Here is a 72,089-nt window from a genome sequence, read left to right on the forward strand (position 1 = left end):
AATAACAAGGTAATGTTCATGGACTGTTCAGAAATCTGATGGCGGAGAGAAAGAAGTTGTTTCTGAATCATTGAGTGTGGGTCTTAAGGCTCCTGTACCCCCTCCCTGATGGTAGTAACGAGAAGAGGTCATGTCCTAGATAGTGAGGGTCCTTAGTGATGGATGCCGCCTTCCTAAGGTACTGCCTCTTGAAGACGTCCTTGATGGTGGGGAGGGTTGTGCTCATGATAGAACTGACTGAGTCTATAACCTTCTGCAGCCTCTTATGATCCTGTGCATTGGAGCCTCCGTACCAAGCTGTGATGCAACCAGTCAGAATGCTCTCCACCATATATCTATAGAAATTTGTAAGAATCTTTGGTGACCTGCATCAGTATTCTGGGACTAAGATAATTTACTCACAGAAAAACAATATTCTTCTGTGTAAGGTATGATTCCAGCCAGAGAGCAGATTTTCCCCCTAATTCCCATTGACTCAAGGTTTACTTGGGCCCTTTGATGTCAAAAACTGCCTTGTTGTCAAATGCAGTCATTCTCACTTTTAGAATTTAGTTCCATTGCCTGTTTTTGTACCACGGATGTAATGAGGTTTTGAGATTAATGATCCTTTCAGTACTTAAACTGAGCATTGTTGAACCAGTTATTGGTAAGTACTGCTTAATAGCCCAGTCAATGACTTCTTCCATCACTTTAGTGGTGATTGAGGATAAACAGATGGGGTGGTGAACAGCCAGAATAGATTTTGTCTGCTTTTGTGGTCAGTGGGATAACAGGTCAATTTTCTGCTGAGTATTTTCAATTTTCCTTTTCATTTCAATTTTTCACTGAGGGAAATCCTGGGGTTGTAGTTGTACTGAAACAGTATGAGCAGAAGTCTTCAGCACTACGGCTGAGGCATTGTTGGGCCCTACAGCTTTTGCTGTATCCAGTGCATTCAGCTGTTCCTTGATGTCATGTAAGGTGAATCACATCGACTGAAGGCTGGCATCTGTGTTTATGGGGCCCGTAGGAGGAAGATAACTCATCTGCTTGTTTTGGATTCATGTGTTGGCCTCCACCATTGAAAAGGACAGGGATATTCAGGGAGTCTCCATTGAAGTATAGGAGAGTGAGAGGAGATTTGATGGAAACATTTAAGATCCTGAAGGATCTTGACAGGGTAGATGTGAAGAGGATGCTCTCTCTTGTGGGAGAATCTAGAACTATAGGTCATTGTTTAAAAATAAGGGATTGTTCATTTAAGACAGGGTGAGGCATTTTTTTCTTTCTCAAATGGTCTTAAGTCTTTGGAACTCTCCTCATCAAATGGTGGCAGAAATAATGTATTTGAATACTTTCAAAACAGCGGTAAATAAATATTTGATAAGCAAGGGGTTAACAGGTTACTACAGGTAAATGGGAATGCAGAATTGAGGGTACAATCAGATCAGTTACTAGTTATGTCCAGCCAACATGTGTAACTGCTCATTTTCCTTACTCTTTCTGCCACTCAGTCAGATTCCATCCAGGTCAATAAGTTGCATTCAGTTCCATGAGATTCACCTTTAACTAGCAGTATTTTAAGGCACTTAGGAAAATTCAAGGTAATCATGTAAAGTTAACATAGAGAAATTGCGTTTGACACCGGTTTGAAGGGCTAAGTAGCTCCTAACTTGTATGTTCATTTGTTTGTTTAAAAAATGAATTGTAGGACATGCATGACAAGCAGTAGGATATTTAGATAATGTTTTCCATTATAAATTTGGAAATGGGAATATGGAATGGAAAAATCTGCCATAAATGTCAAACAAAATGTTAAAAACAGGAAAGAAGATTTTGTAGACATAAAGTGTGTATAGAGTTTTATTTTCATCATTTCCTGTTGACATAGCATACAGGATAATTTTCACTTTGAGCTCACATGGGATACTGCCTGTTGTGCACCAGCCAGCAGTTACACAAGTTAAACCAGCGGAAAGTAATATCAGACAGGGTTTACATTGGATGATCCACACTGTCAAATTTGCCCCTTTCCTCAAAGTATAAACAAAGTCATGATCCTGTGCAATCTTCAAGGGGTGAGAGACTGGGGAAGAAACGGGCCTTCTTCTATGTTATAAGAAAATATATCGTAAGTCGGAAGAGGCTGGAAAGGAAAGGAAGTTTGGAAGGGAAGAATGGGGAAGGGAATAGGAAAAGGAGGAAAAGAAGACTTCCTTAAAAACATATCTTATATATTGTAAGAAAGAGGTTATGGAACTTTGAAACAAAAAAAAGAGAAAAGCTAGAAAGATTCAGCAGACCAATGAACCTCTGAAGGTAAATCAGATTGGCCACTGGAATAAGCTTTCAAGTCCCAAAGGGTCAGAAAATTGGCAGTGTCACATTGGTTCCTATTTTCAAAAGCAAATGTGCCAAGTTGTATAATTGGTTGCCGCTTTTTCTTGACAGCTTTCTGCCATTGTTGGAGTTATTGCTGGTATTTCAGGTACCTGCATGTTGTGGACATGCACAAATCTCTCCCAATTAAATACTAGGAAAACCCAAACCCACTATCTTTGGATTTTAACACAATCTCTCTCTGGTCACTGATTCCATTTTCTCTCCTTGTATCTGTCTGAACTAAGCAATTCACAGACTTGTGCCATATTTAATCCTGAGTTGTATCTTAGACTATGCACCCATACCATTCTTGGGCTTATGTCCAGCTGCATAACATTACTCAACTTAACCTCTGCTTCAGTTTTTCTGCTCCTGAAACCTTCATCCCTATCTTTGTTATCTCTGTGCCAGATTATTTCCATTGCACACCTCATTAGCTTCCCTTGTTGTACACCTTATAAAGTTGAGGTGAAAGAAAAATCTACTGCCTGTAACTTAATTTATACAAATCCCATTCATCCAATCATTCCTGTGCTTGTTGATCCACTATAACTCCTGATTAAACAATGACAAAGTTTTATAATTTTCATGCCTATTTTATCAGACTTCCTATCTGTAATAACTCTCCAATAAATCTGAACTCCATTTATTCTGGCTTCTTGCTCATCCCCAGATTTAGTTGCTCCACGCTTGATAACTGGGCCTTCAATTGCCTGGGCTCTGGATTTCCTGTCTTCATCCTTTTTTTCTCTCACTCCAACTCACTCTCTTAAGACCGACCTTTAAACCAAAGTCTTGTGGTATCTGCCCTCTTTAGTGGTGACATTAATTTTCTAAGTTACATAGTGTCCTGTGAAGTGTTTTGGGCTATATTTACTAGCCTAAAACTAATACACATAAGGAAGTTGTTTTAGAACCCATCACGTGGTCAGGTTGTATAAAGGATCAGGTATACTTGTGAACTCTCTGGATTTGATCTGTAGCTTCTGATTTATTACTGAAAATTATCAGAGCTGTGGAGGGTAGGGACTGGCTGTCAACAAGGCTAAAATGAGCTCATGGAATGTGTCCATTGGAGCCAGGAGCTGAATGATTTGATCATCCTCTAATTATAAAAGTTTTTGGGTAGCACTTTTGAAATGTAGAAAGCTAGTCTAAATTTTATTACAGTAATAGCAAGTACACGTTTTCCTTATTAGCCTTCAACGTTGCTTTCAATTTTCCAAACTTTCTGCAAACTTGGATAGAAGAGAGAACATCGCGCTGCATCATGGGAATTGTAGTTCCTATTCCAACAGAGCAGGATGACGCAGGTTGTCGGTTTCCCAGAATACACCGAGAACAGCGCAGGCGCAGAACTGAACTGAGTCGGGAAGCGATGGCGGATGGGGCTCAGGTTGATGCTGATGGAGGCGGCAGGGATGTTGAGGCGCGGAGCCAGGAGCAGGGCGGCGGGTCCCAACGGATCGCCTTAAAATGCGACAACACTCAAATCAAACTGGTTCTGTACCACTGGTCGCAGTCCTTCTGCTCACAGAAAGTGAGTTGACGCTGAGTGAGTGAGTGCTGGAAGGATTGGGGCGGGGTCGGAGGGAGGGGTGGAGGAGATGGTCGGGGGAGGAGGAGAGGGTTGAAGAGAGGGGGATGGTCCGAGTGTCGGGGGAGGGGTGGAGGAGATGGTCGGGGGAGGAGGAGAGGGTTGAAGAGAGGGGGATGGTCCGAGTGTCGGGGGAGGGGTGGAGGAGATGGTCGGGGGAGGAGGAGAGGGTTGAAGAGAGGGGGATGGTCCGAGGGTCGGGGTGGGGGGGGAGAAGAGGGTTGGAGAGAGGGGGATGGTCCGAGGGTCGGGGGGGGGGGGGGAGAAGAGGGTTGGAGAGAGGGGGATGGTCCGAGGGTCGGGGGGGGGGGGGAAGAGGGTTGGAGAGAGGGGGATGGTCCGAGGGTCAAGAGGGAGGGGGAGAGGGTAGGGGGAGGGGTGGGGTTCAGGGAGGGAGGGTGCCTGAGATTGCTGGGCTCTTGGGGTAGGGGGGCGTTGAATGGAGGCTTGGGGCTGGTGGTCGTTGTGTCTTCCATTTGTAGTTTTTGGTACATACAAATCCATGTCTGTTTATCTTTTCCCCTGTGGTCAATGCTGTTCTTGTGTAATGGGTGAATTTCTGTTGGAGGAATTCTAATTTGGGTCAATCACTGGTTTGGTCCTCTTGTCTAAGAAAGACTATTGTAGCACTGGAGACAGTCCACAGGAGATTCCTGAGTAATTCTTGGATTCTGCTATCAAGAAAGGCTGAGCAGGTTGGGTCTGTATTCTTCAGTATAAACGGTGACCTCAGTGAAACATGATATATTCCTAAGGGGGCATGATAGGGTAGATGTCAAGATGTTTTCACTAGTGGAAGAATCTCAAATGAAGGGACATAGCTTCAAAATAAAGGACTAGTCATTTAAAATTGAGGTATGTAGGAATTTCTTGCAGAGGGTTGTGGATCCCTGCAATTCTCTGTTCCAGAGAGCTGTGGAGGTTAGATCATTGGAAGTATTTAAAGTGGTGGTAGATACATTCTTATAAAACCAGGGGATTAAGGGCTATTGAGGCCAGGGGTAATCAGCATGATCATACCAAACGGTGAGGCAGGCTTGAGGGGCAGGTGGTTGCTCCTATTTTGTGTTCTTGTGTACACGGTAAAGACTTTGTACTTTTAGCAACAAAATCTTTACCATATACATATTTGTACATTTTCAGTTATGTACAACTATGTACTTACTGTCCTGGCTGATGGAGGTCTAGAGCATTTGAAATCAAACTAAGTGGTAAATTTGCTATTTAGCATATGTAGTTAAATTACTCAATAGTTTAAATGAAGCAATATATTTTTAAAGAATTTTTATTCTTTAGGGATCAATTAACTTGTGTCTAGTTTGTAACTGATTGTTGATTATATTTTCATTCTCTTCTGACAAGATTTTCGGTGACTACCATCCAGTTCTTGTGGTTAACCTTGAAAACTTTCTTCACCAGAGAAGAGAGAGGACTCATTTCTTTGAATTGTGTGACGCTATCATGATGCCAAATTGGATAGCTTTTGATAAGATATATCTTTATTAGTCACATGTACATCAAAACACACATCTTTGTGTAGAATGTGCTGGGGGCAGCCCGCAAGTGTCGCCATGCTTCCGGCGCCAACATAGCATGCCCACAACTTCCTAACCTGTACGTCTTTGGAACGTGGGAGGAAACTGGAGCACCCGGAGGAAACCCACGCAGTCACAGGGAGAACATACAAAATCCTTACAGACAGCGGCCGGAATTGAACCCTGGTTGCTGGTTCTGTAATAGAGTTATGCTAACCAAGCAGGGTTGTTTTACTGCAGTTGGTAACATCATGCTTGATATATCCCTTGCTGATTAGCAGAGAATGAAAACTTGCAATCAGCAATCACATGGTAAGCATATGATATATAATACTTATTTCATCAATCCTGGGAACTAAACCTAGTTCAATTATGATTTGTAGAAATTATAGAAAATATAGAAGTTTATGGTAACAGACTTATAATTGAACAACATCCTGTCTGTCGTGCTGAAGACATGTTCTTCAGAACCACAGGCCATCCCTGGGTAACGAATGGGTTTCATTTTTACAGATGTCTATATATCAATTTTGTTTGTAAGTCAGAAAATACAGTTACTCTGTGGTAACTGTACCTCCACGGTATTGTTATGAATGGCATCAAAAGCGCAGAAGACTGGTGAGAAAGAATTACTAAAAGTGGAGAGAGAGAGGAACCTGGTTCTGCCACTGACAGGATGTATGTATGTACATTGGACTTTTGAATTTGATAATCTGGGAGCTCATTTTTATGTAGAGATGACCATAAGTTGAGCGTTCCTAACCTGGACGCAGCCTTTAGTTGCACCTTTAATCAAATGTTCCAATAAAGTGAATTGTCCTTCCAAATTGCACAACATTCCAAAATATTTGACATTGTTGTTATTTAGTCATGTTCTTAGAAATTGCAACATTCAACACTAGCAGTATCTTCATGTGGACTGTAGTGTTTTTGTGAGTCTTGTCTCAAAAGAAACAGGACTGGCAGTAAAAGTTGGTTTTGCCAGCAATGCCCACGTTACCATAAGTAAACAATGAAATTTATGAAAATAAGTGAGGCAGGATTGTATTCTGCCAAGGGGAGGGGGTGGGGGGGGACATTTGAAATATATCCCACACAAGCCTCCCTGTCCTTGGATGACTCCACTGCAAGATGAGGCCAAACACAAACTAGAGGAACAGCACCTCGTATTCTGCCTGGGTGGTCTACCACCTGATGGCATGAACATTGAATTCTCTGCTTTCAGGTACCCTGTTCCCCCTCTGTCTCTTTCTCCTCCTGATGTACCCAGTTCCTCCTACACACACCTAACCCCCCGCCCCCCCAGGCCCCTATCACTCAGTTTCTTTCCTCGTCCACCTATTGCATCTGCCCATCATGCACACACCCCTCTCCACACTCTTCCCATTTACCCATCCCACCTCCCTTATTTGGTTCCATGCTCTACCTTTGTCCTATCAAATTCCATCACCTGCAGCCGTTTGTTGCCTCCACCTATCACCTCCTGTACCTGTTGCTGTTCCCACTCTTTCCTTCTCCATCTGCCAATCAATCCTCTTCATCAGGATCCACCTATCAATTGGCAACTCTTTCCCCACACCTTCCCCTTGCCTCTTTATACTGGCTGTCTCCCCTCTTTCAGTCCAGATGAAGGGTCTGGAAATGTCAACTATCCATTTTCCCTCTACAGATGCTACCTGACCCGGTGAGTTCCTCCAGCAGTTTGTTTCGTGCGACTTGGCTAGGATGGCACTGTTCCTTTTTTGCGTGGTTGAAAATGCAAGCCATGGAGTTCTGAATGAGTTGAAACACGGTAAATGGAGTTGGAAATGCAAAGCAGGAATATTGTAGAAGGCAGGCCTTCAGTTGAAGATGTGAACCAAGGTTCGGACAACATGGGAGAAATGGGCAGTGTGCTCTTGGGAACGAAGCAGAATAGCTCTGAATAAAGAATTTTGGTGCTCAAACCTGAGTATGACTCCATATTTCAGAACTTGAGGTGCTGGGCAGTGAATTTGATAATCTCCAGAGAAGAGATTTAGGAGGTAAAAGCAGCATGATGGCTTCGGTTTTAATTGGGTTTCTTGATTTTTGAATGCTTTTGCTGATGTTTGCTTTTAGGTCAACTGAGTGCTGAAGTGTACTAGTTCACTGTGATGAAAGCAGAGATCAAGTACGTCTATACAGCAACGAACAGTGCAAGTACTTTGTACCACGACACAAAGTAATTAAAAATGAGTTGTGTTGATGGTACTTTTTTGTTGTATTTCAGGTTCGTTTGGTTATTGCAGAAAAGGGGCTAAAATGCGAGGAGTATGATGTTAACCTACCACTAAGTGAGCACAATGAACCATGGTTTATGCGTTTGAACCCAGCAGGAGAGGTACCTGTATTAATACACGGAGACAACATAATCTGTGAATCCACTCAGATCATCGATTACTTGGAGAGCAAATTTGAAGATGGTAATGTTAAGAAAATACGTGTGTGTGTGCGCGCGCGCGCACATTTGTGGAAGTTTGGAGGCTTAATTAAATCTAAACTAGAATTTTATTAAGAAAACATTTCTCCCCCAACCCCTTGACTATTTTTCTTTCTTTTACTCTTTCCCCTATCTCCTCACCATCCCTAATTTCCTGAAGCTGCATTTTCATCCAAAGGGTATGAATAATCTTTCACACATTTTTCATGAGCTCAAACAAAAAATTTCTGTAGGTAATACTAATTGTGTGGGTGTCAGAACCAAGCCCACACAGTCAAATATCTGGTAGCAAGTTCATTTCTCCTTCCTGATGGTGCAACATGAGGCCACTTATAAAAGCTTGCCACAATCCTGGTAGGTTCTAGGAGATCATTACATATATAATGATGTCTTGACAAGCTGAGGGGGTGCAGGGATCCTGTTTCTTGTGTGGCTCAGGGTATGAGAAAATCAAGATTTTCTGGAAAATAAGCTTATAATCAGCATCACACATACTAATTACAGTTCTAAGGCATTAAATTAAATACTGGATCTCAGAGTTGATGCCAGAATAATGTGTACTTTGGCCTACGTTAGTGATTTGACTTGGTTTGGCTCAGCTTCCAAAGCTTCCTAGGGAAAGTATTAGTAATCCTGGTGCGAAAGCAGAAGTGAAGTACAGCACCCTCTGCTGTAAATAAAGACCAGTCTCCTCTCATGGTTCTCAAACTGAAAGTTGGCAGCAGTGTTGGGTTGAAGGCAAGTTTGCACATTGCATGCATTTTCATCAGGCACCACATAACACCATTCGCTATTTAAAAAAAAATCAGTTTAGACATGTTTCATTGGGTGTCATTTTATATGCTAAAAGCATAATCCTTTTCATGAATTAGATTATCAGAAATATTGTAATTAGGGACTGTTAGATTATTGAAAGTATAGGAGGGAGGTATTGTGGGATCTAGAAAACAATGGTTTCCCACTTATTTTTTAAATCTACATTTTTTAAAGGAGGTGTTAGAACTGCTCAAAACCATGGGATAAACTACCTTCTGACACACTTCTGGTATGTACAAAATAATCTATTAGTCGATATTTTAGCAGGGTGGGAGTGGAAACTACAGTTGTTTTTGCTCTACAGCTCGTAAGGCTGATACAGCTCGTCACTGCTGCACTGACGGACTGTTAACCCATTCATCACTGTAAATTGGCTGATTGGGTAAAACATACTCCAAGCACTTGTAAGAAGCCTGTGGTTGAGGGTAGGGAGGGATTGGAAATAAGTACTTTTTGTCCATCATTTTCCAGATATAGAAAATATAGTTAATTTGGAATAAGCAGGGATAGACAGAGTAACTACAGACCCGTCTGCCTAAATAATCTTGGTGCTGGGGAAATTATTATTAGAAAAAATTCTGGTGTAAATCAGCTTGTTGAAAGATCCAAGTTAATCAAAGATGGATGACGGTGTGGATTTGTTAAGAGGAGGTCATCTCAGAGCAATGAATGTTTAGAATTCTGGTCTAAAGGACAGTAAACACAAAGATCAATGGATTTTTGAATATTAAGGGGATGGAGTGAGTGTAGGAGAGTAGTTCTGAGGTAAAAGATTAGCTATTACCTAATTGAAAGGTGCTGCAGGTGTGAGGGACCAATGACATACACCAGTTCTTATTTCTTACATTCATGTGATTGAAAACTAAGGGATATAAATTGGCTAGTGGAAGGAATAAAAGGATGTTGAAAAAAAAACTGTACTGGGGATCTGGAATTCATTGAGTCCAGATGAAGGGTCTCGATCCAAAACGTCGACTGTCCATTTCCCTCCACTAATGCTGCCTGACCTGCAGAGTTCCTCCACTATCTTGTTTTTTTGCTCCAGATTCCATTATCTGCAATCTGTTTCTCACATCTGGAATTTACTGCCTAAAGAGATGATAGAGGCAGAAATCATTGTTATAAGTATCTGAGTGAGCCCTTGAGTCATACTCTATAAGGCTGGGAAGTGGGAATAATGTAAATTGCTCCATTTTGGTTGATATGCATTTGATGGGTTGAGTGGATGCTTCCTATGCCATAGGCATCCATGTTTCTATGACAAGGCTTTGGATTGGGCCATCGGTGTCTTTCTGTGTAAAGTGCATTTTAAAGTCAGGATATTAGGAAATTTAACCATGAAACCATTTGGAACCTATCAAATACTTTAAGATTATATCTTTGAAGGGTTTACATTGGGCCACAACTTCTGTGCAAATCTCAGGCACCTTGATTGCTAACACTTTCACTTTGGAAAAAGAACACATTTATAATTTTTTTTCAAGCTGAATACATGCATTAAAAGTGTCTTTAGTATGTGTACCTTACATATTAGACATTTTACATGTTTTAGTTAACATTTGACCTTTTTACATTTCATATTTTCACTTTAAGTTAAGGATTTTTAAATTCAGTTGTTTGATTTCTTGAACAAATGTGCACATTTTTCTTTTCTTTTCCTTTACAGTTATTCCTTTGTTACATCAAATCATAGTGATTTTCAACTATTGTAGAGTGTATAGACCTAGCAGACTCCACAGATGGAATGTTTCAGTTCCTGAGGTAACTTGTAATCTTGTTCTGATTCAATGACTTATGTGTTTCAGCTTGGAGGATATTTGGTATAGTGTGCATTCTGTGTTTTGTTCAATGAAATTTAGATTTGCAATTACACTGGGATATTGGATATCAAAATAAGAGGGTTAATGACTCATTATTATTGGAAGTTCATGTTTGTTTATTGTGTTTTTAATTCTTTCAGACTCAGAAAATATGAAAACTGTTAAAAGCTTTGCCCTTGTTACTGATGCTGTGTCATGTAATTCTTGCCAAGAGAAATGCCTAGTCTTTTAAGAAATTACCTGTAAATGAATACCACTTTTCTTATCACTTTACTTGCTTTAATAAGAGTATATTTTCTATATTTGTACTATCAGCAAACATCCCCAAATTGATGCCAGAAGAAGGAAGTTTGTACTTTCCGAGAGTACAACATTATAGAGAATTGTTAGACTCTCTCCCTGTGGATGCCTACACCCATGGCTGTATTCTTCATCCAGAGTTGACTCTGGATTCCATGATTCCTGCATATGCCACCACGAGAATTCGCAGTAAGTAGAATCAAGCAACATAGTTATTCACCTGATGTGCTGTTGAATCTAATTGATGGATAACTAACAAATTTAAGTTTGAGGATTTTTGTGGTTTGAATTCAGATGGGTATTAGCACTTGCAATAGTTTACTCTCTTTTATACCGAAATCCAAATGGAGCTATATAATTTGATACATTGCCCGAATCTAAAATAACTTGAAGAAGCCAAAAACTTGAACAATATTTTAAATGGTGATAATTATCCTTGCGTAGCAGAAGCTGGCATAGAATAGTTGTATATTTTAAAATGTGGCTGCACTTTTGGTGTAACTTGGAGCTATGTATTTTACAATGTAAGATTAAGAGGTGTGTGAGTGATTCATTTTAATCTACATTAGTTGCAACCAATATTGCATTGCTTAGTTAGGGAGGTTGCAAGCTAATGTAGACCCAGATGCACCACTGTGGCTACTAGGATTTAGTGTCATGTTATCCTGTTGATTGTGTATTGTCCCTTTAGATGTAGCTTGAGTGATAAGTAGCCAGATTTGTACCTAATATTGAAAATAATCCCCCCCAATATATTGCCTGAGCAGCTTGTGTCCACTGCAGATCTCCTGTAGAGGGCAGCATCGTGAAACTGACCATAACATTACAGCTCAAGCCCACAAGATCTCTTGAGTTATTGTGAATGTACTGAATGGTTTATTATTCACACCTACGTTTCCATGTTTATATACAGTTTTAATAGTTGACTATTTGCTTTAGTGTATAAACATGCATGATTCAGCTTCTCAAGGATTATACTGCACGGAAGGTGAACATTACTTGATTGCTGCTTTCAAGGTTTTGTAGGATTGTACTGTAAAGCCCTTAATTTTTTTTTCCTTTGTGTTGAAGAAAACATTAAAAGATACCTCTCTGTGAGACCTATTCTGTGGGTGGCAACATTTAAAAGTCAAATGGATTTTTTGAGAAAATTAACAGGAATACATTTACAAAGAAACAATTATTTATTGTTTTTAATCACACTATCATGAGATTTTATAAATCCCTGCAACTTAACCCTAGATTTTGTTTTAGAAATGACCTTTGATTATCTAACTCTGGCATCGTTCTCTTCCCCCCTCTGATTTCTGTTGGTGGAGTCTTCAGAAGACCTCGCCTTTGTAACCCAGTTCTTTATTTTTTTTCTTCACCCATTTTCATCTCCAAAACACCTTAGGGTAATCTCTATGCCAAAGGTGCTTTTATAAATACAAATTATTGGAACAAAAAAACTGAAGGATATAAATCATAGCAACATGCTTTTATATACTGTAAACCCATTAAGACTTTGTGAAAATATTTAAAGTTTGAACAACTATTTCAGGTTGGTTTTAAATTTGAATACAGTTGAAATATAGTCAATAATTCAAAACAGCTTTTATTTTTAGAGACATATTTAACTTCAGGTTAATTCCATGTTTCAATCAGAATTTAGTTCATTGCAAATCAAAAGATTGAGTAAAGTAGACTATTTGGTTTATCCAGTACTAACTTAAGGTCCTGAATTCAAAATGTCTTTGAAATTTTTTTTTACCTTCTGCGTCCACTATCTTGTCAGTGGCTTTTCTCATTCTCTTGCTCTATGATTAATGATGTTTGCTGCACATCTTTTCGGTTATTTTTCTCTCCAATATTATGAATTCTGCTTATATTTGCTCTGATTTTTTTCGGACTCTAACTGGGTCTCCCGTGTCAGTTTTATTGCACTCGCCAATGTGTCATCCTCCCTGGGTTTTGCTCCTTGTGGCTCCATTCCCTATACAATAATTATTTACTGACTAGCACTCATCAAGAAGCTAAACAGGAGTCATCATTATTCAAGCAATTTTGTATTGTTTATATGAAAAAAAAACAGTCCTACCACCAATGTCTGTGATGTGCCACTTATATCTATTCATTATAGGCACCACTTATTGCTTCAACTGTTTGCTCCTGAATAGTTTCTGATTTAATAATGTTTGCATTATTGGCTTCAGTTGCTAGGGTCATAAGGTCTCCCCTTGTTAAACTTCCCTGGCTCTGTTCCTTTTTAAAAATGTCTGCTATTACCACTGCTCTCGTTTCTCTATTGTTGCATTAGACCAGTGGTTTTCAAACTTTTTCATGCTGCAGCCCCCCCCAGAATATGTCCTTGTTAGATGGCGGACCCCCAAAGCCCACAAAATCAAACAATTGATAATTCATGCATATGACGCTTAAATTACTGCACATAGGCCCTATTGAAATAGTGACTATTTCAATCACCGATAATTACCAGTGGTGTCTGTCAGTGTTCAGTTCAATGTGAAGGTTGTGGCTGTTTTGCACTGCAGAGTTTGTCCAAATGTGGTGGTATGTGCGACAAACATATGCGCGTGTCATCCTCAATATTCAGTCTTGATCTGTATTTGGTTTTCATGGTAGTGACTGCAGAAGATGCTATTTCGCACAAGTAAGTGGTTGCAAATGGTAACAGAGCATTGACGGCTTTGCCGGACAGCAGTGGATACTCCTGGGAACATGCTACCCAGAACAACAACAGTGACATTCGGTTGAACTGCAAGCGCAAAGTCCTGTTAGATGACAGTTCAGCCAATTCTTCTTGTTCACGTCCAGTTAAATCTGTAAGCATGCATTCAAACGGATTTCGAATCCAATCAAACATGCTCGTGTCATTGTCGCCGAAATACTTATGGATATAGTGTGACAGCTGTTGATTATGGTTCAAAATGGTGCTCGCAATGGCCTCTGTCTTAGTCTCATTCACTGTCAGAAAATCAGCCAGCAATGGAAACATATCATAGACGCCTTGCTCGCATCTTCCCTTCCAGATACGGAGTTTTTTCTGGAAGGCCTTGATTTTGTCCTGCGTTTTCAGAACATTTGAGCCAGGTCCTTGCAATGATAGATTTAAGCTGTTCAAAATGTTGAAAATATCTGCAAGATAAGCCAATCTGGCAACCCACATCTCATCTGTCAATAACTGTGTCAATGATCCATTATGCTCATTTAGAAAAATGAGCAGTTCATCTCGCAATTCATATACATGCTGCATAACGCGGCCTCGTGACAGCCATCTGACTTCTGTATGTAGCAACAAATGCTTGTGCTCGGCTTTGATTTCACGACGTATGTGTTCAAACAAACGATGATTGAGTGGCCTGGCTTTGATAAAGTTAACGATTTTAATGCACGTGGAAAACACATCTGCAAGATTTTCATCCATATCCTTTGCAGTCAAAGCCTCACGGTGAGTCATGCAGTGGGTTGCTGCTACATGTGGAGCTATTTCTTTCACTCGTGTGACTAGACCTGACTTCCATCCCGTCATTGCGGCAGCACCATCCGTGCATACTCCAATACACTGTGTCCACGCCAATGCTGATTGTACAAAAAAAAGTGTCAAGCACACGGAAAAGTTCTTCACTGGTTGTACGCCCTTGGAGCGCCTTGCAAAACAGTTTTCCAAAGCCTCCTTCCCAGCAATATTGAACATAAACCAACAACTGTACAGCACTGGCAACATCAGTACTTTTGAGCTGAATCGCAAATCTGACTTGCTGACGACATGCTTTTAGCTGGCTCTATATATCTTCTGCCATATCGCCAATTCTTTTGCTTACTGTGTTATCAGACAGTGGAATGGCTTTCAGTTTTTGACTGGATTCTTTTCCCAATACAACTTCGCACATATCTACTGCTGCAGGCAGTATAAGCTCTTCTCCAATTGTGTGAGGCTTTCTGGAACATGCTATTTGTAATGCTACCAAATATGATGCGCGAAGAGCCTTCTCACTTACAGTGGCGCGGGCTGTCATTTTGCCTTTCTGCTTGAGGTACAGCTTTTGCTGCTCAAAATATTCCTTCGGCTTACTGGCAATATTTGGATGCACTGTTAAATGGCGCTTCAATTTCGCTGGTTTCATTGCACAGTTAGACAGTGTTTGCAAACACAACGCAGAGAGGTTGGTCTGCATTTGTCCCCACTACGATAAAGCCATATGAAATGTATTCTGGATCATACTTGCGTTGTTTTCTCTTTCGGTCACCCTTATCTCTTTCATCGTCAGAATCTTCTGGTTTCTGGTCAGCTTTTCTCTTCAGAAATTTCTCCATACTCAGCAATACACGCTGGACAGTTTAATTACTATTACTGATAAACAAAATTATCAAAACTAATCTAAAATTTACACGCTTGCGCACTTTTCGTTTAACAGTGACGTCACTGGCGTAAATGCATGGTAAATAAGCAATATTATTAAGGCACACCAACAACGTCACTCAGCCTAGCTAACACAGTGCACAACAATAGTAGTGAGTAGTGAACACTACTGACTACTGTGACTACACAAATCGAATATTAAGCGGCAGCTTACCAGAAGGGAACACCGTCTAAGTCTCTAAGATTGTCGCCTATAACAGATAGAATAGATATGGCTGATTTTTCTGAATAGTGGAAAACTGGAGCAAGCAAGTAAGCTACGTCTTTGTAACAGGTCGCTTTTCCATTTTTTTTTCTTGGCTTTCTCCCAGACCCCCTGGTAACCCGCCACAGACCCCCAGGGGTCCGCAGACCACAGGTTGAAAACGTCTGCATTAGACCATTGATTGTCTAAGCTCTCATTTGTGTCCTTTGTTACATGATGCTTTGACTATCTCAGCCATCTCATGGCTGTTCTTCTACCTTCACTTTCCATGTACTTCAGCTAATCCAAAGCTCTGCTCCACATTTCCTAGCTTGTACTAAGTCTATTAATCCATTACATCTGGTTGTTGATTACATTGGCTCATGGTCTCGCAATGCCTATAATTTAAAATTATCATCTTTGTGTTCATATAACTCCTTGACTTTGTTCTTCACTTCCTTTTTACTATCTTACAGCTGTACATCCCTGGGATCTCTGTGCTTCTTCAGTAGTGAGCTTCTGTATGTGTCTGATTTCTTTATCCCACCATTGTTGGCTGTGGTTTTAATTGTTATGGCCGTATGGCATTCTCTTTCTGTAAACTCCCTGGCTCTGTTCCTTCATATATAAAAATGTATCTAGTCTGTGCTTGGTCTTCCATTTTATTTTTGATAATCCTCCTGATTAGTAAAATGTCCCTATATAAAAGGTGGTGTATAAATGCAAGTTGTTATCCATGCTTGGTAACTGAAGTGCAACTATTAATCTATTATGTGCCCTTTTATTTGGAAGAGAATGTGGAGCACATTATAGAAATTTCCACTTCCCAGGTAGGATACTGAAATAAAAAGAATGCTGGAAATATTCTGGTCTGGCAGCACTTCATGTTTGGGGGAGGGTGGGAACAAAAATATTTTGGACACACAGTTAGGGAGAGGTGACGAGGACAAAGTGAAGATCTGTGATAGAGTTGAAGACCTGGCATTAAAAGGCAAATTGGTTGATGGAATGCAAAGGAATTGTGATAGAACATGATAGGAAGCAAAGCATGGGTCTGGGAGATGGACAAGTGGTTTCAGGTAATGATTCTGCTTTCCATTGGCTGAAGCAGGGTTTTCAATGAAATGAGTTGAGGGCGGGATCGGGTGTTCGACCTGGCACACACTTGTTGTACAGCACACTGTCTGTTTGCTTGATAAACAGCCTGTTTAAAGATGAGGAGAAACAAATTTCAGCAGGAACAGTAATATTTCTGGGAAAATGCAGTGAATGAGGGATAGTTGGATGCAGATGTTTTAGTAACTTGCAGCAGTGTTATTCCCAAGCTTGACTGACAGGGGAGCTACCCAGTCATCTCCACGTTGATCGGCTAAAGCCCTGTCACTAAGCACAACCTATCTGAAATTGTTAAACTCTGATTTTCCTTAATGAAAGGTTAGGTGCAGTTCCTCAAACTTGTATTCAGCCACTGTTGGAGGTTGAGAATAGGGGGTAGAGTGGCGGTTGGATGGAGATCACCCACCCAACTCTTTGAAATCTGAAGGACACTGTTATTTGATTTTAGGCCAAATTGCAAACACAGAATCTGAATTAAAGAAGCTTGCTCAGGAACACCCAGAATTGAGTGAAGCATATTTAACAAAGCAAAAACAAATCAAGGTAAGAGTTTTTATAACTTGCAGTTAATGAATCAAGAATGTAGTTCAATGACAAATGATGTCTGCTGTGATTCAAATACACTTAATATATTTTAAACTAAGTTCTGTCAGATAGTTTTTGTAGTTAGTGTATATTCACATGGTGTTATCGTTTCTCTAGGAGGTCAGAAAGATCATATTACAGGAAGAATGCTGATGAGGCACAAATATACTTATTGAAAATGCTGAATTATTCTCTGCCTCAATATAATGCCACTGTAAATCCTCTGATTTTAATTTGATATCTTTGTACTTCTCTAAAGTAAACTCCTTTCCTCCTCCATATAAATTACATTGACCCACTTTTATTCATTTTTTTTTCTTCAGTCTAAGATACGGGATCATGATAATATAAACTACCTGAAAAAAATATTCTGTGAGCTGGAAAATGTTTTGGACCAGGTGGAGACCGAGTTGCAGAGAAGGGTTGAGGAAACACCAGGTCAGTATCAAATAAATTACTTTTACACTTGCCACATAGTTTTGCTTTCTTGTTTCTCATTGCCATAGGACACGTTCAAGAATAATAGAATCATTATACCCCACAATGCCAAGTGCAGGCAATTTGAAGTCTTTGGTGTTTTTGTTTTGCTCTAAAAGATCCATGTTTTTTTTTTGTTGGATTTGAGGATTTTTGTTTTCTCACTTGTTGGAAAGCATTTCTTTAACGGTGGGAGGGAATCAAAATTCTACCGTAGGTGTCCAGCTGTGTGAAAATTCAAGCCTGGTTCAGTGGCATGTGTATTTAAGATAAAGTAAAATGTCAACTGAGATTTTGACATCCAATCCTTGTGTTGTGGCACTTTTGTTCTTGAGTCTCGTCAGGTCACATCTTGATTCGCAGTTCCTGCTCGATGTTTTCCAGTGGTGCTATATAAATTAAAGCTTTTTTGTGGCTATTAATTTAAAGATTTGACTCCAAGTTAAAAGTACTCAGTTTTCTGTTCAGTGAGATTAAATTATAAAAACAATCTTCAATGTGTTATTTCTTTTATATAAAAGAAAACTTGCAGCTTCACAATACTACTGAAATTGGCCTTCTATTGAACAGTTTATTTCAAATTTCCCTTCACTTGAGTCTAGTTGTACAGAACCCTTTCATGAAACCGTTTATGGGCTGCGCAGTGGCAAAACTAGTTGAGCCACAGCCTCATGGCACCAGAGACCCGGGTTCAATTCTAACCTTGGGTGTTGTCTGTGTGGAGTTTGCACATTCTCCCTGTGATTGTGTAGGTTGCCTCCGGGTACTCTGGTTTGCTGTCACATCCCAAAGATGGGTATGTTGGTGGGTTAATTGGGCACTAAGTTGCCCCTACTGTGTAGGTGAATGGTAAAATCTGGGGAGAGTTGACAATGTAGGGAGAATTTTTAAAAAAAAAGGGCCCAAGGTAGGATTAGTGTAAATGGGTGATTGATGGGTGTGGATATGGTGGGATGTAGGGCCTGTTTCTGTACTGTATCTTTGTCTCTCTCAGACTGAATATCTGTAGGTCACTGAACAATGAGGGACATAGCAGTTGAGTCTCTCATTCTTGTACAGTGCTCACATCCACATACATTCAACAGTGGCTAGTAGGTAGAAAGCAGGAGTACAAATGCTGGTGGAATTTCCCCTTCCAGGCCAATAACATTTCTGTAGTATCTCTATTGTGATAGGCTAATGACTGTGTATGTTGAAGGTAGGAGCTTTACATATTCATGAAATGAGGACTTGGTGGCATGGCCAATATTCGCCTATTTTTAAGTGACCTTAACCTGATTGACTTGCAAGGCCAATTCAGGCTTTAATAGCTTTTTATTACAAATATACTTAAGTTTAAAGTTCTCTAGTTACCTTGGGGCGGGGGGGGGGGGGGGGCGGTGGTGGAGAAGGGGAGGAAGCATGTGACGGAAGGGAGTTGAATCTGTGGCAGTGAACTGAGTCCAGACCTCTGGGATTATTAGTTACAGATTCGCTGTGATGACAGGGATGAGGGGCTTTAGTTATGTGGATAGAGGTATTGAAAATGCTGAAGGGTATAGAGGGAAACTGTTCCCAGTAGAAAATGATCAAGAATGAAAGTGATTTGCAAATGAAGAAAATTAACAAAAATTTTTTTGCATAGGGAGTAGTTAGGGTCTGGAATGCAATATTGGGCAGCAATGGAGGTAGATTTGATCGTAGTGTTCAAAGGAACAGGATAAGTATCTGAAAGAAAATAGTTTGCAGTGTTATACAGGTGACCCTGTGTTACAGGAGGCGGATTGTGTTCCTAGAAAGTGTATTATGATTTTTTGTAGTGCGAAGCTATGTCATCTGCACACGCTTCAAGAAATGAATTTGGTGGGGGGAGAAATACATTTTGTGTTTGTTCACTTGTTTTTCCATGTACATTCTGTAAGTGAATTTTATGCTGTATCTCAAATTTTTGGTTAGTGATTTGTGAATTCTGTAAGGGTGAATTTCTGTTATCCGGATGGCTGTAATGTGGGCGTCGCCTCTGCAAGGGGGGGGTGGAGGGGTGGGGCTAACTGAATTGCTCTTGTGTAGAAATGGTATGGCTTCAACAAGCCAAATGACCACCTTCCATGCTGTAACTATTTCTGAGTTGGAAGTTTAAACGAGTTAAGAATTTGTTTTTGTTTGGCCCTAGTTCTTAAAGAGTTTAAGAAACAAGGTACAGACCTGCAGGTTATTCTGGAAATTGCCATTGCATTACCCAGTGAATGTTTTTTCATTACTAGTACGTGCTCTGTATTCTCAGAATGTTCCATCGAGGGCAGGGAGGAAAAAAATAACATTAGTACTTATCAACCAATACCTGGTGGTTCATGCATCTAGCAGATATAGGAAGTATGAAATCTTTGCTTTATTACTGCATTTTCATTGGCAGGAAAACTTGCAATAGTTAAATAATAAAACTTGTTTTGAAATTGTCAAAAATATAAGAAAATAAATACAGGCAAGAAATATAAAAAATGCAAGTAAAAATACAAGTGTTAAAATATAAGAATACAAGTGTAAGACTTGCAATATATTTACCTTGAATTATTGATCTGATTTCTTTCTCTTGAGCAGAAGAAGGACATCAGCCATGGCTCTGTGGTGAGTCTTTTACACTTGCAGATGTATCACTCAGTGTAACATTGCATCGCCTGAAATTCCTTGGACTTGCCAGAAAGTACTGGGGAAATGGAAAACGACCAAATTTAGAATCTTATTATGAACGTGTATTGCAACAAAGGACTTTTCGAAAGGTCTTGGGAAATGTGAACAACATTTTACTATCAGCAGTACTGCCTACTGCTTTTCGAGTTGCTAAGAAACGTGCTCCCTCTTTTTTGGGAGCTAGTTTTATAGTAAGTCTGCTGGGAGGAATGGGTTATTTAGCATTCTTGTTCCTAAAAAAGAGACTATCATAGGTTTTCTCGGCATGCATTTACTATGTTATTCAGCAAAACTTTTGCTGAGCTGTGATACTGCAATCATCGCACTTAACAAACTGAGATACAGATTAATAAAAGAACATTGAAGTTATGTTTTGTGTAAGGGAGTTGCTGTCATTTGGTTTAATTATTTTTAAAGAGCAAGTTTGCGAAATGTAGAATCTGTGCACAACCCAATTATAAACTTTTAAGAACTAATATTTGCTTTTTGCTCTAGATAATTGTGGAAATAGATTATTCTGTTGTAATGTTTGTATTTCTTCACATTAATGGATAAACTTCAGACTAGAGGCAAATCTCTTGGAATCAAAGGTCTGTAGTTACCTGAATGTATTTGTTACTTGCACACCATTTTATGTCCAGTCAGTGTATTGGCCCAGACTATGTAGGTTCAATGTCTATTCTGCACAATCTAATTAGAGGTGGTGAGCAATGTATTTATAGGGTGTGTTATATCTTTTTCAGGAGTACCATTTTAATTTTGGGTGTTCCTGTCTTAAATAAAGGCTTTTTTAAAAAAAAACTTAGTTTTTAAAATTTGTTTTGTATGCTCAGTAAGTTTGAACATTTACCTTCCGGTAACAACTTTCGATATTTATTACTTGGGTCTGTATAAGAGAAAATCAAGAATTGAGGAAATTTACACACTTGCAGTAAATTTCTGTAAACAAGTAGAAAACATTTGCCCATCTTTCTTTATTCTGACATATCTTTAGGACAGTTCAGCCATAAACCAGGATGCAGTACTATAAAGGAAGTGTTCCCATAATTAATTTTCTGCTCTCAAGGTCAAATTGTGTGCTCTTTCCTTTTTTAAACTTTGTACTTAAGGGGTAAAGCAGATAATTCCTTTCATATTTCTACTTCCCCATGTCTGCTGCATTAATTAATACTTTCCCAGTAGAACAAGTCCAAAAAAGTGTTAGGAACATTAGGATATTCCTGGCTTCATGTGTGCTTTGCCCTATCGGGCTGACCTTTTACTTCAGCACTACTTTCTTGTTCTGATCCTGTATTCCTTAATATTGAAATATCTACCTTGAATATACTCGGTGAAGTCTCAATGCTTTTTTGGGGGCGAGGTGGGAAAAGAGGAATAATTCCAAAGGTTCAATATCTTCTGGGTGAAGACATTTCTCATTTATTCTGAATGGCTGTCCCCTTAGTTGGAGAATGTTATCCTGGTTTCAGATATCCCTCCTGAGGAAACATCCCTGTAAACTATCTAGTGAAACCCTGTTAATTTATATACTTCAATTAGATCACTTCTCTTCCTTGTACAGTATAGGTCCACTCTGGTTAACCTCTCTCTTGTACAACAAAAGCCATGGCCCAGGAATCAATTTGTACTCTTGATCATAACTACAGTAAAACTCTAAACTGAAATCCCAATGGCTGAGCATCTGGCTTGCTAGGTAATATTTACTGAGCTGCCTCCAGACCTGCAGAGACCATTGGGAAATTTATTATAATACTGTGCAACATTTAATAAAACTAACGTATTGGGGTACTAATAGGGATAATGGCCAGTAGTCTAGAAAATTTTCTAATCTCACTACAAGTCTTGAGCAATTGGCATCATTGGTGTTTTACTGTATATCCTCAAGGTGGGGAAGCTAAAGGCATTGCTAATGGGCATTGTCTAACTCTATTTAAGTGACTGTTCAGTGGACTCAAAAGCATATTGACACAATTAATTGCTGCTCCTGAGCAATTAGCCTCATGGTATGCTTCCGTTGAATGGATTGATTTGCTCCCTTTACACACATCTAACCAAGGATACTGGTGATTTTTAGTACAGGTGCATAGCAATATTAATCACAACAAGCCAAAAAAACAATGATGCTTTTTGAAATGCTAATATGATTGACATCAGCACTTCCTGCAGCATACTTCGGAACAATTTGTATTTTACTTTAAATTTTGGCAGAATGGGTTGACTCTGGAATGTAGAATGAGATTTTGTGGACAGTGAGACTGCCTTAAGCAAAAATATCTAGAGCAGTTTCCACTTCAGACATTTCCAATGTAAGGTTGCTGAGCTGAAGTGAGAGACGAAGAAAAGTAAGAGCAGGTGGGAGTCAAGGGATGGGAAATACCTTGTTCGTTTGCTTCAGACCTTGGTGATACCTCGCAGAGGTGAAGGTTGAGACCAATGATGTACAGAATCAGGGGAGCACAAATAAGATGGAAAGGAAGGATCCATGAATCATGCTGTCCTATGAAGGCAGGATAACAATTGTTGGAAGGAAGAAATATTGACCAAGGCTTTTGGGAGCAAGAGATTGTCCTAAGCATGGAGGAGATGAAATATATGTGATGTCTGGTGATTTTATGATTAGAAAAGATGGCATCCTTTGTAAATGGGATGGAAATTTCTGTGTGGTATCCTGTCTATCTGGTGTGAGGGTGAAGGGTATCTTCTACTGTCTTGAGAAATGTATTTGAGAGAGGGAGGATTCCAGTCATGGTGTGTGCATGTTGTGACTATCAATGTAGTAACTGGAGGGAAGAGCTCAACCCTCTGAGAGGGAAAAAAATTCTCATTTCCATCTTCTGTGGGTAACCCCTCTTAAATAGTGACCCTAAGTTCTAGATTCTCCCAGAGGAGAAATATTCTTTCTCTATCCGCAGTGTCAAGACTCCTTTAGAATGTTTGTTTAGAAGATAAAATCCCTTCCTACTCTTCTAAACTATAATGGTACAAGCCTAGCCCACCCTGTTCTAACCCCATAAGACAAACTGCCTCTTACAGGTTGTAGACTAGTAAACCCCTGTACTGCTTCCAATCCATTATTAATTTTCCTCAAAGGAGACCATTACTGTACAGAGTACATATCAATACCCTATCTAAATGAAGATAGAATAATCATAATGGATGGAGCAGTACTGAGAAACACAGGGACCTTGGTATACATATCCAGTATCTCTGAGGGCAGCAGCACTGATAGGCAAGGTGGTTAAAAGTTAAGTGGGACACTTCATTAGCCAGGGTACAGAATATTAAGCAAGAAGGTTATGGTAAAACTACATAAAATTTTGGCTAGGTCACAGCTGGAATACTGTGTAGTTCAGTCATTCACATGATGTAATTTCACTGGAGAGGGTGCAGAGGAGATTCGATGTGTGGTTGGAGCATTTCAGTTATGTGGAGAGACTGGGTAGGCTGAGCTTTTTTCCTTGGAGCAGAGAAGGCTGAGGGGGTACCTGATTAAGGTATACAGAATTATGAGGGACATTGAGAGCATAAAGTGGCATGCAAAAGTTTGGGCACCCCTGGTCAAGATTTCTGTTACTGTGAATAGTTAAGTGAGTAGAAGATGAACTGATCTCCAAAAGTCATAAAGTTAAAGATGAAACATTCTTTTCAACATTTCAAGCAAGATTAGTGTATTATTTTTGTTTTGTACAATTTTGGAGTGGGAAAAAAAGGAAAGGAACACCATGCAAAAGTTTGGGCACCCCAAGAGATTTGAGCTCTTAGATAATTTTTACCAAGGTCTCAGACCTTCATTAGCTTGTTAGGGCTATGGCTTGTTCACAGTTGTCATTAGGAAAGGCCAGGTGATGCAAATTGCAAAGCTTTATATATACCCTGACTCATCAAACCTTGTCCCAACAATCAGCAGCCGTGGGCTCCTCTAAGCAGCTGCCTAGCACTCTGAAAATTAACTCATTGCCCACAAAGTAGGAGAAGGCTATAAGAAGATAGCAAAGCGTTTTCAGGTAGCCGTTTCCTCAGTTTGTAATGTAATTAAGAAATGGCAGTTAACAGGAATGATGGAGGTCAAGTTGAGGTCTGGAAGACCGAGAAAACTTTCTGCGAGAACTGCTCGTATGATTGCTAGAAAGGCAAATCAAAACCCCCGTTTGACTGCAAAAGACCTTCAGGAAGACTTAGCAGACTCTGGAGTGGTGGTGCACTGTTCTACTGTGCAGTGACACCTGCACAAATATGACCTTCATGGAAGAGTCATCAGAAGAAAACGTTTCCTGTGTCCTCACCACAAAATTCAGTGTCAGAAGTTTGCAAAGGAACATCTAAACAAGCCTGATGCATTTTAGAAACAAGTCCTGTGGACTGATGAAGTTAAAATAGAACTTTTTGGCCACAATGAGCAAAGGTTATGTTTGGAGAAAAAAGGGTGCAGAATTTCATGAAAAGAACACCTCTCCAACTGTTAGGCACGGGGGTGAATCGATCATGCTTTGGGCTTGTGTTGCAGCCAGTGGCACGGGGAACATTTCACTGATAGAGGGAAGAATGAATTCAATTAAATACCAGCAAATTCTGGAAGCAAACATCACACTGTCTGTTTAAAAAAAAGCAGCTAAATATGAAAAGAGGATGGCTTCTACGACAGGATAATGATCCTAAACACACCTCAAAATCCACAATGGACCACCTCAAGAGGCACAAGCTGAAGGTTTTGCCACGGCCCTCACAGTCCCCCGACCTAAGCATCATTAAAAATCTGTGGATAGACCTCAAAAGAGCAGTGCATGCAAGATGGCCCAAGAATCTCACAGAACTAGAAGCCTTTTGCAAGGAAGAAAGGGTGAAAATCCCCCAAACAAGAATTGAAAGACTCAGCTGGCTACAGCAAGCGTTTACAAGCTGTGATACTTGCCAAAGGGGGTGTTACTAAGTGCTGATCATGCAGGGTGCCCGAACTTTTGCTTCGGGCCCTTTTCCTTTTTTGTTATTTTGAAACTGTAAAAGATGGAAATAAAGTAATCTTGCTTAAGATATTAAAGAAATGTGTTATCTTTATGCCTTTTGGAAATCAGGTCATCTTTTACTCACTTAGCTATTCACAGTAACAGAAATTTTGACCAGGGGTGCCCAAACTTTTGCATGCCACTGTAGGTAGTGAGAAGCTTGTTGCTTTGGCAGATGTGTTTAAAACAAGAGGGCATAGTTTCAAGGTAAGTGATAGGAGATGTAGAGAGGATTAAAGGAAAAAGTTTTTCACCTAGGGGTGGTTGAAATCTGGAAGGCATTGCCTGAGTTAAATAGGGAATTGGCACAGTACTGGTCTCCTTGTTTATGGAAATTCTTCAGAGAAGGTTTATTGGTCTAAAACCTGGAATAGGTAGGTTGGCTAATGAGAATAGATTGGACAGGCTAAGTTTGTGTCTGCTGAAGTTTAGAAAATTGAAGGGATTTTATTGAAATAAAATTCTGGGGGATCTTGACAGGAATGGGCTTGGAGTTTGTTTTCTATTGTGTGAGAATCTAGAATTAGAGAGTCACTGTTTAAAAAAAAGGGCTGGAGACCAGTACTTTTGCAACATTTAACATAGAACATTGAAGAGTACAGCACAGGAATAGGCCCTTCAGCCCACAATATTGTGCAGAACTATTTAAATTAGAAATCAAATGCCCAACTAAACTAATCCCTTCTGCCTACACAATGGCCATATCCCTCCATTTCCTGCACATTCTTGTGCCTATCCAAGAGCCCCTTGAACGCCTCTATCATATTTGCCTCCCCCACCACCCCAGCCAGCGCATTCCAGGCACCCACTGTCTCCGTGATTTTTTAAAAAATCTTGCCCCGTGCATCTCCTTTGAACTTGCTGCTTCTCACCTTAAACGCGTGCCCTCTGTTATTTTAACCCTGTTGAAAAGGTACTGGCTGTCTACTCTCATAATTTTATAAACTTCTATCAGGTCTCCCTTCAGCCTCTGTGGCTCCAGAGAAAACAACTCAAGTTTGTCCAACCTCTCCTTATAGCACATGCCCTCTAATTCAGGCAGCATTCTGGTAAACCTCTTCTGCACCCTCTCCACAGCCTCCACATTTTTCCTGTAATGGGGCAACCAGAATTCAATGCAATACTCCAGATGCAGCTGAACTAGAATTTTATAAAGCCACAGCATAACTTCCCGACTCTTGAACTCAATTCCTTGACTAATAAAGGCAAGCATGCCATATGTCTTCTTTACCATGCTATCAAACTGTGTAGCCATTTTCAGGGAGCTATGAACTTGGACCTCAAGATCCCTCTGCACATCAACACTGTTCAGAGTCTTGCCATTAACAGTGTACTGTCTCTTTACATTTGATCTCCCAAAGTGCAGCACTTCACATTTAAGCATTTAGTTCAACTGGCAAAACCCTAATCACTACAGTTCAGCAACACTATGACCACTTTGATCACTCTGCACTAAAATGGACTTTGTTTCAATTGTGTTCTTTCTTGTAAAAATTGTTTATAATTTGTTTAATTTGTTTTCCTTGTGAATGCTGCTTATATGATGCTATGTGCCTGTGATGCTGATGTAAATAAGTTTTTGCTTCTGTGTATACATGTACTTATGCATATGACAATAAACTTGACTATGAGTACTTGAAACACCGTGGAATAGAATAGTGCTGGAAAATGGGATTAGTATCGATAAGTGCATAATAGCCAACACAGACGCAGTAGGCAAAAGGCCCATTTTCATGGATTATGAATTTATGACTTGTAACTCACTAGTTTTACATTTAATTTCTCTAGCAATAAATATTAACAATGTTAGTTTTCCTATTTACTTGCTGTACCTGCATACATCTGCACTTGGACATCCAGGTTCCTTTGCATCTCAGAGGTCTGTAATCTCACCATTTAGATGTTTCTTTTTTTTCTACCAAATGGACAATTACATTCTACTCCTTAATGTTGCCTCATTTGCCAGATCTTTGCCCACTCAACCTATCCATACTCCTTTCCACCCTCCTTATATCTGCTGTCTTCGGCACATGCTTTCCTACTAACCATTGCATCATCAACAAATTTAGCAATCATATCTTCAGTGCCTTCATCCAAAGCATTTATATAAATTGTAGAATGGTGAGGTCCCTGCATCCTGTGGCTCACCACTCATTACATCTTTATGCCTACAGTCATGTTTTCTCTTGGCAGCCAATCTTCTGTCCTAAAATATGAGGTTTTATTTTCTATAATAAACTTTGATGTGGCAGTTAATCAAATGGAAATCTAGGAATAGTCCACTGGGTCTCCATTATCTATGGCACATGTTACTTCCCCAAAGAATTCCAATAAATTGATCAAACATGATTTCCCTTTTTACCTTCTGCCTGATTATCTTGGATTGTTCCAAGTACCACAAGTTGAATCTCGTGGAACTGAATGCAACTTATAGACCTGGGTGGGAAACTGAACAAGGAGCAGAAAGAGTTGGGATAATGAGGAAGTACACATGTCAGCTGGATGTGACTAGTGGTGTCCTGCAAGGATTTGTTTTGGGGCTCCAACTATTTATTGTATGTATAAAACACTTGGGTGAAGGGATATTCAAGTTTGCTAATGAACAACAATAAACTGGAAGCACTAAATCACACATTGATATTATTAAATTGGGCAAATGTATTTCATGTGGACAGATGTGATACCATTCACTTGGATTTTAAAAGCATAGAACTGAGTACTTTCTAAATAGTGAAATCAAAGAGGCAGTGGCAATCTTTTAGAAAAAACTTTCCACAAAGTATAATTACAATGTGATGGACAGGAGTGGAAAAAAAACTATAAAGACTAATGTAATGCTGGCTTTATGTATAGAGGATGGGAAAATGAGGAGGTAGAAGTTAAGCTGGGGTTGTACATGGCTCTGCTGTGACCTCACTCAAAGTACTGAGAGTGGTTTTGGTCACCACACCTTAGAAAGGATGCAATGGCCTTTGAGGGAGACTTGACAATTTTTCAGAATGGGGAGAGAATAATCATAGTTTTTATTCCCTGAAATTTATAATATCAATGAAATTTCATTTTTAACAGTTTCAAGATTTTGAGGAGAATTGTTAAGCTAGAGAAAAGGCATCTATTTCTGGGACTTGGTGGGTGGGGAGGGGGTGGGTTGGTGGTGTTGCCTAATCTGGTTTCCTCCCACATTCCAAAGATGTACAGGTTAGGAGCTGTGGGCATGCTATGTTGGCACCGGAAGAGTGGCGACACTTGTGGGTTGCCCCCAGCACATTCTCAGTAACACAAAAAGACACATTTCACTGTGTGTTTCAATGTACATGTGACTAATAAATAAATATCTAAATATCTTTCTATGTCTAAGATTAGCCAGGTCTTTCATGAGTGAAATTAGTAAACACTACTGCATGCAAAGAGTGGTAAAAGTTAGAGAGCTCATTTGCAAATAACAATTAGCATAGCACCAACTGTTAGGTTTAGCAGAGATAGATATTTAACCAAAAATATTAAGGGATATGTAGGTCATAATTCAGCCATGATCTTTGATTGACAGACAGGGTTGGTGAACTGAATGTCCTTGTTTTCCCGGGTTCCTATACTAGTGAATACAAATTGGATTAATGGAATTTCTGAGTAACCGAACCTTCAGTGAATATGTGTTGCATTTCTTCCAATGTCAATATATCCTTTCCAATTTGTGTTGCCAGAACGTGGAATAATGTTATCCCAGAAGATGGAAGCTCTCAATTGATGTGTTGGCTGATTGTAAAGTTCACTTCATTGTATCTCTGCACACTGTTTGAAGCAGAGCAGCAAATTACAAACCTCTTATTCAACCCAGCAAACTATTTATCATTCATAGCTGTCCTGTCATTTCACCAAAAAGAAAGGGAGAGCAACAGAAAGGAGAGGCTGACCACTGCAGTCATTTAAGACACTGATCTTTGACACATTGACTGTCAGTTGAAATAATTAGTGTGGCCAGTAGGTGGTGATCCTGAAATAAGATTTCATCAAAGAAAGTTGTTTAGCAAATATATGTCTGCAAATTGCAAACCTACCTGACAATGATACTTTTTCATGTGTTGATGGAAAGATCCTGGAAGAAAAGTCTTGCTGCATGCATCAATCTAGGCACACCCTCAACAAGAATGGATTTGGAAATAGAAAGCAGAACATTGTGTGATTCACAGCTCAAATACAGCCTGCAGAAGAAGTGGTCTGGTGCTTGCTAGAGGTCATTTTGTGATTTCGAGTGCCAGGGCCACCTCATGTAAATTTGTTTCTTGCTGAGCACATTAACACATAGTTCTTTGAGTCTGTGCTAATAGCTTTATATTGTCTGAAGTTTTCTACATTTGTGCAGTCATCACTGGCTGATTGATAGAACTATGGTATGAAGTATATGGCTATTTTCAAAAGAGACCTATTAACTAAGGCCTTAACACAGATTTCTCAAGAGCACCAAAACTAACATCATGGAAACCAGGCTCTGAATGCTGAGCTTGTTTGCAGGGGAATTACTTATTTCTTGGTGATCATCTGTACTTGATCTTCACCCAAAAATGCTCTAACCTTCCGTAGTTATTCTCAGTTTGTGGACTAAAGAGGAAAGGGTTCCTTACCAATACCACAGTGTTGGAGTGGTGGAGTTTGTTCTGGAGCACAGGTCTCTAGCACCACAAACTATGGCTCACAGCCATTGCTGTAGCCTACCGTTTCCTTGCGTCACATAGACTAAATTGAATTGATTGAAGACTGCAATTTGATTTGTCAGGGATCTCGGTAGATGGCTGAAAAGGCCTCTGAGTGAAGTTGGTTGTAAGTACTGCAGCCTTGACTCTTGCACTCTTCTGCCACATAAGTTCAAGAGTTCTCCTTTCTTTTACTGATAATTGACACCAGCATTCACAACAGATTTAGTCAACATTGCAGAACTTTAATTCTCTTCTTTGGTTATGGCACCATTTAGCACTCTCTGCAACATGCTGCATTTGCTTTCAGCAAGAACAATCCTTGTGTTATAGCTTTGCCAGAATGGTACTCTATTTTCAAGTAAGCCTAGTGAAGAAATATTCAATATGGAGAGTAATAAATGGAAATTATCAAGAAGTTAATTAACATCACAAACTAATGTAGCAGAGTTTTCTGACCTGATACAAGTCCAAATATTTAGATGTATATTCTCCTTGGCTAGGCCATTGGATGCAGATATAACCCAGCTTGGACATGTGGAGTGCTTTGACAATGCTTTGGATAGGGAACCGGGAAATTAACTTTGAAAAATTTAAGAATTAATGGAAGAAAATGCGACAGGTTGTGTAAAAGACTTTCATTTACTTTCTGTCCTGGCAAAGCTCAGATGGTAAAGATGAAAATCTGTTCCACTTTCTTTTCTCAAGAGTAAAGTGTTTCCATTTTGCCACCAAATGCCAATAGTTTTCTAATACTGTCTTTTTAATGTACTGAAATATTGTTAGAAGTAGCAAAACTGCAAGGGGGAAGAATTGAATGTAGTAGCAAATCAAGGAGTGAATTAACTATAATGAGAGATCATATTCTAAATCAATTGTTTTGACAGATCACAAATATTTTAACAGATCACAAATATTCACAGTATTGAACCTCAACTTGTTTCTAATTAGCATAAAACAGTGAATCACTGAAGATTTGAATAGAAGGGCGTTAATTTAATCTGTGCGTTCACTTTAACTCTGCAATATTCTATCCTCCTCTCTTGAGGGAAAGTTTCAAAGGGATGGGCCACACTCCTCTGCCTTTCCCATTTAGTTGTTCTATAGATTGAGGAGCCAGGCAGCAGTGTGACATCCATTTATATGGAGCATCACAGCTGAGACCAACTCCTGTCTTACTATACATAAACACAAGGCATAGTACCGCTTGCCTTTATGCTCATTCTTCCTGGTGCCCGAGCATCTGGTCTTGCCGTTGTTGCCTATTACCATAATTGTGGCAATGGGCACAATCAATAGAATCAAAGAAACTTTCAGTACAGAAGAAGGACATTTGGCCTGTTGTGATGTTGCTTTGAAAAATCAGCCATGCTTAGTCCTACACCTGGCTTACTTGTCTGTAATCCTGTAAACATCAATTAACTGTACAACTTTAAAATGACTTATGGAATCAGATTTTGCTACATTTTCAGGGAGCGCTTTCCAGTTTCTAACACTTCTAAATGGGAAAAAAAGGATTCTCCTCATCTCTCTCAATATCTTGAAAATGATTTTAAAGCAGGAAGTACTGGTTATAGACCACTTGCCTGATAGATCTTCATCAAACTTATCAAAACTCCTTACCTTGACAGTCTCTATCAGGCCACCACTAAAACTTCTGTTCCAAGGAGAACTTTACTAACTTTCCAACCTTCCTTGTACCTCATGTTCCTCATCCATGGAAATATCTGGAAGCCCTGCTCTTTACATTTTTCCTGATGTGTGATGCTCTAATATGTCCACATTACTCCTGGTACAGCCTAACCAGTAGTTTACAAGGTTCTAGCATCTTTTTGCTTTTATATTCGATGCCTTTTGTTTATAAATCCATGTGCTTTGTTAACTATCCTTTCATTAATTAAAAACTAAAGTAGATTTATATGACATGGTCCTTTGGCATACAGGATTATAGCAAGGAATGTTGTCAGCATTCCATTAAATTGTAGAATGTAAAGGGAGCAATAAAACCAAGTACGTCTTTGAAAAAAATAATTAAAAGCTGGAGCTTATTTGATTAATTGAATAAAATTCTGAAAACAATCCAGATAAACTGACTAGATTACTACGATTGTGACATAATCTGAAGTGGTCTTAGAATCTATACATGGAAAACACCCTTTAACCCACTGAGTCTGTGCTATCAAATTTTCACTATACCTACACTAATCCTATTTCCTCTCCACATTTCAATCGACTCACTTCAAACTCTACCACTCACCTACACACTGGAGGCAATCTACAATAGCCTATCAACCTGGAGGAAACCCGTACAATCACAGGGAGAACATGCAAATTCCAGATAGACAGCACTGGATCAAACCATGTGAGGCAGCAGCTCTACCAGCTATGCCACTTTGTGTAGTAATTTAAAGTCGGAAATTGTTGACCAGTATTTAAAAGTTTTTGTAGATGATTAGAGAGTATCAAAATGTTTATCAAAGGTGAGAAAATGTTAAAAAATGTAGCACTCAAAGGTATGATGGGAAAAAGAGCATTGCTGGAAAAAAAAAGCATATTTTATACAGTAAGGGAATGCATTAATAGAACACATTGAACAGAATAATAGGATTGAGCAGAAACAGCTTGGATTTATGAAAAGAAAATCATATTTGACTGATATACTGAAGTTCTTTAATAGAATAGATACAATTGAACTAGTGGATGTGCTACATTTGGATTTTCAGAAGGCTACTGATGAGGTCCCACACAGAAAGTTGGTCAACAAAGTCAAGCATGGAGTTAGGGGTAATATGCTAAAACAGATTGAGAATTGGTTATTGAACCGAAAACAAAGAGTGGGAGTAAATGGATCTTCCTAGTGTAGGTAGGCCGTGACCAATGGGGTACTGCAGAAATTGGTATTTGGGTCCCAAGTCCATATTGATGATTTGGCTAAGGAACCAACTGTTACATTTCCAAGCTTGATGAATCTACACAACTAGGTGGAACTGTGAATAAGGAGGAGGACATAAAGAGGCTGCAAGGAAACATAAACTTAGTGAATGGGCAAAAACAAGGTAGGTTCAATATAAGGACAAATGTGAAGCTATCCACTTTGGTACAGAAAAAAAAGACTTTTTTTTTAAATGATTGCAGATTCAGTAGTGTTGATGTTCAAAGGCACCCAGGTCTTTTTGTATACAAGTCACTGAAAGTCAGCATGCACATACAGCAAGCAATTAAGAAGGCAAATGGTATTTTAGCCTTTAGAACATAGAACATAGAACACTACAGTACAGGCCCTTTGGCCCACAATGTTGTGCCAACATTTTATCCTGCTCTAAGATCAAGCTAACCCTTCCCTCCCACATAGCCCCCTATATTTCTATCATTCATGTAATTATTTTAGTAAGAGATTAAGAGAGGATTTGAGAACAGCAGTAAAGATACCCTTCTGCAATTGTAAAGGGCTGTGATGAGACCACCTCAAGACTACTGTGTACAGCCTTGGTCTAGCTACCTAAAAATGGATGCACAGGCGGCCCCTGCATTATAGCAGTTCAGGTAATGGAAAATCACCCTTACGGAATTCACAAAGTACTATCAAAAATCTGAGATATGGAATAAAAATTTGTCAATACGTGTCAATATTTGTCAAAATTATTTTATCTTCAGCTCTCATGATGCATATACACATGATGTGGCTTTGCTTTACAGAAAATCATGATATGGGCAGTTTTCTGGGAACGTGGGGGTTGCCTGTACTTGCCTTAAGGGAAGTGAAGATTCACTAGACTGGTTCCAGGGAGGACAAGTTTGCTGTATGAGATTGAGTAGATAGGGCCTGTATTCTGTAGAGTTTAGAAGAATGAGAGGTGATCTCACTGAAACTTACAAAATTTATGCATGACTCTCGGTAAGTTTGATGCAGTGAGGAAGTTTCCCACAAATGAGGAGTCTAGAAGTGGAGGTCAGAGTCTCAGAATAAGTGTAGGCCATTTAGGACTGAACTGAGGAGAAATTTCTTCATGCAGAGGGTGCTGAAATTGGAATTGGTTACTCTGGATGGCTGTGGAGGCTTGGCCATTAAGTTCATTCAAAATAACAATCAATGGATTTCTGGACATTAAGGAAATCAAGGGATATGGAGGCAATGCAGGAAAATGGCATTGAGATAGAAGATCAGCCATGATCTTGAAAAACAGCAGAGCAGCCTTAAAGAATCAAATGACCTCCTCCTGCTTTTATTTCTTCTGTTCTTACATAAATGCAAAGATGGATTGTTGATTATTAACTTGGAAATAAAGATGCAGTTGAATGGGTGTTAATTGGATTGGAGAACAGTCAGAAATTGTGTTCCCTCGGATTTGGTACTGAGTCCATTTTTGTTTTTTGTAAATATAAATGATTTGGATTTGTAATATGGATCAAAATACCATAATTTGTAAATGACACAAAGTAAGAGCACAGTAGTGCAGCTAATAGTGTTGCTGCTTCACAGCGCCTGCAGCCCAGGTTTGATCCTGACTTTTGATGCTGTCTGTGTGGAGTTGGCATATTCTCCCAGTGATCTGGTGGGTTTCCACTGGGTGCTCCAGTTTCTTCCCACATTCCAAAGATATGAGGGTTGGTAGATTAGTTGGCCACTGTAAATTGCCTTCAATGTGTAGGTGAGGGGTAGAATCTGTGGGGAATTAATGAGAATGTGGGGAGAAAAAATGAGAATAATGTAGGATTAGTATACGATGGGTGGTTGAAAGGAACTAGCAGTTCACCTAACCAGTTGTGCAACCATTTCAGCAGAAATGAGAAACCTGGGATGTTGGGTTACAATGGGTGGCACAGTGGCAGAGCTAATAGAGCTGCTTCCTCACAGGGCTGGAGACCCAGGTTCAATACTCCCTATGACTATGTGGTTTTCCTCTGGGTGTTTCAGTTTCCTCCCACAATCCAAAGGCCTGTGGTCTGTAGATTAATTGGCCACTGCAAATTTTTCCTCATGTGTAGGGAGGGTAGAATGGTTACAGTTTAGGGAAAATTAGTGGGGGAATGGGAATACAGTGAGAGTTTCTATGCCAGCTCTCACAGTATTCCCATTGCTTCCTTTCATGTTGTCAGGAAATATGGAAGAGGTTTCGAAAACAACGTGGCTGTAAAACACTTCAGGAAAGTTGACATGTTGGTGGAATATAAAGATGAGTGGCAGATGGAATTTAATGTGGGTAAGTGTATGCTAAAATATTTTGAGAACTGCAAGATATGTGAATATGCACTCAATGAAAGGATAAAGGAAGGTGCTGAAGAGAGACAGGCTCAAACTCATACATTTGTATAATTGAGGACACCTCAAGCAATTATATGATTACTAAAGATGCTGCATTAAAAAGGATTGTGAAAAATGTAGCTGTGATGTCAAGGACTTCCAATTATGCTTGAAAGTGGAAGTCAATTCAGAACATGTGGCACGTTTGTGAAGTTTGTCAGGGCAAATTAAATGAAAAGAATAAAGATATTGCTGTTGAAGTAAATAGATGCTTTACATTAACATTCAATTCTGAGGCTGACACTAGAGACCCAGTTGTTTGGGATAGGTATGCAACTGAAATTGTTGCATATGAAATTACAACAGAAATGGTCTTAGTTAAGGTTAAGGCATTTAAAGTACATGGTGCTGTAGGCTCAATTCCAGTTAACTCAGTGTGCTTAAGGAAATGGGGTGTCACATGTAACCCATTGACTGATATATCAGTGGCTCATTGAAGTCTGGACTCTTTCCAGTAGATTAGAGGAAGCTCTTGTCCATTTCATTATTTCAGATGGGGAATAAGTTGGAGCCTGTTAATTGTTACAGAAGAAACTAAATATTTTAAAAGGAAAAGTTGATAAATTATTTGAGCAGAGGAAGATACAAGACCATGAAGGAGTGGAATTAATATTGAATGAATCTATTAATGTATCAGCAAATGCAGTAATGAGTTGAATAGCCATCTTCAGAACAATAGATTTCTATATTACTACAGCTTGTAGGTATGTAATTAAAATCTTTGGACAAAGAATTATTTTCATTGCCTTCTGGAACAAGCTATCTAAATATGTTTGCATATGGATTTCAAAGTAAAAGTGCCTTGGTGAAGGCCATATTTTCAATAATATTGATTTAGCTGTTGGTTAGATGTGCCTACAAGGAGTTACCAGCTACCTGGTCTTTGGAGTGATTGTCTTAAAAGTCTTTTTCAGTGTTGGCTCTCTGTTTATGCTAGCAAATGTAAATTTTGACCAAAAGGAAAGTCATTTATGAATGGAGATAACAGGGCTAAATGGAGGGAGATTTGGGGGTTCTGTAGTTAAACCATTAAACAATAGAACCTCAAGTGCAAAAATAGCAAATGAAATAGTAATTTTTTGGAAAGATATATAGGCTATAAAAGCCCTCATCTAATAATGGACACAAAATCTTAAAAAGTCCGAAGTTGAAATATTTGGTGCGATTTTGAGTGCTGCATTCAGGGAACAATTTTGAGAGGAAGGAAAGCATACAATGCACATTAGATGCTGCCTGATTTGAGGAAATAGGAAAATGAAGAAAATCTTCAAAAACTGAAGCATTAGACTGTCAGGACAAAGGAGATTGGGGTGTGATTTGATAGAGGTGTTTAAAATGATGAAGAATGGAACAGTATATATTGTTTAGAAACAGACTGTTTTCTGTGGCTGAAGGTCCTAGACCACATATGTAATGCATAAAACTCAAATATTCTACAGTAGCTGTGCATGTCAACCATACTGGAACCTAGAGAGTGTTGGATTCATATTCTTACCACATGTTTGAATTCTGTACATAACATATGCAATGCATCTGTCAGAGCTGCTTCATTTTGATTTTAACCATAGGTCAATATACAACCATAATTTTGTAAAGCTGATTCAACCATAAATAATAAAATTATATCAACGAATACCATAGCTGAGAAGGCTTCTATATTTGGATATTTATGTAGGCACGGATAAACATTGAATTACTATGATCCAAGAGTTATTGAACTTAATGTGCATTTTTGGATAAATATCAAAAATGATCTGAACCATCACTCAGTGCCCATGGTGAGCAATGAATTGGTAATCGTTACAACACTTTTCTCTCTGCAGCTTTGTGTGACATGATTGTCTGAAAACATATACTGTCAAATAATGATAAATTTGTAACTACTCTGCCAAGAAATTTTATGCTTAAATTGTGTATATTCTTGGGTGCTATTTCCATAAATGCAGATAATAATAGTACTATTATGAATTTTTACATGAAACCCAGAAATATTACTAATTATGTATTGACTCCATTGGAACATAACAAGCAATGTCTGAGCACCTGCATTTTGTAAACTTCTGAAGTGTTGCTGTTTCTAGGTGACAGCTGCCACTAAACTGAATATTTTAATTTATTGAACACTGAAGACTGATGAATAGTTAAGAGTTTGTTGCCTACAAGTTTGATGGTGAATAGCATAATTCTGGGTGCTAATCAGACACCCAAGCCTCTAACAATAGTGGGCAAGACTCCCATGCATACTTCCAGCCAGAAGTACGCTAGTCTGGCATTTTAGATTAGATTTCCCTGCTGGCATCACAAGTACATACCAGACGCATTAAAAATGGTCATCTTTTTATTTAAATTAGGGCATTGTGTGTCTTAAAGGCCACTTTCTCAATTTTGGCAAACTGCAGTGCCTGACTAACTGTGCACTGAACTTGCCTGTGTTTTTTTAAGAAAAAGACTGTTCAGAGCTTATAAGTTATTGTTGGTTTGTCTTTTCATGCTGCTGGCTAATGTCTGGGCATTTTACTGTATGTTTTTGAAACTAGAACTTCATTTTTTTCTGATGGGAGCAAACTTTGCTGATGATGCACTTCTCTGAACCATCTCATAAACTGATTTTGGTTGTTGGTAATATCATGGGTCTGCTTTTGGGCTGGAGAGTGACAAGAAAGAGAGCAGAGAGCAGGAACATTTGGAATAAGGGGAGAAGGCAGGGGCCATTGTATCAGAGGCCATATCTTCAGCAGGTAAACAGAGCAGTTCACCATATTAACATCACCAAGGAACAATATTTACCCAAATTATACTTTACTTAAATCTGCTCTACAACACTTTTACTATGCTTTTGGAATTTACCCACACCTAAATCCTCATATACTTATTTAAGTTTATAGCTCTTTCTTAGACAGCCTTATTTTTGATTCAGTCAGACACAGAACCCATCTTGTATGAAGTAGAACCCATCCAATGGAACAGCTCTTTTCTCCCCTAGTGGTAGTGCCACAATGTGTGAACTGAAAGTCCTAGTTGGAATGCTGTGATTTCAGCTGTACTTTTAACTCTGTAATCTGTTTGCTCTGCTACCTGAGGAATTTGTGCATGGCTCAGGTAACAATCATATGGAATTCTACATTTTAATTTGTGCCCAAATTCCTGGAGCACTCTTAGCAGGAGCTCATTTCTAATTTGTTTAATAAAAGTTTATGGTTAGACTTTCAAGCTAATACCTTTTATGTGGCTTGTTGCAGGCAATCACTTATTTAACTTTGACATAGCACTCCCATTTTTTGCTCCCGTGCCACGCTCAGATCCAATCACTCTGCTTTTGTCCTGGCCATTTTCACCTGCTCTGCTCTCAGCCCTGCCCTCTTCACCCGCTCCATTACTATCCTCACTCTCTTCATCTGCTATGTTGTTGTCCTTTCCCTCTTCACCTGTTCTATTATTGTCTTTTCCCCCTTCACCTGCTCTGTTATCATCCTTTTCCTCTTTACATGCTCTATTATTGTCCTCACCCTGTTCACCTGGAGGGGCTGGGCTGAGTTAACTTCCTGACAACAGCCAGGGCAAAAGCCCACAAACATTCTGTGGGCAGCATCAGTGTGGTGAGCAAGCCCTGTGCATTCATTGTTGACAGCACACCTCAGGCCAATAGCTCATATTGTCTTGCATTCTCCCCCAGTATTAGCTTCATCACTCATTTTACAGATATAAAAAATGTATTTATTAAACACCTTCCATATCCTCCCAAAGTATTAACCAAGTGCTTTTAAAATGTACTCACGATTGAAAAGTGGAAATCATGATAGCCGTTTTATTGGAGTAATGTTCCACAATCAGATAATAACCAGGAATGCTGGTGGAAGGATAAATATCAGTTAGAGCATCAAGAGAACGGCCTTGCTTTTCTCAAATCTTGATCTTTGTTTTACTTCTCCTCTGCTGGCAGTGTATTGATATTATTTGCTAATGTTTGGCTAAATGTTCAAGCTGTGCACCTGTTCTCTCTCCAGAGGCTTGTTACCCAAAGAGTTGTTTTTTTTGGCCAATAGTTACAGTCAAATGAGGGTTTTTGAGCCATTTAGAAGATGGGTTTAACTATTCTCATGTTCTGTAGCTGATTGGAGAAATCCACACATGCAGTAGTGTTACTTAATTTGACATCTTACCTTCTTCCTCATCTGTTTTCTTTGTCTTGAAAATTTAATAATTTGACTACAGAAATATGTATTCTTCTCAGATTTGTTTGGAATTAGGCCTAAGATGCAGTGAATTGCCCAATGTTATTAATTATTTTTAGTTTCTGATTAGGCAGTCTTTTTGCAGTGAACCTATTTGTCTCATTTATTTTTACTTTTATTAATTTACTTTTACCTATGTAGCCTCAAATTTCTACTACACTGCATAGCTAATCATTCACTCCATGCATGACACACCACCAACAGGGGTGGCTCTATCATTTGCTTTCTATGGAAATTTGGCTGGTGATGAACATTCATAATAGAAGTGGGAGCAGGCCATTCAGCCCCTCATACCTGACTTGCCATTCAATGAGATCATAGCTGATCTTTTACCAGTTTCCTGGAGTAACTGCATATCCCTTAGACCTGTTAATATTTAAAGTCTATCAATCTCCTTCTGTAATATACTTCATGCTGGACCCTTCACAGTCCTCTTGGTCAGAGGATATCTAACATTCACAGCGCTCTGGGTGAAGAAATTCACATTTTTGTTCAGAATGGCCGAGCCCTTATTTTGAGACTGTGACCTCTGGTTCTGGATGAATGATCCCTGGCATGTGCTATTGAACAGGATACCTATATCAACCTGAACTGTTACAACAAAAGTTGATTCAAAAGCTAAAAGGCTTGAAACAATTGAAGGTGTACAGTTATTAAATGGAGGTTGTTGATCTGAACATGCGTTTGTAGATCCAGATTTGATTATATGGCAGTGAGTTAAGCTGTTATTGTTGAATCTCCAACTCTTGGAACCATCATTTAGAAACATAAATAAAAGTTGAAAATGCTGGAGATATTCAACAGGTTAGACAAAAACAAAGTTAATGACCATTCATGCTTTTAATCTTGGAACCAAATTCTTTTCGATTTGGAATCATATGCTGCGTTTCACACAGCGGGCAAGAGAAAGATGGCAATACATTCACACAACAAACAGCAGAGATTGCCAGATTGCTCAGGAGAAATTCTTAGTATCTGCAGTCTACTTCATCACAGCTTTAACCTGCACCTGTGTTCTGATTCAGAGGTTGTTTTAGATCTGGCAGGGTGTTAAATAAGAGAAAGGTCTCACAATGTAATTATAACTAATTATACAAATGAAAAACATTTAGCTAGACATTTAATAAAAGGTAAAAGCAACAAGTTTCACGCCTGTTGTTTCTTTAGAATGGACTCTGCAAGCTGCCTGTCAACAGTGTTAGGCAGAAAAATCACAATGGTCACACATACCTTGTTACATGGTTTGCTTTGGCCATTGCTATTCATAACACTAAAAGCTTGAAGCAAGAAGTGACAGGGATATGAAGGAGAAAAAAAATCAAATGGAAATTTCCCTTCCCTTGAAGTCTGCAGGTATTTTTTATGAATTCACTCAAAGACAAAACGCATGAGCAGTCTAAGATAACAATGTTGAATTTCACATTGCAAAATTGTTTTTACTGTGCATTTATATTTATAACAAAAGCTTCTGTTTACTGCTGAGCTTAGTATGGTGCATTTCTGTGTGCTTGGTGCTGTACTGACCTGCCAACTGAGGACAAGGCATTCCCATGGGGCTTTACTGCTTAGTGATTCAACATGCCTCTTGAGGCCAATGTAGCTTTCATATTTGTTATTAATAATGATAACAGGCCAGGACTTTGCTGTGACTCTTGCTTCTGTCTCAGGTTCCCAGAGCATTGCTTAGTTCTTCAGTATGTGCATGTATATGAGGTCAATTGGCAATATAACTACTTAGCAACCATTTGTGACACAGCATCATTTCTGAATGTGGAGCACAATAATTCAATTAAATTGCCTTTTATAGCATTTCTTTTGTTCCATGCCTCTATTCCCTCAATATGATATATTTATTTTAGCAATATACATCCTGTTTTGATTATGTGTAATGTTGCTGCTTAAAAGTAAACATCACTGACATGTCCTTGGTTGCCCTTGTTTTTGAAATATAAGCACTGATAATTCCTAAGTGATCACTTGCACAGCTTCCTTTCCTGTTTCTGGATGGACCCTCCTTTGTTTTTCTCCTGAGTAGTCCTCTTGTGTCTGTATTAAATCATATGAAGTCAGAGAGGACTGAAATATTGCAAATCATTTTGACTGCTTTAACTTGTCTTTGATTTTGTAGATATGTCTATCAGTTACCATCTTTAGCATCAATCTCTTCAGCATCTTCAGTATTCATATATAGAATTGTTTTTTGCACTATTTCAATAATTTAAAACAGCCAGATTACTGAATAAAAAAAAAACAATAAAGCATTTAAATGGTTGGGCATATAGAGTCATTCAGGGCCTTCGGCCCAACTCATCCACGCCAATCAAGTTTCCTACTTGAGCTAGTCCCATTTGTCTGTGTTTGGCCCATAATCCTCCAAACCTTTCCTATACATGTACCTGTCCAAATGTCTTTTAAACATTGTAGACCATAAGACATAGGAGCAGAATTAGGCCATTTGGCCCATTGAGCCTGGTCTGGCATTCTATCATGGCTGATTTATTTTTTCCTCTCAACCCCATTCTCCTGCCTTCTCCCTGTAACCTTTGACACCCTTGCTAATCAAGAACCTATCAACCTCCGCCTTGAATATACCCAATAACTTGGCCTCCACAGTTGTCTGTGGCAATGAATTCCACAGATTCACCACCCTCTGGCTAAAGAAATTCCTTCTCATCTCTGTTCTAAAGGGATGTCCTTCCATTCTGAAGCTTTGGTCCTGGACTCTCCCACTACTGGAAACATCCTCTCCACGTCCACTCTATCCAGGCTTTTCAATATTCGGTTGGTTTCAATGAGATTCCCCCCTCAGGCTCCTGTATCTTCTGCCTGATGGGAGAGGAGAGAAGAGAGAATGACCCGGGTAGTCGGGGTCTTTGATTATGCTGGCTGCTTCACCAAGGCAGTGAGAGGTATAGACAGAGTCCAGGGAGGGGAGGCTGGTTTACGTGACACACTGGGCTGTGTCCACAACTCTCTGCAGTTTCATGCGGTCTGGGCAGAGCAGTTGCTGTAGCGAGTCGTGATGCATCTAGATAGGATGCTTTCTATGGTGCATCGATAAAAGTTGGTGTGTGTCAAAGGGGACATGCCAAATTTCTTTAGCCTCCTGAGGAAATAGAGGCGCTGGTGAGCTTTCTTGGCTGCGGCTTCTGTGTGGTTGGACCATGACAGGCTACCGGTGATGTTCACTCCTTGGAACTTGAAACTCTCAATCCTCTCGACCTCAGCACCATTGATGTAGACGGGTGCATGTACACCACCCCCTTTCCTGAAGTCAATGACCAGCTCTTTTGTTTTGCTGACATTGAGGGAAAGGTTGTTGTCATGACACCATGTCACTAAGCTCTCTATCTCCTTCCTGTACTTCGACATCGTTATTTGAGATTTGGCCTCCTACGGTGGTATCTCAATGACATTTCAGGTTAGTTTAACATTGGTGCTGGGCTTATTTTTGGAATCCATTATAAGGGTATTATTTGATGGATGCTTTTACACCTGGAAGGCTGCTTCCACTGGGATTCATTAGATGTCAGTACAGTCTATTTTATTAAGTTAGACAAATGTAGGGAGTGTGATAATGAATGTAAAAATATAGCCATGTGGTAGATACTAAGGAAGAAAGCTTTAGACTGCAGAAGGAAATCAACACACTGGTCATTTGGGCAGAAAAGTGGGAAATGGAATTCAATCTAGAGAAATGGATACTTGATTGAGATGTGAAAGACCAGGGAGGGACAAAGATTAGGATAAATGCAGTGAATATAAATATACTTAAGGTGTTTGAGGGCTATACAAAATAGAGTTAACAAATGTGGTAGTTTTTAAACTAAAGTTTTGTAAAAAGTTGAGTTATTTGAAGAAGTTAAAGTAGATATAACGTGCATTGATTTTCAGAAGCTCTCCTAAGGGATTGGTTAGAAAAGTTCAGGTATTTGATCCAAGTGGAAGTACAGTAACAAGGGTAGAAAGATTTTTGACCCAGAAGATTAAAGGGGTCTGGAAGTCACTGCCTGAAAGGGTAGTAGAGGCAGAAGTAATACCAGGATGGATATTTGAAGAGTTGTGTTCTGCAAGGCTTCAGACCTAGTGCTAGAATGTGGGATTTCTCAACTGGCACCGATATAATGGGCCAAATGCCCTCCTTGACTTCCATAAACTTTCTAAGATTCCATTAGATTTAGATGAAGACAAAAACTTCAAAGTAAGCAAATTTAAAACATTAGAAATTATTAATTTTTAAATAACAGGAATGAAATTAACATAAATGAAATAAATTACACAAAAATAATTAAAAATATGAAACTAGAGTGAAGTAATTAAAGGAAACTTACCTTCTTCTTTGCCTCCTCATTCTATGAGGGCCCCACCATCCTCATTGAAATGAATGTGGTCTCAGATCTTGCAACCAATCAAACCTGGTGCAGAATCCGAGGGGGTGATTCCCTGTGTGAAGTCCAGCAGCAGAGCCAAATGACAGATCTGGTCTTTCAAGTGGATATTAGAGGAATCTAAGGAAAGCAATAGGATAAGGAAGTAGTGTTTGAGGTAGTAGATCAGTCATGATCTTGTTGAACTCCGAAGCAGAATGGCCTACTCCTTCTCCTGTTTCTTATGTTAGAGCCATGGGATTTGCTTAAATTCCTTAACTCCCAAACTAGAGCAAGTACAGTCAAGAATGTAACAAAAGAGTCCTGTTACTCCATCTCAGAAGTTATGTGAATATTTCTCTTAATTACTGGATTTTTCATCACTTAAAGTATATGAAGGAATAACTGCATGTATTAAATATATCACATGAAATCCTCTCTACCTTTATATTTGTTTTGCGGCGATAAATGTACAACTGTTTTTAGTTGGTCAATGAAAGATTAGGCTCCTTTTCTTATGTTTCTTTTTCTATCTCTTAACTTTACCTCCACTTGTAGGAGGGTCTTTGGAAGAATGTCCTGGCTGATTACTTCCATTTCTCTGTAGTGTGTGATTAATCGGAAAACTCTTTTGACAGTTTCAAGGGCCTTACATTATGCTACAAAATTTTATGATTCAATCTGGTTTAACCTGTTAAAATTGTTATATTGTGTTGTTAACATACTTCATGTTAATTTGTCCACATCCTGTTACCTTCATGATTAATTGCCCGTAGATGGCCATCAGTAAGCTTTTTCCTTTGTAATCTAGCTTTCACTAGTTACGATCTGGAATGTTTTGGTTGAAAGGATAGTGGATATAATTTCAACTGTAACTTTCAAAAGGAAATTGAGCATATGCTTGAAAAGAAAAAATATGTAGGTCCCTGGGGAAAGAGCAGAGGAGTGGGATAAATCAGTGAAAAAGCAGACACTGTGGGCTGGAATGCTTTCTACTGTGTAGTGCAATCCCATGGCACAAGCATCACACTTTATAACTGGCAATTCCTTAATAAAATCTTGGTTTGAGTTTGCTTGCATTTCTACACTCTGCCATTCTGATCAAATAACCTTGATTACTTCCTGCAGTATATCCTGCAGTTTATACCTACTCCAGACATTGGTGGGGGTGGATATTGAATTCATTAATGAAGTAGCCTGTTGTGTCCTGGATAGCGATGAGCTAGAGTATAGCAGCTCCACCCTTTCAAACAAGCAGTGATTATTCCATTGGATGACTAAACTTTACTTGTAGTTGAGAGGCTTTGAGGGATCAGGAAGTGAGCCACTTGGTGGGGGGACTTGGTGATGATGGTGCCATTGGTCATGCGGATATAGTTGGGCTCTCCCTTATCCTAAAGGGTTGGCTGTCAGACATACTTCCTGTCATTTCTGCAGGGGTGCACAGCACCTGAGGTTGGCGGGATACGATGCCACTTTCTCTTGTATATCTGTCAATTCATCTTGTCTGTTCAAAGTTAGTGGGCAGGCGTTGGCAGTCTCTGCCTTCTCATGGTCCTGTAGTCAGAGAATATCTACATTATTGCTTGAGATTTACCAAACACTGTCACACTTTTTCCTCAGACTCAGCGAGCCCTTGAATTAAGAAGTGGAAGAAGCCGATATTAGGTCCATGAGGTGAAGTATAAATATAACTTACAAATATAGAGCTTACAAATGGAAATGTAACATAATAAATGTTGAGCTCATTGTCTTTTTTCTTTAGATGAATTATCGTTGCAAGGAGTTGCATACTGGTGTTAAGGTGACAGAAGCTTACCTCAATATAATGTAATTCTATTACAGTGCCAGCGATCTGGGTTTAATTCCTGCCACTGTTTGTAAGGAGTTTATATATTCTCCCTGTGACTGTGTGGATTTCCTCCGGGTGCTCTGGTTTCCTCCCACATTCCAAAGACGTAAGGGTTAGTAGGTTTACATGGGTGTAATTGGGCGGTGCGGGCTCATTGGGACGGAAGGGCCTCTTACTGTGCTATACAAATGAAGTTTTAAAGAACAATAAATTTACATCAAATGGAATTATACAGCATGTTAGTCCTGTTGTTTTGTTTATTTCTAACAGTTAGGGACCGGATCCGGAAGTTATTGGGGGTAATTGTCAATGAATAAATAATGTTGTACCAAAGATTCTGTCCACCCCTCCAACTTCTCCTACTCTTCTTTCTCTGCCCCAACTGCATAAGGGTCTTTTCTTCATCTTGCTGCGTGTTTACTCTGGTTCTGTGGCATGGCTGCAATACAGTGATTAGTTTAGACAACTTTGCTAATTGTCCAAATTATGTTCTCAATAATCCTGTTACTTTGCTGTTGGGGATTTCTCAGCAGGTTCATTACTCCTGATAACAAAGAATAGCTCTGATCTGTTAACACCGATCTGTTCAGTTTAATTAAAGCTTTAAATAAATGAGCAGAATGGACACGAAGCCGTCATGGATACTGGCTTGAACATTTGGCTGCATTGTGATGTTTCTGCAGTCAGAAAACTTGATAATATGACATTAATGGATATTAGGTGAATACTTATTAAGGCAAAGACACAGGACTGATGTAAGGAGCTCCAATGGCCACATTGGACACAAATTTTGTGGCTCTTGACTTAGTTTTCAATTCTTGCCATTTGGTGGTACTTATGTGCCATTGCTTCTTTTGAGCATAGTGTCTTTCACTTGCCTGGTAGCGGCTTGTTTTCTCACTTTCCCCAGTGGAGACTTGGAAGGATCTAGATGGTGTGACAAGAATCTCAGAAAGGTAAGAGTTAACCCAATGATAGGAATTATTTGTGGGACAATTTGGAGCAATGGAATAGATTAGTGCCATCTCTTGCAATGAATTGGAGAGGACAACGACTGTGTGAGCAAGAACTTTGGAATTCATAAGTGCAGGTCCAAGTGGGTGTGGACACAAAAGAATAGGTTTTCTTGCATCAAATGGTGTTGGATATTCAGGGTACAAAGTTGAATCAAGTGAACAGGACTCACCCCACTAGGAGCTTGCCTGATCTTTCATTTGTTAAAATAAATGGATGACAAATTCCCTGTCAAGCTGTTCACTGGTTTTCTGCAGTTAAGATTGTGTTGTCATTTCTCCTATTCACTAATATTAATAACAAAGTTCATCTGATGATGGAGTTTTATCTAATTGAATATGAAAGACTTGTATTTACACACTGAACCTCAGAATGTCCTAAAGATGGGAACTTTGACAGAGGAGCACTCTCACCATTACAATGCAGCATCAGCCTAGATTTTAGTGCTCTAGGCTCTAGAGTGGGACTTAAACCCAGAACCTTTAGACTTAAAGGTGAGTAACTGAACTATAGCTGACGCTCAATGAAAAATGAAGGAAAATGTCAGATGAACAGTTCTTGCAGGAAAGATGAGGGAATGAAGCTTCAACTATGTACACAACCTCTTTTAGCATTTTTGCTTATTATACCTATGGAAGAACATTAAGAATTTTATAACTGATACTGCTCCCATACCTTATGCATTTGTACCAAACTTCATGCTACTATAGCCAATAAAAAGCTGTATGAAATCAACTATTTTCCAGAAAGCTGACTTTGGTGTAGTATAGTCAGTTTGGTGTGATCCCAGTCGTACACTGTGACTTGACTCCAACTATTTGGCTGACACAATGTTGTCAATGGATACTCTGCAAAACAAATACAATAAAACTATTGAGAGATTTAGTACAAGAATATTAAAAGTTGTATGGGTTTGGCAGCAATTTGAAATAACACCCCATTTTCCATGTCCAATAATTCAATTGCCAAGTTTCTATTATATATTTCTTGATTTTTCTCTGTTAATCTAGTAAACCATGAAATATTTATTGCACATCACTAATCACTCTCAAAAAGGCAGCAATGAGCCACCTGCTCGACCTGCTACTGTTCTCGTGATGGTACTTGGACTATGCTGTTGGGTAGGGAGTTCAAGGTTTTAGACCCAGTGATGGTGAAGGAACAATGGATGATAAGTTTCCAAGTTAGGATGGAGTGTGATTCAGAGGAAAACCTGTAGGCGCTGGTGTACCAAAGCACTAGCCTTTCTTGGTGGCAGAGGTTGCAGCTTTTGAGGTGCTATTGTATTAAATTGGGTGAATAACCACAGTGATTTTGTAGGTGACCTATACTGCTAATGCACTAGTGGTAGAAGGAATTGTGGAATTGTGGATGACTGCCTCGTCCAGGGAAATGTTGGAGCTGCACTCGTCCAAGTGAGTGGAGAAAATTCCATCACACTCCTGGCTTATGCCTTGTGAAGAGTGGAAAGGGGTTGCTAGCTGTAAGATACCCATTCTCTGACCTGCTCTTGTAGCCATAGTATTTAAGGGGTTGGTCCAGTTGAATCTCAGATTGGTGGTGGGCTTCCCAGATGCTGATGGGTGTGGGGGACATTGAAAGTCAAGAACAGGTGGATAGACCCTGTCTTGTGAAGGATGGTCAACCTCTAGTAATTGTGTGCAACCACGGAGCTCAGTACTTGTTTCCTTGCTTCTTGTATCATAAATGAATGGCCTTGAGGTAGTGTTCATGATGAAGACGTTTGCAGATGATTCAAAATAGGCTGTGTGGTTGACAGAAAGAAAACTTTAGACTGCAGGACAATATTATTCAGTCTGCAAGAGTTACACTGAGCTTCCAGTTGCCTATCATTTTAATGCTCCAACTCAACACTAACTCTGATCTCTCTGTCTTTGTCATCTTACATGAATTGAATAAAACTCAATGCAAGCTTGAGGAACAGCACCTTATCCTCTGACTTGGCACATTACAGCTCTCAAGACTCAACAATGAATTCAACTTCAATTTAATAATGAATATCAGATAACCAGCCTTTCCCATTTGTATCAGATTGGCCAGTTCTGATGAAAGGTTATGAGCCTGAAACAATAACCCTCTTTCTCCCTTTGCAGATGCTGCATGATATACTGAGCATTTCTAGCATTCTGTTTTTAACTGAAACTTCTAGGAGTGCGGACTTTTGCTTCTCCAGTGTAGATCTCACATTTCCAGCACTGTTTTGCTTTACTCTTTTCCCCCCTCTCTTCCTGTTTTCATTTGGCTCCTCTATTTACATTTCTTCCAGAGAGATTACCAAGTCTTTAGCACCCCCTCTCAGCTGGTGCCACTAGCACCTGTATCATTCTGACTTTTTTGATCCTTATCCAATCACAGGCATCCCATTTGTTCTATCTACCTTTCCTGCTTCTCTGAATGTTAAAACATATTCAATTTCTGACATTTCTGAGTTCTGACAAAAGATCATCACTGACAACAGTAACTCTGTTTTTCTCTCCACAGATGCTACTTGAGTATTTCCAACATTTTCTGTTTTTTGTTGTGGGAAGGTAGGGGTAGTCTAACCTGTTGAGCAGAAAAGTGGGAAATGGAATTCAGTCCAGAAAAGTATGAGGTAATACATTTGGGAAGATGCAACAAGGCAAGGGAATACATAACCAATGGGAGGATATTGAATGGTCTGGAGGAACAAAGGGATCTTGGAGTTTTAGTGCACACATTCTCAAAGACAGCAGGACAGGTCAATAAAATGGTTAAAAAGCCAAATGGAATGACTTTTTATTAGCTGAGGCATAGAATTTAAGAACAGGAAGGTTATGCTACAACAGTGCACAGCACTAGTTAGATGACAGCTTTAGCTTTACATATAGTTTTGGTCACCACATTACAGGAAAAATATTAAAACAGTAAATGCTGGAAACTCTCAGCAAGGCAGTTAGCAACTGTGGACAGAGAAACAGAGTTAACGATTCACGTTGAAGACTGTCAGAACTGGAAAGGAGAGAAAACAGAATTTTAAATTGCAGATGGGGGAGGGATGACTAGGACAAAGAGAATAATTCTGATAGGGTGAGACCAGGATTGGCATGGTGACAAGCTGTTAATAAAGCCAACTGGAAAGATAATTGGTTGCACTGGAGAGGGTGCAGGTGAGATTTTTGAGGATGTTGCTAGACTAGGAAATTGTAGCTAGGAGGAAAGATTGGAAAAGCTAGGACTGATTTTTTTTGAACAGAGGAGGCTGTTGGGGAGGTATATAAAATTATGAGGGTCCTAATGTGAGTAATTAGGAAGAAGTCAAACCCAGAATGCTTAGATTGAAGTAATCCCATAAAAAGACCGGACAGGAAATGAAGGACAGTCGAGGCAGAAACCCTCATCACATTTAATATGCTCTTGAAGAGCTGTGACTTACAGGGTTACAGACCAAGTATTGGTAGGAGGTATTTGGCTGGTAGCTCTTTCTCACCTGCTATAGACGTAATGGGCTGAATTAATTTCTCTATGTTTTAAAGTCTCTTTGATTTCTGTTTCTATGTCTCAAATGTGGCCTGCTGCTTCTCAACCCACAACTGTCTATGTCTTTCTGCTTGGAGGCATGGATTGCTTCATTTTCTGCAGATGCGAATAGAACTGAATATTGTGTAATCAACAGCGTTATCTCCATTTCTGACTTTATAGTGGAAGGAAGGTCATTGATAAAGCTGCTGAAGATGGTTGGACCAATAACACTGCCTTAAGGATCTCCTGAGTGATGTGCTGGGGCTAGGACGATTGGCCTTCAGCAACCTCAACCATCTTCCTTTGTGGGAGGTATGACTCCAGTCAGTGGAGTAGTTTCCCCTTGATTCCATTTGACTTCAGTTTTACCAGAGCTCCTTGATGCCATAATTGATCAAAAGTGCATTGATATCATGGTCAGCCACTCTCACTTCACTTTTGGATTCCACTTCTTTCATCCAATTTTGAATGAAGACTGTAATCAGGTCTAGAATCAATCGGTTCTGATAAAACTCAAACCAAGTGGGGTTATTGGTGAGTACACATTGCTTGATAACACTGCCGTGGATGCCTTCCATCACCGAGTTTATTGATTAGGTGCTAATTGGCCAGAATTGGATCTATCCTCCTCTTTGTAGACAAGACATTGGCAGGTGGATGCCAATGCTGTAACTATACTGGAACAACTTGGCCAGAACTATGTCTAGTTGCTGAATACAAATTGTCAGCATCATAACAAGGATGTTGTCTTGTCCTTTTCCTAGCCTTTACTTTTCCAGTGCTCTCAGCCTTTTCCTTACATCATGTGGAGTGAGTCAAGTTGGCTGAACACCGATTTCTGTGATTGTCCATAGTGGCTTATGGATTTCCAGATTTGATCTGCCAGATTTGTTCTGTCAAATTTGTTCTGAATCTATCCCATTTGGCACAACTGTGGTACCACATAATATAAGATGTGTGAAGATTGGACTTTGTGCCTATAAGGACTGTGTATTGGTTACTCCTACCAACGATGTCATGGTAAATGCATCTACAACTGCTAAATTGATGAAGATGAGGTGAAGTTGGGTTATCAGTCATGTTTGTTCACATCATCTGCTGAAAACCCAGTCTGGCAGCTTTGTCCTCCAGATCTTCATTAGCTTAGTCGTTAGTGGTGCCAATAATCCACTCTTGCTTATGGGCATTGAAGTCTCCAACTTTAGTATAGTTTGTCCCTTTGCTGTTCTTAGTGCTTCTTCAAAATATTGTTTGACTTGAAGGAGCACTGAGGAGAATTCATGATTAATATCAGGAGGTTTCTCTGCCCATTTCTTTCAAGTGCATCTTCATGATAATTTTGATTGTCATTATGCCTTATATATCACTGAGGGAGGGAATAATCACGAGGCTTTTTCAAACAGTTCTTGTGGATATTGGGACACATTTGGTGACAGTTATTAGGTGCTCCACCAATTCCAGCTTTGATAATATTTAGCAACTGTATCAGTGGAAACAGGGTTGCTAATTCTAACAGTGTTTTGAATTTTGTATGATCATGCATCTCATAATTCATTGATTAAACACAGTTTCTGCAGTACACTCAGATGTTGAAGGAATTCCAATAATCAAATCTCATTTTTTCAGGAGGGTTGCTTTATTCTAAGTATAAGCAGCTTCTCAAGTTGAGATGTAATTCACTGTGTGATGTCCTTGGAGGTATTTTGTAGCAGCAAGCTGCTATATGAATGCAAATATTATTATTATTATGCCTGAGATTCCTTAATAAAATATTCTCTTTACAGTTATATATTTATTATTATGGCCACTATCATGATATCAAATATACACTAAATAAAAAAATCAAGGTCTTGAAAAAAATCACTTTGTAAAGAATTACACTGTAAAAGTAACTCAGCCAGTGTTGCCAGATCAACACATTTGTTTCAGTTCAGTATTGTATAACATTACTCCAAAATCTTTTCTGTAAATAAACTAATCCCAATTCGGTCAAAATTTCTGTATTTCCTTTGGTTCCATCTGTGGTTAAACTCCCATATTGTCAAAGTATTTGAACAAGTGCCTGACACAAAATTCATCCCTCCAGTATCCCTGCTCAAAGTTCCTGTGTACCTTTACCAACAGATTTGTTTGAATTGATATTCCTATTTTATAGTGACAATGAACTTCGGAGAAACATTATTCTTAGGTCAATACAGGACAGTTTTGCCAGTTTACAATTCTTGTATTATGCCACACTAATCCACAATTTTAGACCATGATCTCAGTGGGAGGTTTGCCAAAGTGTCTGATTGCTAACAAATCAGAAACATAACCATAGTACATGAAGCTGCAGCTGTTGTAACTAGGGAAATGTGGACCCTGAAATGGAGATGAAAGGGTTCTTGCCTTGTGATGCTCAAAAGACCTGAGGTCAGCTACCCTGTGTGTGCCATAAATATGAGGTCGAGCAGAAACAGACCTGAAGCTTTGCACTGTATGTTGGGGACAGTGGGAGATAGATGTGGGATCAGAAAGTTCAGAAATTTGACAGAACACCCACATGACTTGCTCATCTACAGGGTTAAATCAAGGATGAGCAGGCTGTAGTAAGCTGGGATGCTTTGACATGTATGTAATGCAGAACAGAGAAAGCAGTGATATAGTCAGAGATTGATGTTGAAGTGCTGAAATCAGAAATTTGACTCTTTGATCCACAGAGTTTCCTGATAGAGGCCCCAATCTCCACCGCACACCTGACCCCTCAATGTACATCCATTTATTTCTCTAATAGTTACTTTTTTTTCTCTCTGCCTTCTTCATTGCAGGCTGCACAGGCTGCTGATACACTGGCTGGTGTTTTGCTGTGATAGGTGAAGGGCTATACTACTTACTTCATGTATAATTTCCCACAGACATTTGCTGGACCATCATAGCAGTAATCTTTCATAATTTGATATCAGTGCGCTTGACAGAGTGCCCTCACCCAATCTTCTCTATTTCCTGCACTTCTGCTCTTACCTCCCCAGACAGAACAGAACAGGGATAAAGTTCCCCTGGTCCTCACTTTTCACCTCACCAGCCTACGAATCCAGCACATCATCCTTCAAAAGTCCCACCAGCTACAATGTAATCCCACCACCAGCCAAAACTTCCCCTCTTTACCCCTTTATGCTTTCCACAGGGACTACTCCCTCCGTGACTCCCTAGTTTGTCCATCCCTCCCACTTCCAAGGCACATTTCCCTGCAACCATAGGAGGTTTAACATCTGCCCCTATACCTCCTGCCTCCCCACCATCCAGGGACCTAAACAGCCCCTTCCAGGTGAGGCAAAGTTCCAAATGCATCTCCTTCAACCTTGTTTATTGCATCCGGTACTCTCGATTTGTTCTCTTCTTTCATTGGTGAGACCAAGAGCAGACTAGGTGACTGCTTTGCTGAGCATCTGCACTCCATCTGCCATGGCCTTCTGGAGCTCCCGGTTGCAAACCATTTCAATTCCCCTTCCCATTCCCGTACCAACCTGTCTGTCCCCATCCTCCTCCACCGCCAGGGTGAGGCTAAATGCAAACTAGAGGAACAGCACCTCATATTCCACCTGGGTAGTCTACAACCTGACAGCATGAACATTGGATTTCCCAATTTTAGGTAAACTGCTCCCCTTCTGTCCCTTTTCTCTGTCATCCTGATCTACCCAGTTCACCCATACCATCCCAGCCCCCTACCACCTTGTTTCTTTCCCCTCCTACAACCCTCCATCTGCCCATCACCCACACACTCCTCCCACTGGGTCCCTTCCCCCTACTGTTCCCATCTGCCTACCCCACCTCCTTTATTTGGTTCCATGCTCCACCTTCCTTTCCTATCAGATTCCATCATCTGTAGCCCTTTGTCACCTCCACCTGTCACCTCCCAGCCTCTGTCGCTATTTACACTCTTCCCTCCTCCATCTGCCTGTCAACCCTCCTCACCTGGATCCACCTATCACTTGCCAGCTCTTGGTCTACCCCTTCAGCTCTTTATACTGGCTATCTTCCCACTATCTTTCAGTCCAGATGAAGAGTCTTGACCTGAAACGTCGACTGTCCATTTCCCTCCACAGATGCTGCCTGACCTGTTGAGTTCCTCCAGCATCTCATTTGTTGCTCCAGGTTCCAGCTTTTGCAGTCCCTTGTGTCTCCTTCAACAGGGATCTGTTGTATCCATAGCATAGAGGATTCTCAACAAATCAGAATAAAGAACTCTTATTAATTGTTGAGACATGGAGACAGAAAAATTGATGATGTTATTACTATGACAGTGATTTCTGCGCTGTTTTTATTGGCAAGGATTGCAGTGGAGCTCATGGAGGAATAGGGTATCAGTAACAGCAAGTTTTGGATTTCTGCGTTTAACTATATGGTGCCAAGAGTTGCTCTCAATTTTTACCCAGTGATAAGGGGTGAGTGTTGACAGCCTCTCTGTCACTAATGTAGCAAACTCTGGGCCAATAAAATTAATACTGTTCCCTAAAGTTGCATCATATTGAAATGACTGCAAGACTTCCACAATAGCTTGCTCATTCAGACAGACAATGTCACCATACTTTCATCAACCATCCTGAAAATACCAATTAGTTCATTTTAACACATGAAATTCCACACAGAATTGGGTAGCCCACCTGTAATTGTTTGCAGCAGTAGATGCTTTTAATGTAGAAAAAACATGGCCAGCTGGTTGCAATGAATTTTTAATGTGCAATGTGATGTTAAGTTTAGATTTTTTTACCTCACCAGTAATCCAGGCTGGTTACCATAGGAGTTTGGATGTTATCTAGTAATTGAAAAGTTTGAAGTATTTAAAATTGTGGTGTTGAAATTGTTCATCTACAGCCTTTAACTGACCAGGTGCCACGTGTTTATTGGTCGGCTTGGTTAATGGAGAAATCCTCTGTTTCATGCATGTACGTCAACAGAGATGTGACACGAGTAAAAGCGCAAAGGGGCTGAAATTTTTATAAAACATGCAAGATAATTGACAGCTAAGTCCCACTCACTTGCAGACAGACAGGGTGAATGTAGTTTAGCAGCTAGTAATAAGAACCCAATGTTGGCAATCTCTTGAATAGCTCAGCTTTGAAACAGGCCCATGCCTAGAAAGTCATTAGACATCATCCTTGTTGATTTTTATGAAATAAGGACTGTAAAAAGTAACAACTTTCACAATAAAATTATATTTGCTACATAAAAAATGCTTAAAATAAATCAGTTTGTTAAATTGAAATCACATCTTCTCAGATAAGATAAAGAGTTAAGTCCATCTAATTTGGAGCAGTGTGGTTTGAGAGGTACATATGATGATGAATTGGCTGGATGCATATTGGTAATTTTAGTTTGAGGAGGACTGATGACATTCATTTAATGTCATTAAAGTCAAATTAACATAGATGTTGGGTGACTCTTTTCTCAGTTTAAGGGGCGTGCTTTGTCTATTTGCAAGCTCTTAAATGTGAGCAGGACCGTTTCTTGGCTATGGCAGAGGTTGCTACAAGGAGATCAATATTTATTTGGTCAATGTGATTTCTTGTGTTGGGTTGGAGAGGAACTAAATGGGTTTCCTGGGTTACGAATGACCTGACTTGACAAAATCCAATTTTATGCAAATTCTCCCATACATTTTTAAAGCATTTTTGAAGTTAGTAATAATAATAATAAAATGTTTCATGTTACTTATTAATGATGGGATACAATATATATTCCATTAGTTTAACTATGGGTAGTGTTAGAGTGATTATTGAATGAAAGGAAAGAATTATAGCAAATATATGTAGATCAATACAATGTGGGTTATTATAGAACATGGATGTTTTTGATTTATGGAGAAATCGGCTTATGGACAATTCTCAGGAACCTTGACGTAACCCAACGACTGCTATATTCAGATATTTTTTTCCTTTTCATTGCTTTTTTTTAAATGTTCGCCCCTAAATGATAATGTTGCTGTGCAGTATGAGATATGCAGGAAACGTATAGTCTTGCTGCTCCAGGTGTCATGAGTATGATCCTGTTGATGTCAGTATAAAGAGCAGAACACACGTGAAAGTAGTACCATAGCTGATATGCAAAGTTTCTCTGATATGAATCTTGAGCAATGCTATTGTTTATGATGTAAATACCAGATCAATATCTAATGTAAATCCCCAACACTGCACTAGCACTTCACAAAGAGACACAGAAATCAAAGAAGAGTTTGAAATAACCATTGATTTTGTCGAAGAGACTTTTAAAGGTGCTTTGGGTGATTTAGGAGAAACACCTTTAAAAGTGTGAAGTCCTAATGCGTGAATGTTTGTTCTGAGTATAAAGCAGTGGTCAAAAGAGGTTAAACTGGATTGTAGTGCTGGAGGAGGTTACAGAGTCTATGGAAAGCAAGATCGAGAAGGTACTTGTAAAGAGAGTTAGGATATTGAAGTCAATATTTATGTGGATAGGGACCATACAGGGAGATGTAGTGTTCATTCAGTTCAGTCTTTCATATCTTGTAGTAGGAGTCTCTCTACCTGTCTACACCCAAAGTTGCTTTGCAATGGCAGTTGTTTGGTTTGTGCCATCCATATTACATTTATAATATTGAATGTTCCTAAAAGTACTGTTCTGTGAGGTGTTAGGCAGTATGCTTCAAAAGAGGCCCAGCCATCACCTGGTACAGTGACTCATTGCCGTTGATATATTGCTGGCATTTATGATGCTGCATAATGCATGGCTTGCTCAATAATTTGAGTTAGGATTCTAGTTTCTTGATGAAGCAATTATATTCTTAAATCATCTTTAATGACTCAATAAATGAATCCTTACCTTTGCATCCTTACCATTATATTCTCTGCTATGCACAATTTCCTTATAACCTTAATTTGTATGGATATGACTTTAAATTCTCATTTACATAATTCTGCCATGAAGTTGGCAGTTGAATTGCTTGTTTTGCTATAATGTAATGCAAACTTTATATTAATATGACAAAATGTAGAAATTGCTGAGTGACATTACCAACACAATTACTCCTACCACTCTCATTTGTTACAGATTATTAAAAACTGAGATTTCCTTAAAATTTATTAGTCATGTTTCTTTATGTAAAATTTGGAATGAAGTCATAGTTACTAAAGCTATTCTGTACAAAGTTAACGAATGAACCTTTAAAAGAGAAGCAAAGTTATTGTCTCAGGTCTGAAGATCATTGCTCACTATTGTGTGTTTGGGAAGGAGGACTGAGTGTAGATGAATCTAAAGGGTGAATTTAGACAGAATTTGACATTAATACAGCACCACTTGAGTTAGACTTAAAATGCTTAAGGTTCTATTCAGAGTTTTTGTTAATCAAAGCAGTATTCAGCATTCAGCAGATGTCGGCCAATGCCGACAATACAAGCTCTCAGAAGAGAATCTTTATCTCCCTCTTCCTTTTGCTTGATTGCATAAATGGGAGGGGCATCCATCCCAGCTATTTTCCATAATGGGAAAACATTGAGATGACATCTATATATAAAACAGGAGGAGTAAGTGTAAAATCATTGCCCTTTTTTGCAATCAGAAGTCTGGTCAATAGTGAAAATTTGGATTATGCTGATGAAAGCTGAACAGTTGTCAACTACAAAAGAGCAAGTGGTAAGCAGTTTTGAAGGAAAAATCTAAAATACTTCTATGCATAGTCTGATATTAAAAGCTAATTTATGTTATTCCAATTAACTTTAATGAGTGGGATCAGAACTGATTAAAATAGTATTGAAACAATAGAAATAGCATGAGGTTAGCTTGTACTAAGAAAAATATTCTTGAGTGAGTTTATGATAAAATACATTCTTATTACAATGGTTTGCAGATAAGATGTCACTGACTCATCTGAGCAGCTGTAAACAATTGATAAAGAAAGGAGATTGTGACTCATGAAGCATTAGCAATATCATAGAACCATGTTTAAGATCATAAGCTCTGTATTGTTGTTTCGAATAATTTAACAAACTAAATTAAAATGGTATTAGTTCAATATGTTATAAAACAGTATATGCAGGTAACTTCCCACTGCAGTTGGACAAATGTTGCAATCTGAGTTAATATTTGAGTGCTGAACTATTTCATAAAGGAACAGTGAATTACTTTTGAAGTTCTGACAATACAGCTGTATCAAAAAAATAATGAAGCCACTGGTATATACTAGGAATCAGATCAGAAAATCATGAGCTGTGTTGATAAAGGTTGTGCTTTTGAAGTCTGTAAGCATCAGCATTCTGGTGCTATGCTGATGCTTTTTAATGTATAAATATTTAAGGCAAACTAATTCAACTGGTGTTGGTGAGCGAAGTCAGCATGCTGGTAATCTATTTCATGAAGTTTGCCTGCTTTCTCAAAAGCAGGAGGCAGGCTGATATGAGAAACATTACCATGAATATAACAATGTTAGTTATGTAATTTATTTCAAAAGTGATTTATTTTTAACCGTCAGCTATTCCCCATAAGGCTGTAAATGTAACTTAACCTTTTCCATTTATATTTCCATACTATTTGAAGAAGTTTGACAGAACTTCTTTCTAAAATAAAATATATGCTCCTTAGTGTTTGATGCTTTTTTAGGAGTGACTGAAGCAACCTTATGGTATTGAAATGATGAGGCTTTGGATAGACAAATATATCTTAAGGGATGTTGGAACCTGTTACAATTACTAAACCATTCCCATACTTTTAGGTTCAGTATGGCAAGCATTCTGGAATACTCGAGGAATCTCTGCTCTTCTCGGTGTGAGGTAGGTCTTTATCATGACATATAGTACCTTAGTAGTTATCCGAATGGTCTAGTAATTACCGGATTTGTGATCCATTGTTCAAATCCTATTACAGCAGCTGGGGAATTTAAATTCAGTTATTTAAAGCTAGAATCAGTGGTGTTGGCTATGAAGTTACCAGATTATCATTAAAACTATTGATTCTCGAATTTATGCAGAATGTGGACAGTCAGTGAAATCTAGCCACTTTTGGAAGAGCACATTAAACATATGCATATTTTGTAACGACATGCTTTTATATGTGTCATTTACATGATTAATGCTTATTGGGGGAGCCTTGTGCAAACTTTTATGTTTGGGGAAGGGATTCTGCTGTCCTCACCTGGTTTGTTTTATATGTGACTCCAGACATGATATGGATGAGACAAAAGCATACCCAACCTATTCAGCTTCACTAATATCTAGTAATTTTGTCAAAATTGGAAATGCTGTTCCACTGTCAAATAGTGGCTGGGTGCAGCCAGGTTTGCACCTTTTAGCCTATGTTGCAAATTATATTCTTATTGAGGGGTCTGTGGTGGAAAGGGTGAGCAGCTTCAAGTTCCTGGGTGTCAACATCTTGGAGGATCTATCCTGGGCCCAGCACATAGCTGCAACCATAAAGAGGGTGTACCAGTTTCTCTACCTTTTTTAGAAATTTAAGGAGATCCAGCACGTCATGTGACAAACTTCAACATATGTACAGTGGAAAGCATTTTGACTTGTTGCATCATGGCCTGCTATGGAAACTCCAATGCACGGAACACAAGAAGATATAGAGAGTGGTGGACTCATGACAGGTACAGCTCTCCCCACCATCGAAGACATCGACAAGAGGCAATGTCTTAGGGAGGCGACATCTATCATTAAAGGCTCCCACCATCCGGATCATGCCCTTTTCTCGAAGCCTGAAGACCCACACCTCAAGGTTCAGCAATAGCATTTTCTCCACTGACAACAGGTTCTTGAGCTGACCTGAAAAACCTTAACACAACCTCAGACTATAATTCTTTCTCTCTCTCTCAACTTGCACTAATGTTGTTATGTTTATTTTGTCATGTATAATTCACGTTAATTTAAGTTTATGTTAATTTATGATTGTCATGTTTGTTATGCACTGTGCTGCTGCTGCAAAAAGCTAAATTTCATGGCATTTATACCCTGTGTATGCATGCCCACAACAATAAGCTTGAACTTAAATATGAACTTGAAATTACCATCCCTGGATGATGCTCCTTCATCAGCAGTACAGCCACCAGAGAGGGCAGCATAATAGCATGCAATCAGAGACGGCGGTACAGTGGTATACAGTTAGGAGTCATTGGCTTCAGGAGTCTTCAACATTGACTCTAGACCCTATGAAGTGTCATGGCATTAGGAAACCTCCTAATGAATACAGTCTGCTCTCTCTCAGCTGATGACTCAGTAATCCTACATAAGGCAACATGAGAGAAAATTTACCTGATCTAACTCTCACCAATATAACTGCTGCAGATGCATTTATCCATATTTGTGTTAGTAAGATTAAACAGTGCACTGACCTTGTGGAGATGTAAGGCCCATCTTCACATACAAGGCACACTCCTTGGTTCATGGCATTACCATTGTGCTGAATGTTTCAGAACATATCTTCCAGCTCATACGGGGCACCCATGAGGCGCCAGGGATCAGGAGCAGCAGAACTAAGTTCCACACCAATCTGTTACATCTTAGCTTGGCACATCCCTCATTCTACCAGTAAAATCAAACCAGGAGACCAGTCCATGATCAGTGATGGTTGCAGAAGAGCATGTCTGGAACAGTATGAAATGCATCTAAATATGAGGAGTTGGACTGGTTTAGCTATAACACAGGATTATATATGTGCTATCTTTTAAATAAAAACAAAATCATATTTTGGGATATGGGCATCACAGGTGAAGCCCATATCCATTGCCCATGCCTAACTGTGCTTAAAAAAGTGCTTCTGATGAAGGTAGTCCCTCAGTGCTGTTGGATAAGGAGTTCTAGAGCTCAGATCCAGCAATAGTGAAGGACCGAAGATATATTTCCAAGCCAGAATGGTGTGTGACTGGGAGGAAACCTGTAGATGTTGTCCCTATGTGCCAATTGCGCTTTTTCGTGTGAGGTGTCACAGGTTTAGGAGGTGCAGTCAGAGTAGCCCAGGTGCTGTGCATTTTGTAGATGGTATGCACTGGTGCTGTGGGCGGGAATGACTGTTTAGGGTCGTGGATGGGGTACTAATTAAATGGGTTCCTTTGTCCTAGATGGTAATGAGTTTCTTAAGAGTTATTGGAACTACACCTATTTAGGCAAGTAAGAATAATCCATCATGCTCCTAATTTGTGCCTTGCGCACTGTGGAAAGACTTTGAGATGTCAGGAGATGAGTCATTTGCCACCGGCTACCCAGCCTTTCACCTGCTCTAGTAATCTTTGTATTTATATGGGTGGTTCAGTTGAGTTTCCAGGATATCGATGGTGGGGGACTTGGCAATGATAATGCTATTGAATATCAAGTGTAGGTAGTTAGGCTTTCTCTTGTTGTAGATAGTCATCGCTTGGCATTTTTGTAATGCAAGTATTACTTGTCACTTATCAACCCGTGCCTGAATCTTCTCTAGAGGTTGCTGCATGTGAGTATGGGTGAGTTCATTTGCTGAGGAGTTACAAATGGCATTGAACATTGTACAAACATCAGTAAACTTTCCCACTACTGACCTTATGATGGAAGGAACTTTGTTATGGAGCAGCTGAAGATGGTTAGGATTAGGACACTGCCCCGAGGAAGTCATGCAGTGATATCTTGGGAATGGAATGATTAATATCCAACAACTTTCTGTGTGAGGTGTAATTATGACCATTGGAGTGCGTTCTACTCGATGTCCATTGACTTCAGTTTCAGCAGGGTTCTTTGATGCCTGGTACCACACCTGGCATGCCATGCTGCGCTCTTCATTGAACTAGGGTTGATCTTCTGGCCAGTGGCAGAGTGTGGGATGTGCAGGTTCACAAGGTTACAGACTGTGGCCATGTCCATTTCTGTTGCTGCAGATGGTCCACAGCTCTCAGATCTGTTCTGAGTCTGTTCCTTTTAGCACGATTATGGTGCCACACAGCACAATGAAGGGTGTTGTTGGTGTGAAGACAGGACTTTTTCTGCACGAAGACTATGTGGTGGTCATTTGTGCCAATGCTATTGCAGATGGATACATCCTCCAGAGGTACATTGATGAGTCAAGGTCAAGCAGGGAACTGCTACAGACCCAGTCTGGCAGCCATGTCCTTAAGGGCTTTGCCAGCTAGGCATGTGGTGATACTACCAAGCCACTCTTAGTGATGAACATTGAAGTCCCTCAACCAGAATATATAGCTACTTTCAGTGCTTCTTCCCAGCGTTGTTCAACCGAGGCACTGATTCTTCACTATGGGAGAAAGCTAAGTAGCAATTAGGACAAGATTTCCTTGTCCACGTTAGACCTGATACAATGACGCTTTGTGGGGTCTAGTGTCAATGTTGAGGACTCCAAGAGCTACTCCCTCCTGCCTGTATATACCACTGTACCATCATTCTGGTAGGTCTGTTCAAGGATCATATCCAAGGATTGTGGCACATTGTCTGTAAGATATGATTCTCACGAATAAAAACATGTCAGGCTGTTGTTTGACTAGACTGTGGGACAGCTTTCCCAATGTAGACACCAGTCCCCAGATGTTTGTGAGTAGAACTTTGCAAGGTCAACTGGACTGGCAGTAATTTTGCTGGGTGTGAATTCTGTGTTTAGGTTGATGCTGGGTGCTCCTTCTTTGTTTGAACATAGTGGTACTAGTACCACATGGTGTTGGTCTGGAGTCACATGTACGTAAGGTTGGCAGATTTCCTCCCCTAAGGACATCAATGTACCAGACAGGTTTTTATGACAATCTAGTAGCTTTTGTGGATCATCATTTCTAAAATTAATTGTTCTTATTTTACCAATTCCAGATTATTAACTGAATTTAAGTTCCACATTTGTTGTAGTGGAATTTGAACTCAGATCAAATTTAGCAAGTAAATGCTGACATTGGCCTCTACAATGACATTGTGCAGATAAATATTTGAAACCTATTGTGACTTTTGAGAAACCTTGAACTCTACCCACTCATCTGCTGCCTCCTTCTCAATTTAATGCTTAGTTATGCAATATTATATCCAGTTCCATGAATTCCAATTCTATTCAATGTAATAAAGCTGACTGAAGATGTTGAAAGTGCAGATCAAATGCATCCAGGAACGTTTGTGATGGTTTGGGGGTTGAGACAACAAGGGGGTGATGAGACAAGTCTTCTGTGAATGGATGTGAGGTGGGTGGAAGTTGACGAACCTTCTAATAATAATAATAATAATAATTATCATGGGTAGCAATGGTCCATCTCTGTTGGTGCATCTGCCACACCATGTTCTGTCTTCTCCTCCACCTGGAAAAACGCTGGACACACTCCATACCCTGTGTCTTGCTCTTCCTGTATGGTCAAACCTTAGTGCTGTACAATGCTTTGCAGAGCAACAGTCATCACGAGTGTTTAGGAGACCCTGGCTGGTTCTTATGGATCTCACCACTGGATCCGTCACAGTAGCTGCTGCCCATTTTCTGTATGTTCAGGGATTTTTAAAGACACATCTGCTTTTCATATGGCCTGGCCCTTTTGAGAAACTGGTCAGAGTTGTGATCTTGGGAGCCTTCTCAATCTGATTGGCCTCACTGATAATTCTGAACACTCATTGAATACTCAAAATTGATATAATAGCCAGCCCTGGCAAATAGCTTTATGCCTTTCAGCTTGGCTGACTGAATTCCAATAAGTAACTCGGCAGAGCCTTGGAAGTACACTGAGGCAAAGTAGTTTGTTGACTTTGGCAGTTACTGATAACATTGCCAGCAGCACCAGCAGGTTCCAGCAGGATGCAAATTTCTGTTGCTACCTGCCGCCACCACCACCCATACTGGCATTGAGAGCTGCAGAGTTTATAAACCCAGTTCCTCTTACAAATTGGGGTTCAGCACAAGTTCTGTGAACAAATTCCTTTACAGCATCACCTAGGGAAAGCACAGTGAGGTTACAATACTTACCTAATGATATGCCTGTGAATTCTTTAGACCCTTCCATTGCCCAAGTTCTCACCTTGTATGATGAATTCCAGGAATCTTGGAAAACCCGTAGACATTCAATGAAAGTTGATACAGTGGTCCAAGAAGGCAGCTCACCACCACCGTCTCGAGGGAATGATGGATGGACAATAAATAATGGCTGCAACGATGTCCACAAGCGAACAATCACAATCTCAGGTTATTATCATGCTAACTGACCAAAACTGACAACATGACTCTTCTGAGGTGCTTGCTGGCAAGCAGCCTAATGTGTTTGAATTAAATAATGTGCTTGGCAGATTGGAAGCAAGTAGTTGAAGAAATTTCACTTCCAGCACATTTAACCCCAAACCAAGGCACCCACGTCTTAAAATTCAGCCCAACAGTCTAAGTGAACACAGAGATGGAGTAGTTTGTCTTGCTTTTTGTTTAAGTCACTATGTTATAATGCTGGTGGTGTTAGACCATAGGAACACAAGCAATTAAGTGAAATGTTGGCATCAGCCATAATGCCTCTAGTTCAGCTGAGTTAGCAGGTGATGTTGTGCCGGTAGGAAGCCAGTAATACCCAGTTGAAGCCTGCCCTCCTGAATCCCTTCATGTTTTTGCTTTTTTATAGATCTTCTGAGAATCCTTCTGAAACCATGCTTTAAGTTTTTCTTCAATGTGAGATCTTTACTATTTTAAATGCCTGCAGTAATGTATGTTATTACATTGAATTTTCTGGTACAATGCTACAGTAACTTTGCTGACTATTGATCTATAAATAGGGAAACTGTCATTTAAAAAATGTTGCAATATTTGTACCTCCTACATTTAGATTAACCACGTCCTATAGTTTTTGATGGGCCAACTTGTGCTGAAGGTTGAACTGATCACGCTTGAACTTTTTTCAACTGTTTCTAAATGTCTCTGTTTGTCAGATACATTTGGAAACAGCGAAGACACTTAATAGGATGAGCTAACAGAAGCTATCAAGGAAGTCCTTGGGCAGGGCTTCAGTTTGCTCTGCCTGAGCTCCAGCTGGCGCTCAAGACCTACTTTGTAGAATGGTTATAATGCTGAGACCTTGAAGTCGTAGGATTTACGCAACCACAAAAATTCAGAGAGGCTCTGGGGCTTGTATGCAAGGTGCAGCCCTCAGTACAGCAATTTCAGGTTCATTTTTTGTCTTCTCTCTGGGCAAATCTTTATCAGGCAAACTAAGTGGATTTTTGTCGGAGACATACCCTTCAACCATGGCAAGTAGTAAATAATAATGCTTCAGATTTTTCTTTGCAAATATTTTACCGTTTATTATCTAACTAAACAGTTGATTAGGAGCAATTGAGCTGAATCCAACAAAGAGTGGAACTGTTCCTTGATGAAATGGGGAGTTCGTTTGCTTGCAATGTTGTTCTGTAGAACATGCAGTGTGATTAATTTTCCACTGGTAGATGTGATAATTGGTAGATGGCATTAGGTAGAAATGGCAAACATGATAAGAGCTCTTCAGGTCATTTCTTCCAGAATGGCCCAGTTACACATTTCCCAGCCAACCCTCCCTTCCCGCACTATTGGTCACAGCTCTTCAAGTCCACGACTTGGGTCCTGTTTAAGTGAGGGGAGGGTTCCTGCTTCTCCCAGCCCTTCCAGCAGTGAGTTCCAGAGAGTGTAATCCTTCCACCAGTTAGTTTAAACTTTTGACTTTGAAGGAAAATAGCTCCTTCCCACTATCTCACTGGGGAGTGGAGGATGAGAGGTGATTTGATAGAGGTGTGTAAGATTGTGAGAGGCATAGATAAAGTGGACAGCCAGCACCTTTTTCCCAGGGCAGTAATGGCCATTACCAGAGGACATCAGTTTAAGGGGAGTGGAAGAAAGTTTAGGGAGATGTCAGAGGTAGGTTTTTCACACAGAGAGTGGAGGGTGCCTGGAACACACTGCTGGGGGGGGGGGGGGGTGGTAGAGGCTGATACAACAGTGACATTTAAAAGACTCTTGGATAGGCACATGGATGTAAGAAAAATGGAGAGTTATAGGCTGTGTAGGAGGGAAAGGTTAGATTGATCATGGAGTAGTTTTATATAGATTGGCACAACATTGTGGGCCAAAGGGCCTGTGCTGTGCTGTACTGTTATATGTTCTATGTTCTCCTTTAGTGGTTATGTGTACTGCATTTTCACCCTTCTGGCCATAACAGTGCAAATTTTCTATCTCTTAAAAGCCATTAAAAACCCTTTCTGGTGTCAAGCTACTGTCCATCATCACTGCTCTCTGTATGTATCAAGCTCCTTGAGCAACCTAATTCTATAAAGCAAAAAATAACCATCTAGCTGCCCCTGGGCTGAAGGCACCCTGCCTTACAGTCATTGCCCAGGCAATATCGTCACAGAGTTGTCTCCTGCTCAAGGAAGGTCAGAGCCTGTGACCTTCAACCAATGTTATCTGCATAAGTGAACTTCCGGAATCGAATTGGTGGCAGGTCATTAATGCACAGATAGAACAAGGTTGGGGCTAAAACAGACCCCTTTGTTTTTTAATCAGGTGCTTGCTTATTCATCAATGTGCACCCTGAAACATATACCTCAGAACAACACTTCAATAACATCAGTGGGAGAGCTCTCAATTGCAGATCCAATTGCTATATCGTATCACACAATGCAAGGTCAAGAAACATAGCAACTAAGTTCAGATTTTCGATGAGTGTAGTTAGGGCAACCATCAAGTCACATGTGCTTCGATTGTGTTGTTCACCTGCTTCATTGAAATTCAGACACTCTCAAGGTCATTCTCAGAGTATGTTAATTTAATTTTATGTTAATTTATGTGCGTCATGTTTGTAATGTACTGTGCTGTTGCTGCAAAAAGCTAATTTTCATGGCATTTATACCCTGGGTATGTATGCCAATGATCATAAACTTGAACTTGAGACTGAGGTAGAAGGGAGGAGTTCCTCACAGTGAGCACTAGTGTCTGCAGATATGCTGGATAAAAGGGGACATCCCAGGTGCCGCATTACTGTGGAGACAAGGTTCCTTACTAATTCTGCTGGGGAAGATTGAAAGAGCCAGGTGCACATATTGGTCTCCCAGCACTGCGAGATGTCCGTAGGGGAATGCTGCCGACTGGCACATTCCAGGCTGCAGGAGTACGTGCTGAGGGACGCACTGAAGCTGGGTGCAGCCAACGCAAGGGCTCGGTGGGGAAGGATTACAGTTTAGGGTTCTTCTGCCACTGGAGAGGGAGCGACGGGGTCGGGCAAGGAAGCCCCTTAAATATTGTACATGTGGGATTGGGGTATCACCCCAGGGAGCCACTTGAGTGGCATCGGTGCTGTGGTTGTTTATAAAAAGTAACACTAATGATTGATCTGTACACAAATGTGAAGGTTTGCACTGTTTTATTGTTGTACATAGTTTGTTTTTTATGATGAATAAAATTTATTTTAGAATAATATAAAAAGAATCTTGCAGGGGCTAAGCTTCAAAAGAAGGGTGATGGGTCTGAAAAATCACATTCTTGGTGCAGTGGACACTAAAGCTTATTGGCTGTGGCTGGACAGATGGAAAAGTTCTCCTTCAGCTCAGCCTGTGGTTGATGCGGAGCCTGGAATGAAGCCTTTTGAAAGTGGAGAGGCTGAGAAATTCCATCCAGTAACCTGTTTCACTGCACTACCGACAGCTTATATTGGATTAAAAGGTACTGCACTGGAAGCTCCAGGAACAGCTGCAGTGATTCCAGATTCCTTAACCAAAGAGGGTGAATAGTGTGTCATGCAGTCATGGAGAGATACAGCACAGAAACAGGCCCTTTGGTCCACTGAATCCATGCTGAACGTCGACCACCTATCCCCATTGATCCTGTTTTCTCATTCTCTCCATTTTCTTATCAACTCTCACTAGATTCCATTACTCACCTACATGCTACAGGCAATTTACGGTGGCCAATTAACTTACCAATCCACATGTCATTGGGATGTGGGTGGAAACCAGAGCACCCGGACTCACAGAGATCCACACCAATTCACACTGTGCCTCTCTGGCCCAGTGAGGCAGCAGGTCCACCAGCTGCCTCTCTGGCCTAGTGAGGCAGCAGGTCCACCAGCTGCTTCACTGGGCTGCCTGTTCATTGGTGCCACTTGTTCAGCAGCAGAACAGAGGACTGGCTGAACATAGGCCCTGAGGTGGGAATCATGAAGTGGGAATCTGCTGGCCTCTAAAATATGAAAGGCAGCATCTTTGGGGAGAGAAACAGAGTTAACACTTCAATCTGATGACTTTTCATTAGAACATATTAGCCTCACTCTGGATGATAGCGCTCCCTCCCCACCAGTCCACCTTTGATCTGCCGATAGTCTACCAGCTGACAACCCAGACTGCTGAAGCCCATGGTGAACTGGTGCATTCTAGGGTGGGACCATCAGTTTCTTGATCTTACATTCTTACATTGGCCCAATCTTACATTCCTGTCAAACCTTAGAGCTTTCCACTTCTACTTCCACCAGAGAATGAAATATTGCCAATTTCTAGAATGTATTGTGCCTAGAGAACTGCCTTATGCAGGCATGCACAGAGGACTGTGAAGTGAGACCATTGTCACTTGCAGTGACCTGAAATGTCATAGCATTATAAACATTATGTGCTACTGTGCCCTTGATTGCCACAGGGAACAATGTGTGGTGAAATGTGAATCTTTATTGACTATTGTGCTATATTGTGACCTCCCTCAGACTTGATCCTGGATCACACAAAGACCTGGATGAGTAGATGCTCCCGGTGAGATCCTCTTCACCCTCCAGTCTTCATTTCCTCTAGCAGATGATATTGCTCTGCATGGCATGACCTCAACCTATTCCTCCTCGAGACCACCAGTAAGATCTTCTTGACCAGATACTCCCTTTCTGCTTGCATAAGATCATAAGATCTCTAAGGAGGTTTGGTAGTAGTGCAGTGACCCTTTAGGTGAAGTTATAGAGTAACACAGCACAGAAACAGGCCTTTTGGCCAACTCATCTATGCCAATTAAGTTGCCTATCTAAGCTAGTCCCATTTGCCTGTGATTGGCCCATATCCAGTCCGAATGTCTTTTAAGTGTTGTAATTCTACCTGCCTCTACCACTTCCTGTGGCAGCTTGGCCCATAAACCCACCACCCTCTGTGCCCTCAGATCCCCTTTACATCTTTCTGCTCTCACTATGCCCTCTAGTTTTGGAATCCCCTACCCTTTCCAAATCTTCAGAGAATGTTTGGAAAGAAATGTTGATAATTTAGATAGTCCTGATAAATTATCCCAGAAAGCCAACCAATGTGTATCATAGGTTCTTTTTGAAAGCAGTTTGTAATTAATCAATCTCAGTCACTCAACTGATTGATACTCAGCCACGCATACTCAGTGATCAACTGAGCATGTCTTCAAAAAGCATTTACAAGCATCAGACACAACTTCTTTAATCCTATTCAGCTGGGCACTGTTAGGTGAAGTTACTAATTGCAGAGCTAGCTGGCAAAATGTTGTGCAGCCTCTTTATTAATTGTGAGGATCTAATTTAATTTATAATCCTCCTTAGGATTTGTTTTAATGCACGCTTAATCATCTTTACCATTGTGGTATTCGGTGAAAACAGCAGGCTAAACAGATGTTGCAACTCAAGAGCCCTTCTTGGAGATTCATTGGTGCCTAAACTACTGGAAATACTGGGGAGAGCAGCTTCCTCTGCGTTTAAATTTGTGCATGCCTGATCACCTTGTGTGAGGCACAAGCTTTAGTTTATATCACTGCATGTATCCTAATAAGGCCTTCACCAATTCTTGTTCTGCTGTATGAGGGAAGGAAAACTAAAGTAACTGAAATACATGTTTTTGCTGTTGGCAGTGTGTCTTACCACAGATGATTCAAAATTAATTATGTGCGAAAGTGCTGGCAGCTTCATACTGTGCTGAATGTTCTTTACACGATTTCCTGATTTGTGAGTGTGCGCTCGCAACATGCCTTCTGGGAATTGACAGAAAACCATGATCAGCAATGCACCTCAAGTGCTCTTGTATGCATTTGAGGTTGGTGATGCATCATGTCAGGATCACATAACACAAAAGCACAAAAGTCAGTAATATTATTGTATTAATGTATGAAATTTTTGCATTGTTAAATTTTGTTTCTTTATTTTGTGTACAGATTAAACAAATTTCTGGCCAATCTTTGGGGGTCCCAGGATAGACTCTATGGAGGATGCAGTCATACCTAATAATTGGCAGTTTCTTTGAGTGGCATTTCTACTGTACTTGCACTTTAATTTTCTTCTGCCTGCAGACTAGTCATCTTGCTGTGTTGTGCTCACTGTTCTCTGGTAGAATGGGTCTGGCAGTACTGAATGAGGTGGTTTTCCCTGTGGAGATGTGGAGGACTTTATAATATGAGGTTTAGGTGCTCTAAGATGCAGAAAAGTTCAGAGGCACTCAACAATCTTTGTGCAGTTCAAGTACAAAGTATGGTGAGTACAAACAAAAATTAAAGAGTTTTCCAAATGTAAGAAGATTGGAAAGGTCATTATTTAAAATTCCTAGGATTGAAGGAAGTTATTAATAACATCTCTTGCTAACTGACTCCAAGGTATATTTTATGTTCATATACAGAATTGCTCTGTGATTAGGCAGTCAGGCAAGTTGAGTCAGTTTTCAGTGTTGCTTACTCTTCGTGTTCTACTTAGGACTTGTGTTTATTTTGTTTTTCATCCATTTCAGGTTTCTAATTTGATTCTGTGGCATAAAGCAATCTTGTCTCGGTCTCTGAGGATACTCAGTGACCAAGTACCTACGGATACTCAGCAACTGACTACTTACAGTCATCTGGGTGGTAAATTCCAATCAATTGCAACTTTTCAAGTGAAGAAATTTCTCCTATTTCCAGTTCTAAATGGTGGACTCATTATCTTGAGACCATGACTTCCTTTAATTCTAGATTCCAGGCAAGGGAATCAGCATCTATTCTGTAAATTCCCATAACAATGTGAATTCTGGAGTCAATGGGCCCATTCTATTCAATCTCTCTTCACAGGACAATCCTCTCAACCCAGGAATCAAAGTATGAATCCTTTTTTAAGAGCTCCTCCAAGGCAAGTTTATCTTTTCTTAGGTAAGGCCAAAATGTACATTGCTCTTCAGTTTTCCCCTTAGTATAATTCCAGCCAAACTTCCTTGCTCTTACCCTCTAACCCACTAGCATTAGAGGCTAACTGTTTGCCTTCCTAGTAGTTTGCTCTGCTGTATGCAAACTTCTTGATATACAGAAATAATGGATGGTCTGGGCTATAACTGTATGTTTTCTCTCTAACTCCAACTGTTCTACAATCTATTGGTATTGGTATTGGTTTATTATTGTCACTTGTACTGACGTACAGTGAAAAGGTTGTCTTACAAACCGATTGTATAGGTCAATTCATTACACTGCAGTTACATTGAGTTAGTAAGGTCTGGTAGATAAAAAAACTAATACATACACATTCATATACCAGAGGAGTTGCCATCCTGTAGGCTTGAGGAGCATGGAACTTCTCATGACAATTTTAATTCTTTTGGAAAAGCCTACCTACTGGATTGTATTAATTCCTGGAACAAAATAAGTACCTAAGTAAAAAGAATAGGGAAATGCAGCAAACCAACAGCATCTTTATACATTTTAATTTCTAGACCTTCTAGACTTTCTGATGCTTGCCCTCTATGGATTTGACTACCATCTCATCCCTTCAATACCTGATATTATAATCTGTAAATATGGAACCTATAAAGCAGTGATTAGCTGTGGGGTGTTGCATTTTGGTCAGTTAAACCAGGGCAGGACTTGCACAGTAAATAGTAGAGCTCTGGAAAGCGTTGTAGCACAGAGAGACCTAGGGGTACAGGTACATGGTTCCCTGA

General features: G+C 39.8%; 1 protein-coding gene across 5 annotated transcripts; it reads left to right on the forward strand.

Moving 5' to 3' along the window:
* Positions 1-3,746: 3,746 nt before the first annotated feature.
* Positions 3,747-21,116, forward strand: gdap1 (ganglioside induced differentiation associated protein 1). Of its 5 annotated transcripts, none has more exons than XM_052023290.1 (6): positions 3,747-3,901; positions 7,745-7,937; positions 10,906-11,079; positions 17,059-17,153; positions 17,519-17,633; positions 20,250-21,116. In XM_052023290.1, the coding sequence occupies exons 2-6, from the start codon at positions 7,832-7,834 to the stop codon at positions 20,591-20,593; spliced, it is 834 nt and encodes a 277-aa protein (XP_051879250.1). In that variant the 5' UTR covers positions 3,747-3,901; positions 7,745-7,831; the 3' UTR covers positions 20,594-21,116. The 5 variants fall into 5 exon arrangements, with proteins under 5 accessions (XP_051879250.1, XP_051879246.1, XP_051879249.1 ...); XM_052023286.1 differs by having other exon boundaries at positions 3,817-3,901; positions 7,745-7,855; XM_052023289.1 differs by having other exon boundaries at positions 3,839-3,901; positions 7,745-7,808.
* Positions 21,117-72,089: the final 50,973 nt, after the last annotated feature.

This window comes from Pristis pectinata, chromosome 9 (assembly GCF_009764475.1).
Source record: "Pristis pectinata isolate sPriPec2 chromosome 9, sPriPec2.1.pri, whole genome shotgun sequence".
NCBI classification, from domain to species: Eukaryota; Metazoa; Chordata; class Chondrichthyes; order Rhinopristiformes; family Pristidae; genus Pristis; species Pristis pectinata.

Coding starts and splice junctions, on each gene's coding strand:
- gdap1 (XM_052023290.1), top strand. CDS start 7,832: ATGCGTTTGAACCCAGCAGGAGAGGTACCTGTATTAATACACGGAGAC. Junction 11,080..17,058: donor TGCCACCACGAGAATTCGCA/GTAAGTAGAATC, acceptor ATTTGATTTTAG/GCCAAATTGCAAACACAGAA. Junction 17,154..17,518: donor CAAAGCAAAAACAAATCAAG/GTAAGAGTTTTT, acceptor TTTTTTCTTCAG/TCTAAGATACGGGATCATGA.